We start from the raw sequence: 72,089 nt of genomic DNA, 5'->3' as shown, positions 1-72,089 counted from the left end.
CCGCATCAGAAAACCAGGCCCTCATCCCTTGACTGATAACCCCAGCCCACAGAGAACTTTGATAACCACACAGGGGAATGTAATGATCTATGTTCTGTGTCTTTCTGTATTGTTTCTGAGGAACTGGCTGTCTGCTGAGAGAGAAATCTACCTGGTTCAGAGTATGGATAAATATGTAGGAAGTACAATTAACTTCACAAATTGTCAGGGGCTTTTAAGAGTTACTCACTCTTAAAATAGTTTAATGATTAGGTATCTCAGGATTCAGCCTTTACAGAAGCAAAAATAAATGTCAGTTTTAATCTCTCAATCAGTGATTTTTCAAAATGAATCTGGCAAACCATCTCACATCTATCTTTCAACGTGCCTGTGAGGAAGAAACTGGAGCATATATAGTAGAATGGAAACCCCGGCAAGGTAGATGAGTAATGATGATTACATCTTTCCAATTTATCTTTTGTCCCACAAAATAAGTGGTTGGAAAGTGCGATTACTGCGGGGCTGTTTGTTAGTGACAACTGTATGGTATTAGTTTGGAAACTGTTTTCTGTACTAGATTGTTGAGTCATGTGACGTCACCTGTAGTCTTTTTTCTTACAATGTCAAAGAGTGATAATTTAATTTCTGGAGTCTAATGGCCACCAAGTACTGAATGACCGATTCTGCCTAGATTCTCCTTTATTTTTCAGATAAAAATACCAAATAATTTCAAAGAAGATGCATTTCAAAGAAGTTGAAAGCTAAACTGTTAAACATACATAGAGCAATAATTACAAGTTCTAGTAGATAGTTTATTATTCAGATATATATTAAGTGTATTTGTGTGAAGTACCATGCTAAATGTTGAGGGGATGGAAATAAACAATGTATTTCTGTCCACAAAAAGCTCTTAATTCAGTAAGGGAGGCAGACATGCAAAAAATAATTATGAAACAAGAAGGAAACAAACAACTTCTAGAACAGGAGCAGAAATGGTATTGGTATAATGACTAACTTATTTTAAATACTTCAGTGCAGACAATATAATTATATATATAAACAATATATATGAGTATATGATATATATACAACACATATTATGTATATATGTATATATATACATATACTCTGTATGTGTTATATATACAGAATATATATATATATATATATATATATATATATATATATATATATATATATATATATATACACACACACACACACACACACACAGGATATATGTATATATATATATATATGTATATATATATACATATATATACACACACATATATACAAATAAATATAATTGTTGTGCAAGTAATTCCCGTGTGCATTTGGAATTCTACTCACGGAAACACTCTCCGGATATCAGTAAGCCTCTACCCCAGAGGCAGCTGTATTTCTGGAACTGTAATTAAAGCTTTGCTAGTTTTCATCCTGATGCCAGAATTGGGTATTTAATGGTGAACTTGGTGTCCTATTAATAAATCAATACATGAATACTAGAAATTGTCCTCTATTCATGAAATTAAAGCTTTCCAAAAGAGATGGATTGTCAAAAATATTTAAGAGATTCTCCGTTCACTGGCATGAATAGTGTCAAAGAATTCAGCAAGGCCTGGACCCTTCAGCAACGAAATTCTCAAATATCTAAAACCTAGCTGTAAACTCTGACTTCTGCTTGCCCAATGAAAACTGTAAGGATAACAACTGTAAGGTAACAGAATCTTGACTCTGGAATCTTGATATGACTGTCTCCAGTGAATTTCCTTGCAAGATGATATTTTGATCTCTCCAAGAAAAAGAAGGCTGGCCTTTCTTGAAGCCCAGAACAGATTTATCTTGCACTAACTTGATCAAAGATGTTTATTTAATTAATGTCTCTATTTAGGGAAAATTTGTTTTGAGACCTTCTCTTTTTATAACTTACTAACAAGGATGTTGGGGACAGTTTACCAAACTCAAACTTCTTAAGTAACTACTGTTACCTGCCAAAAGACTCTGGAGTTGGGCATGGCCAATATGCTTAAGACAGTTCACAAAAAGCATATTCTACAGTTTCAAAGAGGGAATAATTAAGCATAGGAGTGGAGAATATATATTAGGCACCAGTGAATACTGGAGTTCATAATCATGGTTCCGTTGTAGTATTGAACCTACCCCTGATTAATGGCTTTTCTCCCTTTTTGAGTTGTTTTTTTCGACCAGTGAGTATTATTTCCTGGCACATGTAACTATTTCTTGTAAGGCTATCCACCATGGATGTTTTACATATGGCATATATTGTAACCAGTGTTTCACTGGAGAGAAAATGGAGTCCAGAAGGAGGAGTTTCACAAATGTCACATTGATTTATTCAATTTTGGCATTGATTTACATTTTTATATTTGCTTTTTTATTCATAAGACTTCTAAACAGGTTTTATAATTCGATTCACACGTTCATGCCTGTAATGATTAGAATTTAGTTATTTTAAATAATTTATTATTATGACTTTCATGGAAATACAAGAAGGCAAAGAAAGAGGAAATGTGAATTCAGTCTTAGTATGTCCTTAGTACTATAGAACAAGTAGTAGTGTCTGAAACTGATGGAGGGTAAAAGTGGCTACCAGAACTATATTCACAGTAGGTGGAAGCAAATGGTCAACATTACAGATGGCTATAAGAGGTAATGGGACGGCCGGCCCGGTGGCTCAGGCGGTTAGAGCTCCATGCTCCTAACTCCGTAGGCTGCTGGTTCGATTCCCACATGGGCCAGTGGGCTCTCACCCACAAGGTTACTAGTTCAATTCCTCGAGTCCTGCAAGGGTTGGTGGGCAGTGCCCCCTGCAACTAAGATTGAATACGGCACCTTGAGCTGAGCTGCTGCTGAGCTCCTGGATTGCTCATTTGTTTGGAGCGCGTCCTCTCAACCGCAAGGTTGCCGGTTCGACTCCCGCAAGGGATGGTGGGCTGTGCCCCCTGCAACTAGTAATGGCAACTGGACCTGGAGCTGAGCAGCGCCCTACACAACTAAGACTGAAAGGACAATAACTTGACTTGGAAAAAAGTCCTGGAAGTACACACTGTTCCCCAATAAAGTCCTGTTCCCCTTCCCCAATAAAATCTTAAAAAAAGGAAAAAAGAGGTAATGGAAGTAGCATTTCTAGATGGTGTTTTAACTATGCATTTCTATTTTCTCCTCTTCTTGGAAAGGGCTTTGATAGGACATTTACTAATTGCTATTTATCAGTGCCCTGTTAAGTAGGTCATCTTTGTTCAGATTTGGAGTCTGATGTTCAGAAAAATTTCCTGAACTTGGAGAGTATCCAATAAAAAAAAAAAATCTGAAATAAAATGATGAAGTAGAGATTAAGATTCATGTCATTAGTACACAGAGGTTTAAAAGGGATATGGAATCCATGGCCTAAATTGTTATTTTCCTACTTTGTCTGCATCTTAGAATTACATAGGAAGATTTTAAAAATACTGGTCCTCAGGCCACACACGAGACTAATTACATATGCATTTCTAAAGCTGTGACCCAGGCACCAATACTTTTATAAGCAACCAGGTAATTTTAGTGTATATCTAAGTTTAGGAACCACTGGCCTAACATTTGGTTAAATCATCTGACGATTCAACTGGCAGAGATATATATGAGTAATTAAAACAATTTAAAAATAAAAGCTTGTGGCTAGGGAAAGTTGTATGATACATGAAATTTTTCAGTGTCTCTGTAACCAATGATGCAGTGGTAGTGGGGCCTTATTTGAAAACATTTGAAAAGACACAAAGTAAGTCAATATGAAACATTTCTATATCAAGAATCTTACCATTTTAGTATTTGTATTTCAGGAATCATCAATTAAAAAAAGAGGCTCCAGCAATATCTTTTTATTCTTTTGTAGGAAACAGGAACAAAGGATATAGTTAATCATGATTGTGTAGAATATGGAGTCAACAAGGATAAACAGATATCAGAAAGACATAAAATAAATATATCTGACATCTTTTTTAAGCCTTTATTTATAGAGAGACTAAGCTACTTATCCCTTCCACTTCATTTATTTCTCCATTCTAAAGTCATCTAAAAGGAAGTGGAGGGGTGTTTTATTATTAGCTTTGACAAAGAACACTTATTGTTGGGAAATAACAATGAAATAGTGTCTACATCACTATTTCTTATTGTTTTTGGATTTTAAGCATTGATAAAATGATTTGGAATATCCCAATATATCTATGAAAGTACTTTTAGAACAATTGATTAGAAATATTTTTGTAAATACCCAGTCAACTTTCACATGATTTTTAATGTATGCTGAGGTACTAATTAGTACCATCTGTTATAGCTGGTTCTATGGTTTTCTTTGTTGTTGTTTCTCAAAATCAAAGAATCTTCTGAGACATATGGAAGTGATAAAAGTATTTTTCTTTTTACTTTGCTCCTCTTTTTATTTCACATTTTTCAAGGAAGCAGAATATAATACATTAAATCCAAGGACATCGTTAGTGCCAATTTTTCCTAGGATCTTTTGAATTTAATAAGTACTTCCTTATTGCTCAGATGTAATGATGGTATGTTTGCTAAGGGTTCTTCATTAGTTCACCTATAACACAGGAGTTTCCCAAGCAGAAACAATATAGTGTTTTGTTGTTATTTTCTTGTCTTCTTCCTATGATAATGTTTGGTCCTAAATTTTCACCCATTCAGCATGACAATCATACTATTGTAGTATTTGTTTCTTTTGGCCATGAATCCCATGTGCGCATTGGAAAGGAAGAAATGTAGATAATACACATGTCTAGGTAAGCCTTGAAAGCCTAAATAGTCCTAAATTTATCTTGGGTGGTTTGTCACTCGCTATTATTAAAAATAATCCAAAGTGTGTCATGCAGAGCAAGCAATGCCTGTGAGAAGTTTCTTATAAAATGTGTTTGGGTGAATAAAGTTTCCAAACTACCCCATACGTTATGTTTCTTAATGATTCATAATTCACAATGTACAAAGACCACAGTTTGTGAAATGCTTATTTATCCAGGGCAGAGTTGATGAGCAGAGAGAAATGAAAGCTTTTTACAGGCTTGAACTGGTTAAGCATAAAACATTGGAAGAAGATGAAAAAAAATGCCTACTATACATATGGTTCTGAAAAAGGTAGTGTGAATTTTGTAGAAGTGTATTATGCATGGGTCCTTTCCTAACATAACTTATCATCTAATTGAGGATATAAAACAAGTCTGGAAAACTGACATGAAGAATGTAAAATGGGCCACAAGAGAGTTACAGGTAGGAAGCTGCAAATATTCAGTGCTAGGAGAGATTATTACCACTTGGGGATAGGGCAGAATCGAGAAATTTTCATGGATCAATGGCATTAACTGAGATTTAAAATATATTCTTGAACATGGATGGAAAGCATGTTAGGTAGAGATGGATACATAGTTGGAGGCAAGAAGGTTTGGATCATGCTTAGGAGAAGAGAGCATTCTGTAGTTGGATAGAGTGCAAGGTGGGAATAAATGATGAAGGGTTGGCAAGAAAGTGGTTAAATCAGTTCAGGTTATGATGGGTCCTGAATTTCATGCTCAGGAGTTAGTTTAATAGATAATTTTTAATGATAATAAGGTATAAGTAACCGTTTTTGTACTGTGTGGCAACTAGGCATACCTGGTAAGCGATTTACCCCAAATGACCCCAGTCAGTAGTCCATTTTCACGTGGTACATGAGAATAGGAGAAATGCGAGAATTGGGCAAAACTAACACTGCCTCAGGTCTTTAGAAAAGCGATCCAGAACAGAACTTCTCACACTTTAATATTCATGCTAATTACCTGGGGATCTGGTTCAGATGTAGATTTTGATTTAGTACATACTGTAGGAGCCTGAAACTCTAATTCTAGCAAGCTTCCAGGTTCTTGGGTGTGTTTGTTTTTGTTGGTGTTTGTTTGTTTGATTACTTGTTTGATTTTGCTCATCTATAGACCCATATTGAGTTGCAAGGACTTTAGAGCAATGATCCCCAAACTTGACTACATGACCAAATCATCTATGGAGCTTCAAAAACTACCAATGCCTGGACCCCACTTACAGAGACTCTGGTTTAATTGAGCTTGGGATGGGTTTTTTTTAAAAAAGCCCTGAGGGAATTCTAATGTATGGCCAATATTGAAGAGCACTGCTCTAGGTTATGTCTTAAGCTTGTGTTTTCAACCCTGGCTGCACATTAGAATCACCCAGGGAGAGTTTTAAGTTCCCAGTACTCAGGCAGTGTGCCAGACCAGCTACACGCAGCGCTCTGGGGACGGGACCTGGGCATTGGCATTTTTCAAAAGCTCCCTAAGTTATTCTAATATGCAGCAAAGTTGAGAATCACTGACCTGGAGGGATTGAGGAATTTCTATCTCTTTGCAGCTGTTAATAAAGCAAGGTAGACATGATATTCCATTGCCAAATCTACCAAAAATCAACAGCCAGTATGTACGTAGTTCATTAATGCAAATAAGACCAGTTGCTTAGGTCTTTTGGTGTGGGAATGAAGAAACAAAAGTGATTTTTTTTTTTTTTTCTGAATTGAAAGGTTTAGAGGAATAAATAGACCACTGAAGGGTTAGGCCCATTGTTTGGTTGAGAACCACTGGGATGAGTTCAGTGGTCTCTTACAAGTCTGTATTGTGAACACATTGCTATAGTCTCAATAAAAACCCAGATAATACACATAAAATCACTGTAACATGGATCTATACTTATCACTATGAAAAGAAAGTGGTGTTTGAATTAACAGGACGGAACCGGGTGGGAGAAGGGCTACAATGCACGTGAGGAGACTCAGAGGGTTTGGCCCTGGCTCTTTATGTGCACCTCAGTTTCATGTGTTGTCAACTGGAAGAAAATTGACACCTATTTATATGGTCGGTACAAGGACAAAACACACATGTTTATTCTGCTATAAATTGAAATATGCAATACAACTGTTAATATTAAAGGCACATTATTACCAGAATCCCAGGAGTGATGATAAGTAACATCCGTGTTGTCCAATTCTTTTTTTTTTTCCTGTAATCATTGCTCTCAAGCATTCAGGTACTCAATACTGACATTTAAAACTCTAAATTTTTGTTTAGGGTTTGGCAAATAGTTCTCAAAGTTTGATTTTTTTAAGTTTATTGAGTGACAATTGTTAGTAAAGTCACATAGACTTTAGGTGTACAATTCTGTATTACATCATCTATATATCACATTGTGTGTTCACCACCCAGAGTCAGTTCTTTTTCTATCACCATATATTTGATCCCTTTTACCCTCATCTCCCACACCCTCCCCACTTACCCTCTGCTAACCTCAAAACTATTGTCTGTGTCTATGAGTTTTTATTTCTTCATTTGTTTGTCTTGTTCTTTTGCTGTTTTCAGTTTTATATCTCACATATCAGTGAAATCATATGGTTCTCGACTTTTTCTGTGTGACTTATTTCACTCAGCATAATAATCTCAAGATCCATCCATGTTGTCGCAAATGAGACTATTTCATCTTTTCTTCTGGCAGAGTAGTATTCCATTGTGTATATATACCACAACTTCTTTATCCAATCATCTAATGAAGGACAATGGTTGTTTCCATGTCTTGGCCACTGTGAATAATGCTGCACTGACCATATATATCTTTACGGATAAATGTCAGATTTTTTTGGTAGATACCCAGATGAGGGCTTGCTGGATTATATGGCAATTCTATTCTTATTTTTTTTTTGAGGAAAATCCATAATGTTTTCCATAGTGGCTGTACCAGTTTACATTCCCACCAGTGGTGTGTGAGGTTTCCTTTTGCTCCACAACCTCTACAATACTTGTTATTAGGTTGGTGCAAAAGTACTTGCAGTTTAAAGGGTTAAAAAAAGAAATTGCAAAAACCGCAGTTACTTTGGTACCAACCTAATATTATTTGTCTTGTTGATGATAGCCATTCTAATATGTGTGAGGTAATATTTCTTTGTGATTTCTGTGGCATATCCTTATTAGCAAGTGAAGTTGAGCATTTTTTTCATTTATCTGTTAGCCATTTGTATGTCTTCTTGGGAGAAGTTTCTGTTCAGGTCCTCTGCCCATTTTTAAATTTGTTTGTTTGTTTTTTGTTGTTGTTGAATTGTATGAGTTCTTTATATGTTTTGGATATTAGCCCCTTATCAGAGGTGTTGTTTGCAAATATCTTCTCTCATTCAGTTGGTTGTCTCTTGGTTTTGTAGATGGTTTCTTTCACTGTGCATAAGCTTTTCAGTTTGATATAGTCCCATTCATTTATTTTTGTTTTGACTTCCCTTCCCTTTGAGGTCAAATTCATAAAATCCTCTCTAAACCCAAGGTCCATAAGTTTAGTACCTATGCTTTCTTCTATGCAAATTGTTTCATGTCTTATATTTAGGTCTTTGATTCCATTTGAGTGAATTCTGTTATGTGGTGACAGAAAGCAGCCTAGTTTCATTATCTTGCATGTGGTTTTCTAATTCTCCCAGCACCATTTATTGAAGAGGCTGTCTTTTCTCCATTGCATGTTTTTGGCTTCTTTGTCAAAAATTATCTGTCCATATTTATGTGAGTTTATTTCTAGGTTTTCAATTCTATTCCATTGGTCTATAAGTCTGTTTTTCTGCCAATACCATACTGTTTTGATTATTGTTGCCATGTAGTACAAGCTGAAGTAAGGGAGTTTGATACCTCCAGCATTGTTCTTTTTGTTGCAATTGCAAAAGGAATTGTTTTTTTTTTTTTTTAATTTCTTTTTCTGAAATTTCATTGTTAGTATATAGGAATGCGGACATTTGTACACTGATTTTGTAGCCGGTAACTTTTCTATATTTGTTTATTGTTTCTAATAGCTTTTTGGTGGAGTCTTTAGGTTTTTCTATACATAGCATCGTGTCATCTGCAAAGAGTGACAATTTAACTTCTTCATTCCCAATTTGGATGCCTTTTATTTCTTTCTCTTGCCTGATTGCTCTGGCGAGGACTTCTAGCACAATGTTGAAAAGCAGAGGTGATAGGGTACAGCCCTGTTGTGTCTCTGAAAGTAGAGCAAAGGGCTTCAGTTTTTCCCTGTTAATTATGATAGTAGCTGAGGGTTTGTCATGTATGGCTTTTATTATGTTGAGGTATTTTCCTTTTATACCCATTTTATTAAGTGTTTTAATCATAAACGGATGTTGTATCTTGTCACATGCCTTTTCTGCATCAATTGATATAATCATATGATTTTTGTCCTTTATTTTGTTTATGTGGTATATCACATTGATGGAGTTGCATGTGTTGAACCATCCTTATGCCCCTGGGATGAACCCCACATGGTTGTGATGTATAATCTTTTTAATGCATTGTTGCATTCAATTTGCTAGAATTTTGTTTAGGATTTTTGCATCGTATTCATCAGAGATGATGATCTGTAGTTTTCCACTCTATTTCTCCTTTTTTAATGTTATATATCTCAATTCTGGATTATTTATTTTTTTTGAGTGGTTACCGTTAAGTTTATGTAAAATAAAGTTTCATATTTAGAGTATTCCATTTTTCTTCAGCATGCTTACTTTCTCCATTCCCTTGTGCTGGTTTAGACCTCTACTCTCTCCCCCTTTATGTTTTTGTTGTCACAAATTATCTGTATTTATGCTGTGAGTTGATTTCTGTGCTGCAGTAGCAAGTTGTCTTTTTTAAGATCTTTTTTTCTTTTCCTTTTTTCCCTTCTGTACCCTGTATGTAATGTTTAAGTGTATAGTGTCCTATTTGGTGTAGGGGATGCCGTTTCCTGCTTCTGTCTGTTCACAATACTATTTATTATTTTGTATTCCTCCTTGTTTCAGGTTGAATAACCTCCTTCAGTATTTCTTGTAGTGCATGTTGTGTGTTAGAAAATTCCCTCAGCTTCTGTATGTCTGAAAAGTTCTTTATTCTTCCTTCATATCTAAATAATACCTTTGGTGGATATATTATTCTTGACTCATAATTTCTCTCTTTCAATAGTTTGAATATTTGATTCCATTCTCTCCTGGCTCGTAGAGTTTCTGCTGAAAAATCTGATGATAACCTAATGGGCTTTCCTTTGTAGCTTACCGTCTTCTTTACCCTGGCTGCCTTGAGGATTCTTTCTTTGTCGTTAATTTTTGACAGCTTCAATACAATGTGCCTTGCGGAAGGCTTTTTGGGATTGAGGTAATTAGGTATTCTATTTGCTTCTTGGATTTGAGGATCCAGTTCTTTCCACAAGTTTGGGAAGATGCCATTGACTATTTGTTTGAATATACTCTCTGTGTCCTCCTTTTCTTCTCCTTCTGGTATGCCCATTATTCTTATATTGCTTTTTCTGATGGAGTCAGAAATTTCTTGTAGAGGTCTTTTATTTCTTTCAACTCTCAAGTCTCTTTCTTCTTTCATCTGTGTCGTTTTCAGATTTCTATCTTTGATGTCACTGATTCTTTCCTCCATCTGGTATCTAAGCTGGCTATTTCATTCTCATTTCTTTTATTGAGTTCTTAATCTCCAGAAATTCTATTTGCTTATTTTTTAAAATTTCAATCTCTTTGGTAAAATGTTCATTTTGTTCTTTGATTGTGTTTCTCAGTTAATTAAACTGCCTGTCTGTGTTTTCTTGCATCTCGTGGAGTTTTTTCAGAACTGCAATCTTGAATTCTCTGTTATTTAACTCACATATTTCTATGTCTTTAAGTTCATTTTCTGGAGACGTTTCATTTTCTTTCTGAGCTGCCTGCCTTGTTATCTTGGTTATTCATGGCAATTAATGAATTATTGTTTCTCTTCCTAGACATCTACAGGACTGGGTTCTGCAACAGGTTGATAGGAAGAGGTCTTTCTTTTGCTTTCCAGTAGGTGTTGGTAGAGTGTTTTATTTTCTTTTCAACTGCAGCCTTTTATTCTCTCTTACTCTGTAGTGTTATATTTTCTCTGCACCGTTCTGGCTTTTCACACAATGGGGGAATTCCCTGGAAGGCAGGCTTCTCCTCTGTGAACAGGTCACCTGGGTCATAGGGCACCACTTCCATGGGGGGATGTGGAGAGCTTCTGAAGTTCCAAAGCTCTTCCTGCACCACTTTCAGAGCCTGTGTGTTTCAATGGCTCTGTTTACTCCTGCAGGGATCTGCCCAGATAGATGGGACAGGGGTGTGGTGGGTTGTGGGAGGTGGCTCACGGCAATGGCAGCAACCACCAGAACACTCAAGGCTCCCTCCCCTTCACTCAAACTAGTTGTGCTGTGAATCCATGGCTGTAGGCTGCAGTTCTCAGAACTGCAAATATTCTTTCTTTTGATCTGATACTGGTACCATTCCACTTTTAGCACTGGACAGGTGGGGGTGGGGCCAGCTCTGGGAGGGCGGGGAGAAAGTGGCTAGTCTCTATGTCTAAGCCTTCAGTTCTCTGCTCCACAGGGAGGACTTAAACTGCCATTTTCACCCTTCTTCCCTCAGTCTTTGCTCTGAGGTCTCTGCCGTGAGCATTGGGTTCAGCCGTGTTATATGCTGATCAGTCAGGCGGGACTGGGGGCCATAAGGAGAGTGCTAGCAGTCTGAATTCTTCCCTCTCTCGAATGCAGGGAGCTCGGAGCTCCAAGCTCCAGTCTGCTTCTGTGACCCTGCGGCTCATGTCTCCGCACTTCTGTCTTCCCTTCTTCCCCGCTCGCCCAATTTGCCCAACTTTAGATTGAAATCATCAGTTTCATGTCTCTTCGTCTTGCCTGTCTGCTGTGCAGGGAGTCCTTTGTGGAACTATAGCTGTTCAATTTGTTGTAAATTCCAGGGGAGATTTCAAGAGACTCACCTCACGCAGCCATGTTTATGATGAATTCTCAATGTTGAAATGATCATTTAGGAGGAAATCAGAGATAGAAGAAATGTGGAAAATAATTTCTGTCCTGACCTAACCTTCGTTTACTTTTTATACAGCCCAAGATGGTATTATTTTTAGACTATAGTGTATCATTGTGTCAGGTGTAAAAGTTGATACTTTTATAATGATGATAAAAAGTTGAACTTATTATTCAGATATGGGTTAACAGGAGCAGAATTTGTGATATTTGTGCTGATTAGATAGGAAAAAAAAAACAAAACTCATGCTGTTTATGAACTTGGATGTAGACTGAATAGGAAATCTATCTGGAGTCAGATTTAGTAATCATCAGACATATTTTTCCTTCAATATCATTCTAGATTCTCAGTGCTACTATGGGAAATAATGTACTAAGTTGTCATATCAATAGATTAGTTACCTGTATGGCAGTCAGTCAGGATACTGAATTTACAAAAAAAAAAAAAAACAACAACAACAAAGCATAGAAAAGACTATGCAGATTCATTACAAAGAGTCTTCGTAATTTCTTTTTGTTTTTAATTCAACATTTTCTTCATACTGCTAATTTTAAGATTCAAGTAATACTCAACATCGGAATGACATCCAGTAGAGCCCCACATGTACTCAGATGATTAGAATCACTGGGCTGCCCAGATGTATGTAGAAAAAGGCTTGAATGTTATACCTCCGATGTATAACCTTTTTATAGCTGGAATCAAATGATATAACTGGTAAGAATGCTTATCATAGTGCCTGGCACTTGTTATGGAACCCATTTTGGTATTCTTTTCCCATAGTAATAAATCAAGCATTTTGGGAGCTTTTATGTGTCAGGAAATGCTGTAGCCCTTCACAGGTACTGGTTTGTGTAATATTCATCAGAACCACATGAGGAAGGTATGATAATTCCCAGTTATCTTATGAGGAAATTAAAGTACTGAGAGTTTAAGCATTTGCCTATGGTCACACAGCTACTAGGTGACAGAGATAGGATCCACCCTCAGCCATGTGCTTTTCACTAAACAAACTACCCTTCTTCCCTGATTCGAAGCTCTTTTATCATTTGCTTTTCACTTAGAAAATAAGAGGCGATAGATGTGCTATATCAAGATAGGAGTGTTATGCTATTAATTAGACGTCACTATACACCACAAGGTCCATGACACCTTTTCTTTAATTAAGTCTTTTAATAATCCTTTACTGCCTCAAAAACACACATGTAGGCCATGGGATCATAGACTCAGAATTATTGTTCATATATATTGTACTATGCATTAATGTATTTCACTGCCAGTGCTCCCCCTGTCCCCAGCCCACATTTTACTAGAGAAAAGTAAGATTCAGAAAAAGAAATTTACTAAACTTAGAATTGAACTGAGTTTTGTGAACATCTATTAGCTAAAGTTTTATAGCTGCTTCCAGAGCCAAGAGCCATTTGCTTCAGGATCAAGCCCATGTTCTGTGATCTAATGAACTCTATCTGAAATCCCAGCCCTTTTGCCATTTGGCTCACTTCAGACTTCCGAGAACTTCAGACTTCAGTAACTCCGAAGGATCATGAACTCCTATTTTTGATAGTATATTTTCAACTCCTCATTCAGTTGGCTTTTTCTATAGTCCTATATCTGGGAAGCAGCATATCCTTAGCTGTTTCTAGATTAGCATCTTTCTTTACCCTTAGCGTCTTTCTAGATTAGCATTTGGCATCACTTGTCTGTTTCTGGGTTTCATTGTCTATATTTCGCAAATTTTGTCAACTATATACTGAGTGACTACTAGGCCAGGTTTAGTGCTAGTTACTGGGAATGAATGAACCAGATTGACATAGACAGTATCCTCAGAGGGCTGACAATGTATTAGGTTGGTGCAAAAGTAATTGTGATTTATACATTAAAAATTATTGCGATAATAAAAATGGCGGCGTGAGGTGAGGCTCTGTAACGCTCCCCTGGAATTTACAACGAATCGGACAACAATAACTCCACAAAGGACTCCTTGCACAGCAGACAGGCAAGACGAAGAGGCCGACTACTGAATTCACCTCCAGGTGGGTGAATCGCGCGAGCGGGGGAGGAGGGAGAGAAGAAGTGCAAAGACGGAGCCGCGCGGGCGCAGGACACAGACCTAGCTCAGTGCTCGGAGCCCGCTGCGCCCGGATCTTCCGCAACTGCGGGAGAGGGAAGGACTCGGACTGCTAGGGCTCCGCTTACGGCACACAGGGCTGAGGGGGCAGCATACAAAACCGCTGAACCCAACGCTCGCTCACGGCAGACCTCGGAGCAAAGACTGAGGGAAGAGGGCTGAAATCGGTGGTTTAAGCCCTCACTGCCGAGCGGAGAAAGGAAGCCTTAGGCACGGAGACTAGCCGCCCCTCCCTACCCTCCCAGAGCTCGCCCCGCCCCCACCTGCCCGGTGCTAGAAGCGATAAAGTAGCAGTGTCGGATCAAAGCACAGAATATTTGCTGCTCTGAGAACTGTGGACCACAGACACAGATTTGCAGCTCAACTAGTTCCGGCAAAGGGGAGGGAGCTGTGGAAGCAGGACTGGCTGTGGTGGTGGTCGCTGCCATTGCTCTGGGCCACCTCTCACAACTCACCCCGCCCCTGGCCCCACCTATCTGGGCGGATCCCTGCAGGAGTAAACAGAACTGCTGAAACAAACGGGCTCTGAATCTGGTGCAGAAAGAGCTTTGGAACTCCAAAAGCTCTTCGCATACCTATCAACCTGTTGCAGAAGACACTCCTGTAGATGTCTAGGAAGAGAAATAGTAAATCAGTGATTGCCATGAATAACCAAGGCAGCAAGATAGCTCAGAAAGAAAGTGAAAAGTCTCCAGAAAAGGAACTTAGAGACATGGACCTTTGTGATTTAAATGACAGAGAATTCAAGATCGCAATTCTGAAAAAACTGAACGAGATGCAAGAAAACACAGAAAGGCAGTTTAATGAACTCAGAAACACAATCAAAGAACACCATGAGCATTTTACAAAAGAGATTGAAATCTTGAAAAAGAACCAAATAGAATTTCTGGAGATTAAGAACTCAATAGAAGAAATTAACAATAAAATATCCAGCTTAGGTAGTAGAGTTGACCAGATGGAGGAAAGAATCAGTGACATCGAAGATAGGAACCTGGAATTTACACAGAGGGAAGAAGAAAGAGACTTGAGACTTAAAAGAAATGAAAGAACTCTACAAGAACTTTCTGACTCCATCAGAAAGAGCAATATAAGAATAATGGGCATACCAGAAGGAGAAGAAAGAGGGAAGGGAACAGAGAATATATTCAAACAAATCGTCGATGAGAACTTCCCAAACTTGTGGACAGAACTGGAACCTCGAATCCAAGAAGCAAATAGAACACCTAATTACCTCAATCCCAACAGGCCTTCACCAAGGCACATTGTATTGAAGCTGTCTAAAATCAATGATAAAGAAAGAATCCTCAAGGCAGCAAGGGAAAAGAAGACGGTAACTTACAAAGGAAAGCCCATTAGATTATCATCAGATTTTTCAGCAGAAACTCTACAAGCTAGGAGGGAATGGAACCAAATATTCAAACTATTGAAAGAGAGAAATCATGAGCCAAGAATAATATATCCAGCAAAGATCTCCTTTAGATATGAAGGAGGAATAAAGACCTTTCCAAACATCCAGAAGCTGAGGGAATTTTCTAATACACGACCTGCACTACAAGAAATACTAAAGGAGGCTATTAGACCACCATCAACAGGGACAACTTGTGGCAACCGAAACATAAAAAGGGGGAGCGTAAAGGCCTGAACTGGAATATGGGAATAGAGAAAGTAAGCGTACTGAAAAAACTGGAATACTCTATATATCAAACTTTCTTTTATATAAACTCAAGGGTAACCACTCAAAAAACATCCAAATCTGAAATATATACTGTAATAAAAGAAGAAACAGAGGGAAACATCATAGAATACTACCACACAGAAATAACAGACAACAACAAAAAGGCAAAGAAACAATGGAGACACAGCCTTACCAGAAAACTAAAGACAGAATGACAGGAAATCCTCACATATCAATAATCACCTTGAGTGTAAATGGACTGAACTCACCAATAAAGAGACACAGAGTAGCAGATTGGATCAAAAAACTAAACCCAACCATATGCTGCCTACAAGAGACACATCTCAGCTACAAGGACAAGCATAGACTCAAAGTGAAAGGGTGGAAATTGACACTCCAAGCAAATGGTACCCAGAGAAAATCAGGTGTGGCCATAATGATTTCCGATGAAACAGACTTCAGGGTGAAAAAGATAACAAGAGACAAAGATGGACATTTCATAATGGTAAAGGGGACTATACAACAAGAAGACATAACAGTCATCAATATTTATGCCCCCAATCAGGGAGCACCGAAATATACCAAGCAACTACTATCAGAAATAAAGGGAGAAATTGACCAAAGCACAATTATACTAGGGGACTTAAATACATCATTGACAGCTATGGATAGATCATCCAAACAGAAGATAAATAACAAAATCGCAGCCCTAAATGACACATTAGAGGAATTGGACATAATTGACATATATAGAGCACTTCATCCTAAAACATCAGACTATACATTCTTTTCTAGTGTACATGGAACATTCTCAAGGATAGACCATATATTGGGACACAAAATCAGCCTGAGCAAATTTAAGAAGATTGAAATCATACCAAGTATATTCTCTGATCACAAAGCTTTGAAATTGGATATCAACTGCAAAAAGAAAGCAGGAAAAAACACAAATACATGGAGATTAAACAACATACTTTTAAAGAACGACTGGGTCAAAGAAGAAATTAGAGGAGAGCTCAAAAGATACATAGAAACAAATGACAATGAAAATACATCCTACCAAAATTTTTGGGATGCCGCAAAAGCAGTTTTAAGAGGGAAATTTATATCATTACAGGCCCATCTCAAGAAACAAGAAAAATCCCAGATAAATAACCTCATGTTACACCTTAAAAAACTAGAAAAAGAAGAACAAGCGAAACCCAAGGTCAGCAGAAGAAAGGAAATAACAAAAATCAGAGCAGAACTAAATGAAATAGAGAACAAAAAGACAATAGAAAAAATTAATGTGACAAAAAGCTGGTTCTTTGAAAAGATTAACAAAATCGACAAACCCTTGGCTAGACTCACTAAGATAAAAAGAGAGAAGACACTAATTAACAAAATCAGAGATGAAAAAGGGGAAGTTATCACGGACACCACAGAAATACAAAGGATTATCCAAGAATACTATGAAGGACTATATGCCACCAAATTTAATAACTTAGAAGAAATGGACAAGTTCTTAGAAACATATAGCCTTCCAAGGCTGAATCATGAAGAACTGGAAAATCTTAACAGGCCGATCACCAGTAAGGAAATTGAATCAGTCATCAAAAACCTTCCCAAAATCAAAAGTCCTGGACCAGATGGCTTCACCAGTGAATTCTACCAAACCTTCAAAGAGGATCTAATACCAATCCTGCTCAAACTCTTCCAAAAAATTGAAGAAGAGTCAGTACTCCCTAACTCATTTTATGAGGCCAACATTACCCTGATACCAAAACCTGGTAAGGACAACACAAAAAAAGAAAACTACAGACCTATATCTCTGATGAATACAGATGCTAAAATCCTAAACAAAATTCTAGCAAATCGAATACAACAATGCATTAAAAAGATTATTCATCACGACCAAGTGGGGTTCATCCCCGGGGCACAAGGATGGTTCAACATTCGCAAATCCATCAATGTGATACATCACATAAACAAAATAAAGGACAAAAATCATATGATTCTATCAATTGATGCAGAAAAAGCATTTAATAAGATACAACATCCATTTATGATTAAAACACTTACTAAAATTGGTATAGAAGGAAAATACCTCAACATAATAAAGGCCATATACGACAAGCCCTCAGCTAACCTCATAATTAATGGTGAAAAGCTGAAGCCCTTTGCTCTACGTTCAGGAACACGACAAGGTTGTCCCCTATCACCTCTGCTTTTCAACATAGTGTTGGAAGTCCTCGCCAGAGCTATCAGGCAAGAGAAAGAAATAAAAGGCATCCAAATTGGGAATGAAGAAGTTAAATTGTCACTCTTTGCAGATGACATGATGCTATACATAGAAAACCCTAAAGACTCCACCAAAAAGCTATTAGAAACAATCAATGAATATAGTAAAGTTGCTGGCTACAAAATCAACGTACAAAAGTCCATTGCTTTCCTATATACCAACAATGAAATCTCAGAAAAAGAGATAGAAAAAACAATTCCTTTTGCAATTGCAGCAAAAAGAATAAAATACCTAGGAATAAACTTAACCAAGGATGTGAAGGATTTATATGCTGAAAACTATAAGACATTTTTGAAAGAAATTGAAGAAGACACAAAGAAATGGAAAGACATTCCGTGCTCATGGATTGGAAGAATCAACATAGTTAAAATGGCCATATTACCCAAAGCCATATACAGATTTAATGCAATCCCCATTAAAATCCCAATGGCATTTTTTAAAGAAATAGAACAAAAAATCATCAGATTTGTTTGGAACCACAAAAGACCCCCGAATAGCCAAAGCAATATTAAAAAAAAAGAACAATACTGGAGGTATCACACTCCCTGATTTTTCCTTGTACTACAGGGCTACAATAATCAAAACAGCTTGGTATTGGCGGAAAAACAGACACATAGACCAATGGAATAGAATTGAGAACCCAGAAATAAAACCACATAAATATGGACAGATAATTTTTGACAAAGAAGCTAAAAACATACAATGGAGGAAAGACAGCCTCTTCAATAATTGGTTCTGGCAGAATTGGATAGCTACGTGCAAAAGAATGAAACTGGACTGCTATCTGTCACCATGTACCAAAATTAATTCAAAATGGATCAAAGACTTAAGCATAAGACCTGACACAATAAACTGCATTGAAGAAAACATAGGTACTAAACTTATGGACCTTGGGTTCAAAGAGCATTTTATGAATTTGACTCCAAAGGCAATGGAAGTAAAAACTAAAATAAACAAATGGGATTATATGAAACTGAAAAGCTTCTGCACAGCAAAAGAAACTATTGACAAAATAATGAGGCAACCAACTGAATGGGAGAAGATTTTCGCAAACAGTTCCTCTGATAAGGGGCTAATATCCAAAATATACAAGGAACTCATGAAACTCAACAACAAAAAAACAAACAACCCAATTGAAAAATGGACAGAGGACCTGAAGAGACATTTCTCCAAAGAGGATATACAAATGGCAAATAGACATATGAAAAAATGCTCAACATCGCTAATCATCAGAGAAATGCAAATGAAAACCACAATTAGATATCACCTCACCCCAGTCAGAATGGCTTTCATCAACAAAACAAATAGTAAGAAGTGCTGGAGAGGCTGTGGAGAAAAAGGAACTCTCATACACTGTTGGTGGGAATGCAGACTGGTGCAGCCGCTATGGAAGGCAGTGTGGAGGTTCCTCAAGAAATTACGAATAGAATTACCATATGACCCAGCAATCGCTCTCCTGGGTATCTACCCCAAAAATATAAAAGCATTTCTCTATAGAGACACGTGTACGCCAATGTTCATTGCAGCTTTGTTTACGGTGGCCAAGACATGGAAACAACCAAAATGTCCTTCGATAGATGAATGGATAAAGAAGTTGTGGTACATATACACAATGGAATACTATTCGGCGTTAAGGAAAGATGATATAGGAACATTTGTGACAACATGGATGGATCTCGAGAGAATAATGCTAAGTGAAACAAGTCAGACAGAAAAAGCAGAGAACCCTATGATTTCACTGATATGTGGTATATAAACCAAAAAGAACAAGACAAACAAATGAGAAACAAAAACTCATAGACACAGACAATAATTTAGTGGTTACCAGAGGGTAAGGGGGTGGGGGGGTGGGTGATGAGGGTAAAGGGGATCAAATATATGGTGATGGAAGGAGAACTGACTCTGGGTGGTGAACACACAATGGGATTTATAGACGATGTAATACAGAATTGTACACCTGAAATCTATGTAAATTTACTAACAATTGTCACCCCAATAAAATTAATTAAAAAAAAAATTATTGCAAAATAATAGGACACACAGATAATAAGGCAGGAGGTTATAGTCTGGGGAGGTAAGTCTTTGATGGGGGGTATAGATCCGGGTGAAGTAGAGTCAGAGAAATCTTCCGAGGGGAGTATATCTCTAAACTGTGACATAAAGGAGGAGGAATGGCAATGATCTAAGCTTCATAAGGACAGGGACAGACCTGTCTAATTGACCTCAGTATCTTTAAGATAGTGCCTATCATATAATTAGAGATCAGTAAACATTTCTGAATGGAGAGATGAATGCAAAGTGAAGAGGTTGACAGACTCCCCCCTTGACCAGACTTCAGTCAGGTTTCTTTGAGGCCTTTCTTTTTCACAAGGCCTCATGCTAGGCTCCTGCCCATGGCCTGCTGAGGCCAGTTTCAGCAAAGAATCTGCTAAGCCAGTTTATTGAGAATACCCCCATCCTTAGTATCTGATCACCTGGGCTTGCCTTTATCAATAATCCAGGTTAGTAAGAAACCTACCCTTAATGTCTAATCAAATTCCTCTTAGTAATTTTTCATCCACTGACTCCCTCATTCCGCTTATTGGATATAAATCCCCAGCTATCTTTGCTATATTTGAAGTTGAGTCCAAACTTTCTCTGCTATTGCAATGGTCTCTCTCCTATTTCAATAGTTTCAACTAAAATCTTTTTTTTTTTTTTTTTTTTACCTTTTTAACAAGTGTCAGAAAAACTTCTCTTGAACAAAGATAAAGATGTGTGAAGGCTCAGATGTAAGTTCATTTATTTCCTTCCCGCTCTTTGGCAATTTTCTGTAAAAGAAAATAATTTTTACCTCATTCATTGTTATGGAGATTAACAGAATTACTGTATGAACATGATGTATGCAAATATTAAAATAATACTTGCATATAATAGATGCTAAATAAGTAGTAAATATTCTTTTCTTTTAACTGTTATTTCCTCATGTTCTTGGTTATCTAAAGTAAATTTTGCCATCCTGAGATTTAGATAAGACAGATGCAGTCTGAGAACCTCTTGAAATTATAGGTAAAATTTTCTTTATTTTAATATGAGTATTTATTTTACCTGGGGAAAAGATTTATACTTTTCATTACATTCTCTAAATGTCTGTAACCTTAAAAATATTGTAAACTATACCATACTTATTTTCATATAGACTATGTCTTTTTTCATGGCTTCAAGTTGATAGTTCTCAAATATATACATCATGTCATATTCAAATTCTGTTTTATATTCCATTTCTATATTTGCCATATTAAGATTCAAGCTCAACACCCTAACGCACTGTTTCTGTCCCAACATCTATCCCAAATTGGCTCTTCTTCCTAAAGACTTTATTTCTCTTTGTACTGTTGTTCCTTTTTCTTCAGTCTCTTGAGGTATAATACATACCTTGACATAAAATGTGATGGTCCTTTCTACTTTACACTTTGAAGCAGTTATACAATTAAATGCCAGCAGTGATTTTCATACAATGCCATGTTTAATCAGTTTTCTCTAGTCTCATTTTGGACAACATTCCCTGTGTACTATGATTTCTGGAAGGTCTCCTAGCCTCGTTTGTTTTTCACAGTTAGTCCATCCTTCATGACATTGCCGTACTTTATCTTTAATATATTGTTTCCATACTCCCAACTCCATGTTATTTACTGGATGAAAATCTTTACCCAGTATGAATGGCCCTTTGACCCCTCCTTATGTGTGTCCAGTGGATGTGTTACACTCTGATCAAACGTAGAAACAATTTTCTTGGCAGTTCCTCTTCTCCCCAACAAATTGCCCAGGCTGGGTTCCAAATGGTCTGAGAATATTCTCCTTGTATTTCCTAAGAATGTCCTTTCACTCTTTTCTACTTATCCAAATTCTAGCCATCTTTCATGCATTGGTTCAAGTCCTACCTGTTTCAAAGGAGAATTCCTTAATAGTGATATTCACTGATATTTCTCTGTTCTAACCTATTAATGCTAGTTTCATGCAGGTTAGCCCTTTGCAGTTATATAGTGTGTATGTGTGTGTGTGTGTGCATGCACACATGTGTGTGCAGTACTTTGTCTTCCTGGGCATATGACGGGGACCAGAATTGTCTTACGTTTCACGCCTTTCCCACTGCCAGACTCTTTAAAAAATATAAAATATATTAAATAAGTAATTGTGGTTGATGAATAATTTTAACCATGCATGTAGTTAGAATTTGAAACTTAATTTTAAAAATATTCTTGGAGGTATAGAACAATGTAGTGAAATAAATTTTAGTTCTTTAGAATAATGGTGTACTATGAAGACCAACAATGTGTTAATTCTCCCACATATAGAAATACATAAATCCAAAGGTATCTGTTATTTTCAAACTATGTCCTCCTGAGATACACTGTTTATGAATAAATTCCACATTTAAGCAGAAATCACATCACTCCTGTTGACTATGTCATAAGTTATTGCCTGACTGTAGTCTTGGGTATTGTCGAGTTATTTCGATAAAGGCAAGGACATGGGCTGATGCTTTGAAAGGGTCTTTGCCATCTGAAAATTTCTTTAAATAATTTTATAGAGATAGACTTTCACACATGCCTTGAAGGTTTAGCAGGTTATTTTTTTCTCCCTGAAATTGATGCACAAAATATACTCAAAGCTAAATGAAACACAAACAAAAATATGTACACTACTTTTCCACTTCCTAATTCAGAAAAGTGACTGAGTAAATTTAATTTTAACCTTTAACATCTTACCTAAGAGAAATGATACAAAATATTTAAAGCAGTGATCATTCCAGAGTGTTTGAGACAAAGAAAACAATGGGCCAAAGTGACATAATAAGAATAAATATTTATCCATTGCTCACTATGTTCCTTGATCTTATACATACTTGATATCAACTTTTTGTTCTCTAATTCCAAAGTGAAATATCTGGGGAGCCCATATTAATAGTAGAAAATTGGAAGTTATGGAACTTGGAGATTATTTAATATAACCCTCTAATTTTATAGATAAGAACACTAAGTTAAGTAAATGGGAGTTCAATATCTGAGGTCACAGGATAGTTTAAAAGTAGTTTTACTGGGATTAAATATACAGTTTTCTTAACCTTCTTCAAACTGGTAATTTGATCTTCATGCTTACTAATATGAAGGGATGAAATTTGCAAATATAGACTAACTTCATATTAAAATCTGGTCTCATATCAATAAAGATTAATTATACAGCTGTGGATAAAATTGTAAGTATTATTATAGTGTCCCACCAGTGACTTGTGAGGGGTGGAGGGGCAAATTCCCATGATGCCCAGGTCTAACAGAGCTTCGTCTCTGTGCTACGACTATATTCTGGAGTTTGCTGACCACGTTGACACCCTTGAATAATGAATATTATATTAACTTATGCTGAGTTTCTCTTTATATGCTTTTGGAAAAAGGTTACTCAACTAGGATAATTGTGTAATATTGTGTCACTGCAGGCTGTATTTTATGTTTAAGAGTCCCACATAAAGGATGGCTAATTTACAGGCTATGCTTTCTGAGTCACAAAAGACAAAAGAATTCTAAGTCGCTATTAATGAATTCTTCTGGTAGGTTATTAACTTCAGTAAGTAAATGGTACTAATAGATATTTTTGGCAAATGCAGCCAGCTAACTTTCACACTGACAAGTTGGCTGGGTTAAGTTATACTGTAATGTTCTATTATATTTGCTGTGGTTTGTAGCTGTATGACTAATAAGTTATAGCAATTCTCACAGGTCTTATGTTTTCTCCTTTGTTTCAAGAACTTGTCTGAATAGTATAAGAGTAAATTTACTAAATGTTAAGGCTTACTTAAAACATTATGGATTTTGAAAAAACACTGTAATGTAATTTGGTCCTGATAAACAATGATAAGGGTTATTGCACTGTTCGTGGAGGAGTATGATAAGGATTAAAAAGTGAAGTAATTGCTTAAGGTTCCATAGGTGTTAAGTATGTCATTCTGACTCCATCCCAGGCATCCTAATGCCTCTAACACACACACACACACACACACACACACACACACACAATTTAGTTCCATTATTATATATTATTATTAATTATTATATTATTAATGCTATAGCCATAAATAAATAATGTTAGAATTATATATACGATATGAGGTTGGACAATTAAGTTTGCGAACTCATCGTAGAAGAAGTGCTACCTCATTGCTCATGACGTACCTCATTGCTGAGTATCACTATGGTCACCTTCGAAGTACTCCCCTTGGGAAGCTATGCACTGATGCCAGCGCCTAATCCACCCTTCAAAGCAATTTTGGAACTCTTTTTCTGGAATGGCCATCAGAGCTGTTGTCATATTACCCTTGATGTCCTGAATGTCATCAAAATGTCTTCCTTTCAATATTTCCTTTATCTTCAGGTAAAGAAAGAAGTCATTGGGGTCCAGGTCAGGTGAGTAGGGAGGGTGTTCCAATATAGTTATTTGTTTACTGGCTAAAAACTCCCTCACAGACAGTGACATGTGAGCTGGTGCATTGTCGTGATGCAAGAACCATGAATGTTGGTGAAAAATTCAGGTCATTTTCATCTAACTTTTTCACGCAGCCTTTTCAGCACTTTCAAATAGTAAACTTGGTTAACTGTTTGTCCAGCTGGTACAAATTCATAATGAATAATCCCTGTGATATCAAAAAAGGTTAGCAACGTTGTTGTAACAAGTTCACAAATTTAATTGTCTGACATCAACCTCATATGTGCAAAATCTGCCCATATATAGAAACAGATTCTCTTCAAAACCAACATTCTGAATTGAATTAATCTAATGCACTGATATGTAATTGGAAATTGTTGTAGCTACTGATCAGTCCAAATATTGGAATGTTTTCCAAATACTTTCTTGAGTTATCTTTATGTTTATGTTGTACATTTCAGGTCTGCAGTCAGTTCACATTTACACAAAGCAATGGAATAGTTTTCATAGGGCTCATATTCAGAAGTCAAAAGCCTTGTCATATGTGACCATCAGATGCATTTTATTTTGGCTACTCAATATTGTAAAGTGATTTGAATTAAATGGTAACATTTAAGAAAATGGTACTTCTTGAACATGGGAATTCAGATCTCTTTGAGATCTTGATTTTAAATCTTTTGGATACATATGCAGGAGTTGGATTACTGGATCATAAAGTAGTTCTATTTTTAATTTTGTGAGGAATATCCACATTGTTTTTCCTAGTTGGCTGCACTATTTTACATTTCTACCAGCAGTGTACGAGGGTTTCAATTGCTCTACATCCTCCCCAATAGTCGTGATCTCATGTTCATTGTGGCATTATTCACAATAGCTAAAGTATGGAAACAATCTAAATGTCTATGACAGATGAATAAATAATGAAAATGTGGTATATACAATTGAATATTGTTCTACCTTAAAAGGAACAGCATGGATGGATCTGGAAGAAATTATGCTAAGTGAAATGAGCAAGTCATGGAAGAATAAATACTGCATGATTTCACTTATATGAGGCATCTAAAGTAGTCAGACTCATAGAAGCAGAGAACATAATGGTGGTTGCCAGAGGAGAAGGGGCACAGGGGAATAGGGGATTGTTCAGTGGGTATAAAGCTAGAGTCCTACAAGTAAGTTCTAGAGCTCTCCTGGAGAACATAGTGCCTATAATTAACAATATGGTATCGTGCACTTAAAAACTTGCTAAGAAGGTAGAGCTCATGCTAACGGGCCTTACAAAAAAACAAACAAACAAAAAACAAACAAACACACAAACCAAAAAAGCAAGAAAAGGAACACATATCAAATCTTTTGGAGGTGATGGTTATCACTTTGACTGTAGTGATGTTATCATAGTTGTAGCATATGTCCAAATTCATCTAAGTGTATATATTAAAAGATACAATTTTTATATATTAACTATACCTCACTAGAGCTGAAAAAATGTTCAAAAGCAGTAAAAATTCTACTTCTAATAAATGTAAAATAATTAATTGAATTAAATAGAAACTTGAAGTTTTTACAGAAAAACGAGTTTTCTGGCTTCTTGTGCCCTGTCTATAAACTGACCCATACCTGAAACTCTTGATAATGTACATGCTCTCTGGTTCACTTGGCCAATCTCATGATACATGTGATATTCCTGTTCCCTGTAGAATCTTGAGTTTCTGATCCTTGTCCTAAAGCTTTTATCTGTATGTACCCAGGATTTTTCAGTCATACTGTTACTTACCCTTTGTCTTGCCTTCATTCAGGCCTGTGGCACTTGTTCCCTGGACTAGCTAGGAAACCGATTTTCCTGCTCTTACAACATTTGATAGCTAGCTTTTAAAACTTGCAACTTGATCCACTTCCAGAGGTAGCTGCTAGTGTAATTACAATTGGAAAGGATTGCTCGCTTTCTCATAAACATTTAAAATGATCTCTCAATGTAATGTGGTGCCATGCCCATTATTAATTTGGTGAGACACAGAAGGTTCACACTGTCCAAAAGCATGGCTGCCTGTGCTGCTCGCTGAGCACTCTGTGCTCAGTCTCTTCCTGTCCTGCAGCCCAGCTCTGTCTGCCAGAACCAAGCCCCTTTTCCCCCAGGCTCTGTATTCAGTAGGTCTTCAACAAGGTTTTCCTCTGTCTCTAATACCTTTGCCTCCCTATCTCACCCATTATTTGCATCTGTATCTTGTGCTTAGGGAAGATCAATAAAAAGATGTTTCAAGTTTTAAAATATTTTTTGTATTAATGAATTTGACCTGGGTATAATATTTTAATTTCACTAATGATCTAGGAGTGTTTCTCCATTGAAACGATCTCAGGCATTCACTAAAAGTATAAAATATATGCTAATGACAAAAGAAAGGGCAAAAAGGATATTATAGGAAGAACTATTTTATGACCAATATAATGGCACATCAAACCACTTTTAGAATAACTAAGCATTTCTGATAAAAAACATAAAAGGTCAAATAGCGTATCTTACAAAGCAGAAAGAAATCCATTTAATTTTAAAGTTGTTCTTACACTGCCCAAAGTTACTTAGAGGACAGAATAACTGAGGTTAATAGACTTGAATATGTCACCAGCCTAAGTAGTTGATCAAAATGTGAATTTAAAAGCATAAGATAATATTTCAAGCCTGTAATGACATGTCATCAATCTCCAAAATGATTTTGTTTCCAGTTTGTCCTAATACTGTGGAAGCTTTTTAAATTTTCAACCCTGCATATTTTTCCGTCAAAGAAGCAATTTTCAATTTCTCTATTATTTTAGCTTCATCATCATCATCATAAATAATGAAATCCTATTCGGCATTAACTCTGTTATAGATGAGGCTTACTGGCATTTGGAGGTGGCAGGGTCTTGATTCTGACATTCAGCTAGTAGCCTGACTTCTCACTGGTTTCACCTCTCCTTTGGGAAAGCACTTACTCATTCGGGACTTCCGCATCATCAGTATTTTGGGCCAAAACTAACTCTCTCATCAGTTTGCATTTATTTTTATGCTTATTAGTTTATTTTATCTACACTTTTACTTTAGATTTTTATATTGTTCAAGATAGCGACAACTAACAATAAGTGAGCAAGATGCCAAAGGAAGTTTATTATTTTCGAAGCTCCTATTAACAATACGATATTATTGGTCTTAATGAATGTCTCTCTTTGAGGACTTTTAGGACATCAAACAAAACAAAACAAAACAAAACAAAACAAAACAAAACAAAACCAAAACTAAAAAACTAGTAACATTAAGATTCTGACCACTTGAGAAGTCTGGCTATGTGTACCAACTCTTTCATCAATTTTTGCCATCCAAGTAAGCTGAGGTAGTTTGCAAGGAATATTTAGTAAAATAATACAAAAGCCTTTGCATATGCTGTTCCCTTTGCCAGGAAAGCTCTTCCCTAAGATGTTCCTCTGGTCTTGTGTTAGTTACCTCTTTAGGGAGATTTTGTTTTGTTTTGGCCAACTGATTTAAAGTTATGCAACAATTCACTTCATTTCCTTATATTGACTTGGTGTTTGGCATATGACTGTTACTCAACAAATGCACTCCACATTTATTTGTTGATTATCTACTTAAATTATTAGTTAACTGAGGGAGGGAATTCCTCCTATTTTGTTCACTGCTCTATCCTCAGACCTTAAGACAGGAGCTTAGCACAAAGCAGGTTCTCAAGAATTATTTCTTGAATTAATTAATTCAGAAGATATGGGTCCCTCAAGAAAGATTTTCTTTAAAACTATGCATGGAGTGATTACACCATCATCATGCATATCCAACCTATCACCTTCCTTAAAGTTCCAATACACATTTGTAGAGGTATATACTCTTTAGTCCATCAGACATATCTGTACAAGTAATCAATTATATATATATATATGTATATATATATACATATATATATACATATATATATATATATGTACAATGCAACCTAGTTAAGCTAAGCAGTTAATTTAAAAAAAAGCACCCTTTACATAACTTCAGTGTTTTATTTATTTCAAAATAAATATTTGTGCACATTTTAAATTTTTTAAGTTCTTTTTTCTCTTTTCATTGTAATGGCAAAGGAATGGAGTCATGAGATAAGTAGTATTCAGATAAGTAGAATGCAGGGAAGTGATTTTAAGGCAGGAAGTTGTCAGTTTACATTAGCATAAAATACCTTATTTTTTTACCCTTTTCTTTATCATGAGAATTTATAATATACTGAAGTTGGTTTATTTGATGCTATTGAGAATGCTCGCAAAATATTCTTGCTTATCTACATAACTAGAACAATATTTTATTCACAATTAAAAGCATGTGAATTTTCTTTTAATGAATGTGTCAGTTAAGATGGAAATGCCAGTTTATGTTTCAAAAGAAAAGTTACAGTTTGATTTCAGAAATAATTTATGTTTTGAAAGAAAAGTTACAGTTTGATTTCTGAACCAAACTTGATTGAACACTTGCCATATGCCATCTATTCTGCTACCTTCTGGGACATACAAAGGTCACCAAAAGACAATGGAACTCAAGGACTCAAGGACTGCACAGGACAATAGAAGAGATGATTTGTTTGTTTATTCACACATTTATTAATTTCTATATACCTCATCTTGCACCAAAAATGATTTAAAGTGCTCTATTAAATTTTATACTCTGTGAAACAATATGAATTAGAGCAAGTAAGAAAGATAAGGTGAAGGATGAACAAGGGTAGAGCAATAAAATATGGTGAGAGATAGATTAGTGCATAAAATGCAAGTATATATGGAATAGTATATACTTGCTAAGAGATATATATGAATTGATAATTATAATTCAATTTGTGATTAAGTGTAACACTAGAAGTATTCACATGGTACAGTTTTAACAGATATGGGAGTAAATAATTCTCTAAATATTTCTCAAGAGATTTTGATTGAGTCAGAGAAGATGTCCTAGGATAAATGATATTTACACTGAGTTTCTGAAGAAGAAGAAAAATTGTTTGGACAGATTGAGTTGGGGGTTTCAGTACTCTAGGCAAAGAAAAACTCATGTGGCATGTGCAAAATTATGGAAGCATGCATAATTAAAACAGCATGGGACGTCTGGGAAATTATAAGCATAAAGATGAAATGGGAAAATCAAGTGATGGCGGTAAGATGGAAGACTGGCCTCTGGCCAGTTTTTGTGCTACATTAATTTGGGTTCCAATAAAAAAGCACAGGTGATGGTGCACCTCAGGGAACACAGTATTGGATGGGGGTTCAGTTGTGTTTTGGGGAGGAGATGTGACTCATTCAACTTTCAAATATGCCATAATCCTTGTGGTTGGCCATAGAGGTAAGCTGATAGTGCAGCGCACAAGTGGCTAACCTGAAGCCCTTTCCAGAGCAGAGCTGCATTCACTTATTAGCTCTGTATGTTGAAGTGCTCTTCCAAATGCAAACCCTAATTCTTTTATGGTTGCCTTTAATATAGTTTTTTTCTAGCAATAATATTTCAAAAAGATGCTGTTGTACTGAATAATGTTGACGCCTTAGCGCTCTCTCTCTCTCTCTCTCTCTCTCTCTCTCTCTCTCTCTCTCTCTCTCTCTCTCTCTCTCTTATCAAGGAAATATATCTCAGTTCAGATAGGAACAGGTAATGATTTAAAAAGGACAGAGATCTGATGCAACACAATGTTTTTAATTTTATTCTTGTTGTCTGCATCTCACATCCATTCCTTTTTAGGACCACCATCTCCATCCTCAGTAAGCCTTTTCCCCATACAGGCATTAATACAAGCCACACATTTTCCCAGACTTTGGTCCTCACCCCATGGCTAACAGAACAATCCTCCAATCACTACTCTGATTGTATCATAAGCCCTGTTCACATGACCCACTTTTGCTCATTGAATAAATTCAAATTGAGTAGGTGGGCATTTACAAGTCCTCCACTCTCTGGGACATACACACACCATGTTATTCAGTTATCCTTGTCATAGTCAGCGTACTCATGGCAAGTTTTTCTTCCAGATATAATCTTTTCTCTTTCCTGTGCCCTGTGTCATATTACCAACACACCTATCCCACCTCTGCTTAATGAAATTCTGAACATTCGTCTTGGTCCAGTTCACATGTATCTTTCTTTATGATGGTATTCATCCTAACTGCCTTATAATAAACCACCGTTCTTTTGACTCCAATCACAATCTCTCTCTTATTAAATTTGTGATATTGGGCATTTTTTTTCTAGACTCTGAGTTTTTCATAGGCGGAAAAGTTATTTATCTTTCTTTGTTTTTTTCTCATTTCAACAATCGACCTCACCCCAAACTTCTTCCACAGTTCTTGGCCTAGTGCCCTATGTGGGGTGGTGTGTGTGTGTGTGTGTGTGTGTGTGTGTGTGTGTGTGTTTGTGTGTGTGTGTTTTCTTAAATTTGTGAAAGAATTCCTCCCATCTAATTAATTAACACATCCATCACTTCACATATCTATCTTTTTTTTCCCTTCTGGTGAAAATATTTAAGTTGTATTCTCTTAGCAAATTTCAATTATACAATACAGTGTTATCAACTATAATCGCCATGTCATACATCAGATCCTCAGACTTTATTAATCTTAAAGGTGAATGTGTGCTGCTTTCACCAACCTCTGCTCAACTTCTCCCACCCTCCAGCCCCTGGCAACCCACTTTTCTACTCTCTGTTTCTATAAGTTTGATATTTATTTATTTATTTATTTTAATTCCCCATATCAGTGACACAATGCAGTATTTATCTTTCTGTCTCTGGCTTATTTACTTAGCACTGCCCTCAAGGTTCACTCATGTTGTCTGAAAAGGCAGTATTTCTTTTTCACGGATGAATAATATTCCATTATATAAGTTAGATATATAGATATAGATGATATAGATATAGATACAGATATATAGATATATCTTCTATATCCATTTATCCATTGATACATTTGTTTCCAGATCTCGACTATTATGCATAATGCTGCAATGAACGTGGGAGTGCAGATATCTCTTTGACATTCTGTTTTCATTTCCTTTGGAAATATATGCTCAAGAGTAAAACTGCTGAATCATATGGTAGTTCTATTTTTAACTTTTTGGAAACCTCCATATTGTTTTCCACAGTGACTGTACCAATTTACAGTCCCATCTACAGTGTAAAAGGCTTCTCTTTTCTCCACAGCTTTGCCAACACTTACTTATCTCTTGTCTATTTGATGCTAGCCATTCTAATAGATGTGAGATGATATATCATTGTGCTTTTACTTTGCATTTCTCTGATGATTAGTGATGTCGAGCACCTTTCAAAGAACTGTTGGACATTTATATGTCCTTTTTGGGAACATGTCTATTCATTTCCTCTGCCCATGTTTTAATTGGATTGTTTGTTGTGTTTTGCTTTTGAGTTGTGTGCGTTTATACATCTTTGATATCAACCCCTTACATACGATTTGTTTTCTCCCATTCCGTAGGTTGCCTTTTCATATTGTTGAGGATTTCCTTTGCTGTGCAGAGCTTCTTAGTTTGATGCAGTACCACTTGTTTCTTATTGCTTTTTTTGCCTTTGCTTTTGGGGCCAAATCCAAAAATCATTGCCCAGGCTAATGTCAAGAAGCTTACTTACCTCCTTCATTTTCATGTAGGACTTTTACCTATACTGTGTAATTTTCATTAAAGTATGAAAGGATACTAATCCATAAAATAAAAGCAAATAGCATCTTTGAAAACAGCTGCTTCAGTGACAGGTAACATACAAGAGTTGCACTGTACTGCACCAGGGAGGTCATTAGGAAGACACTGAACACCCAGCTAAATGCAGGTTCAATCAAATTAACCACCTACGTGGGGCTATAATGGATTTAATTTCCTGCTGTTTGCCACATGGAAAGAACATGCCTGGCAAGTAAAGTAGGCGGCTTGTTGAAATGTTGGAAAAATGTCAGAAGGACCTGGGCTGAGTCCACATAGCAATTATATTCTCTGTATAATGTAGTTCTGATGACATGATGTGTCTTTGTTGTTCACAAAAGCAATAACAGATATAATAATTCTGTTACTTGTGTATACGTTACTCTTCATAAGTTAGAGACTATTTCAACAGCCATTATCTCATTTACTTATATCAACAGGTCAGTAAATGAAGAGAGGCTGGATTAACTTGCCCCAATTATTGGTGGGGGAAACAGAGCCTCATAGTACTTAAGTAAATTGCTAAATGTCACAAATTTACTAAATTGCAAAACTAAGTCTGGAATGCAGAACTTTGACTTCTAGGAGAGTATTCTTCATCTTTAAAATAGAAAGTGCATTTCTAATTTTTTTTTTTGGGGGGGGGGGAGAAAAGTGACACTGGGGATGAATTCCAGAAGATTAGAAACCTCTTACATTCTAATCCAGAGTGATTTTTTTTTTTTGCTTGCCTTGAAATATATGGTGGATTTGTATTGTACCAGTTTAGTGGTGAAAGTATGTTTTAAAGAATTCTCTTCCATGCGTTGTTCCTAATCAGTGCAGTTTATCTGGATTATCCATTGAATTCTTTGACTTCTAGGCCAGGTGCATGTTGAGCTTCAGGTTGAAGGGCATCGGTTTATTCTGCAGAATACCTGTAGCACCAGAATAGAAGACTTGAAGGTGGTGAATATAGAAGGAAATTTGGGGGTGAAACAGAGGGAGGTTGTTTTTTATTTATATGTTTATATTCATTTCTAGTAAAAGTTTAAAACTTATTTTTTTGTTGTCTTTATGATGCATGCAAACATAAGAAGATATAAATGTCTGTATTTCATTATTGTTCACTCTTGTTACCAACAATTACTTACACTTTCTAATTTTAAAAAGGTACATATGTTTTCTCAATTATGTTTTAAATATACTTCTGTTTTCACTATTCTACTGTGTTCATTTGTGCTGTAGGTTTTACGAGACATAAATTGAAAATATATACATATTTTTTAAATGACAGCAATTAAATAGATCATTTCATTTGAAATTTTAAGTGACAACAGCTCTAAATAAACATACATCAATATTAAAAGAAGGGCCTCACATTTCATTTGTTCATATTTTCACCAACTTCACATCTATCTTCCCCTCATTCTGTCTGCTCTGTATACATTAACTATTAAACTAGCTCCCACAATGACAATAGGTCAAATTCCTACACTAAATTCTTTGATTGTGTGTGTGTATATATATATATATATATATATATATATATATATATATATATATGTACATATACATATATATGTATATATAATATGTGTATATATTATATAATATAAATTATATATATGATTTTATATATTGTTACTGTACAGTGGAGAGAAGGAGGAAAATGTCTGTAATAATCCAGAGAGATGGCTGTCTATACTTGCGTATGCTGTGATTAAATTCAATAAAAAAATATTAATGGTCCAATACATGAAGGTGTAGGACATCCTATCCAGCAAGTAACTATGACCTGCTGAGGTACTTCCTGAGAATAAAGGTAACATAAAATAGGTGGTGGAAGAAGATAGCTATAAATAACATTTATGACTACGTGACTAGTTATAGAAATTGAACTGTATATGGACTGTAGTAGTCATGTATATTTCTCCTTTACTTTGACATGAATAGCTATTGTATATATCAACTATTTTTTTCTCGTTACCTCTCCCATTTTCTAGTTATCTACAATAAAATGTGTTAATGGCAGTTAATTCTATATGTTAGATCTCAGTACTTGCATTTCAGAATACCAAAGGGCGAGTGTGACTCAGGTAGAGGAGGAATGAACATCTTCCCAAAATAGATTCAGGAAATGCGTAGTCTTTTTTTGTAGAGAAGGTTAGCATATTTTGTGTGTGTGTGTGGGGGGGGAGATAGTTGCATTATGTTAGGTGGAAGCCTGCTTTTGCAATTGTCTCTATTTGGAAATTAGCTTCAGTATGGCTAAAAGAGGCAAAAATAGATGCCACCTTAATGAGGGGTGGACTGTGATGGATTTGTATTCTCTCAATTTAGCTACACTGACACTATATTTCCAAGAATTCCCTTCAACGAAGAGTTCCAAGGTAGTGGGGGGGCCACAAAATATATGTTGTATAAGATTTGGAAGGCCTAGTGAATCAACAGGAAGTGGAAATAGAAGATGGATGTAAATGGGGGAGAGTGAGGACAAACCCATGAGCTGCAACTGGATCCACGATAAGCTGAGACCCACACTGGTCTCTCATGTTCAAGCCTCCAAATTGGTTAAGTTTTGTCCTGCAGGAACTTCTAGAGTTTTTCGTCAGGTTGGTAGACAGTATCTGAGAAAGAAATCAGAGAAACTGAAGGAGAAGCTGGTGAAAAGTGCAGTGACAGTTGCCCAGCTGTCACTCCACAATGACAAGGTGAGCCAGCTACAAGCAGCAGTGTGAGTGAGCTGCCACCGTACATGGTGCCCCTGCACCAACCTTCCCACTGTAACAACTATGTGACTGTTGTTTCACTTCCCTTTCCCACCTCAGGCTCTAGCACCAGCCACAAAGACACCAGCCTTGCAAAACTTACATTTAATTGATCAATTTCTGTGTGTGTTTCCTGGTGGTGCAGTTTCTTCTTGACACTACACTGACTCAATTCAAAAAGTATTAGATTTCATACAAGCAGATTTGGTGCCTCAATAGGCAAAGTGCTTTGTTTTGAGTCTGTACTAAACTTGCTGTGCCTTTGTCACGGGACAGAACGATTCTAAGTGCTCTACAGTAACTCTTTTTTACAATATCACAATAACCTTAAAAGTAGGTACTATTACTATCATCATTCTCATTATATTATCAGGCAACTGAAGTATATGGAATTTAGGCCATATTTCCAGTGTCACATAATTGATATGGGGGACACAAATTGGTCTCTCACCAGCTGTAATTGGCAGCCTTGGCATCAAGCACCCATATCCCTGCTCTAAGCATTGTGCTCTGGGGCTTCTAGTCCAACCCTTTAAAGGAAACGCATTCTGGACAATCTGATTTAATTTATCTCTGTGTCAGTGGACTATAAGGGGGGCTATGAGATAATGGGATTATTTATGTAGTTAACTGGTTTAGGGATTAAGGTAAATTGACGGTAAAAGGAAAGTGACAGAAGTAAAAGAAGAGGAAATGGGAACAACTTTCGTACCTTGAACATGCAGTTGCCAGGGAATGAATAAACCTCTGATAATCATCTAACCTTGTCTCTGTGGAAAACAAACATTTTCTCCAGTGTGCATAATATTTAATCAAATAAATCTCTGGCTTAGTGTGCCAGCTATCTGGCAAAAGATGATATGTTCCAACTGTTTCTGTCCTTGATCTTGTCAGGATTTTAGAATTCTGAATTTTAATTTTATATTTAGTACATTAAAATGATCATATCCTATATTTAAACATATAATCAAAATTTTGTTTTTATGCTAGAATTTAATTTAAGGGAATAATAGTTTCAGTAATCAAGTTAACTCTGATCAAATTTTCTTCATCTAATATCTTTGAATTATTTTATTGAGCAAAATTTTATATAACGTAAGATTAGCCATTTTAAAGTGAAGAATATAGAGGGATTCAGTACATTCACAATGTTGTGTGACAACTCTGTCTAGTTCCAAAACATTTTTATCACTCCAAAAGAAACTTCATACCCATTAAAGCAGACAACTGTTTGTTATCTTTGATTTTTTTTTAAATGTACCGAAAATACCTCATTCTGCATGGTTATTTTGTCTTTTAGTAACTGATACCAGTATGTTTTCCAAATCTCTGATATTTTTTTGCAGTTTGTTGTGTATGTGCATGTATTATATTAAGGTCTATTAACAGATTTACATATTATATCTATGTATTTTAATATACTTTGTTTTACATATTTATATTTTAATATATGCATAAATTTACACATTCAATTTAAATGTCAAATCTACCTGTCTTTTTCTTTAAGATTTATACTTTCTAATTCTTGTTTTTAAAAATGTCTTCTTATACTGAGATAATAGAAAATTTTTTTTTCTAAAATTAAGGCTTACTCTTCAAGGTTTTATTCCAGAATTTATGTTGTGTACAGTGTTAAAAATAGGAAATATATTTTTATGTATGGATAAACGGTTGATTCAGATTCAGTTTTTGATAGCCAGTTCATTTTTGTCTGATTCAATATGTTACCTCTCACCTTTATAAGTTGCTGTCTACATGTAACTCTCTACATGTAGAAAGATACACCCCCCTGTTTTATAGGGTAAACTAACAGGGCTCATGCCAGAGCAGATAGTGTAAAAATAGAAAAATTATTCTTGTCAATAGATGGAGGGCAGGCAAATGCCTGGTTTTTGTTATCATACTTGTTACATGTATTTTGTACACAAAAATAGTACCTGTTTCTACAAAGTTTTGATAAAAATAGATATGTGACACCGGAGTGATGCTGTAAATACACTTACTAAGCATATTAAGTTAAAAGAAAACTTACAGCCTTTACTACTACTTTATAGGTTTATAAGTATAGGTAAGGTAAAATTTTAATGCTGTACATTTTCTCTTACGTTTCAAATAACCTACTACATGATGCGTAGCAATGATTAATCCCGTATTATGTTTGAATTTGAATCCAAAAGACTTAGGTTTGACTTTTAGTCTTCCCATTTATTAGCCTTATGACTGTTGAGAAATTACTTAAATTGCTGATTCACATTTTACTCCTCTGCATAACCACATAAATAAGGTGGTTTTGAGTATTACTTGAGATGGTGCGTAAAAACATTTAGCTCAGAATCTGAGACCAAGTAATGGTTATTCGATGATAGCTATTATTATTATTACTTTATTGTTATTGTTCAAATACCAACAATTTCAGAGCCATAACTAAATGAGTCTCAGTATAGCACATGAGTAGAATCACATAAGGACTAAAGTATACTCATATATTACATCCCCATGACTTATTTATTTTATAACTGGATGTTTGTACCTCTTAATCAAAACAACTGTGTTATGTTCTTAGCGAACTGTATTTCTGTCTCTCCTACTCATCTTAGTGCTGTTGCTTGTTGTGGGAGCTCTATTCTTCAGTTTCCAGGTCCTCTGAAAGGGAGTTATTCCGTATAACTAAGTTATTCCTAGTTGTAGATTTGTTGTTTTCTTGGAGGATGGTGAGCTCAGGCTCTTTTTATGATCCCGTCTTGATCTCAGAATTAGCACCTTTCAACATGTTACTTTATCGTTTATTTCTTTTCTTTTGTTAAATGAATTTATATCCTTGTGTTTTTTTATCTTAGGTGTTTTTCTTTTTCTTTCATTGTTTTCTTTCTCTTAGGTTGTTATTTTCTTATAAATTTCTTGGATATCTAAAAGATAGCTATAAAATAAATGGATTCTGGATATTAAGCCTTTGTTTATTTTATATATATGTTCTTCTTTCAGTCTTTGGCTTTCTTTTCATTTTGTTATAGTGTTTGATGGAAAAGAATATTTATTTTAATTTAGGCAAGGTTATCAATCTTTTCTTCTATGGTTTACATATATATATATATATATACGTATATATACACATGTATATATACGTGTATATATACATGTATATATACACGTATATATATATATAATCGTTTCATACTCAACGTCATATTCTCCATACTTTCCTATGTTTTTTCCTAAAAGTTGAAAAAAATTGCTTTTCCTAGTCAGAGCTTTTATCCACTCGAAAACAACTTTAGTCTATGATATAAGGGCACATTATTTTCCATATAGAAAATAATTGCTCCTTTATAGTTTCTTGAAAAGCATATCATTTCCTCAGCTATTTGTTACATTCCTGTTTCATTTACTAAGTTTCTTTGTACGTGTGAGTTTGTTTTGAGTCACTCTAGTCGGTCACCTTGGTCTGTTTGTCAGCCCCAGTTCCAATGCACTGTCCGAACAACCATAGATAACCCTGGCTGTCTTATAGGTGAGATCCTCTGTCTTATTCCAGGTTTCCAAAGAAGCAGGGTCTTAGGTAGAAAGCTTATATACTACAACTTTATTGAGGAGTGCAATCCTAAGGAGGAAAAATGAGGGAGCAAGGCGAGTGGCGTAAGGAAGGAAGGTGAGCCCTTAAATGTAACTTATTGCTTAATTCATAGGACTGACCTCAAATAAGCCATATACGTTGAGTCTCAGATAGTCCATGCCGCAGGAGAAAACCAAGGAACTTATTCATGAGGAATTTATTCTCACGCACTTTTGTCTGCATGATGGGGCTGGGCAGACTCCCATGCCTTGGTATGAACAGGGAAACCCTGAGGCAGGAAACAAAAAGAACACAGCCTGCTCCTGAACTGAGTTGTGGTCAGGTTGGAGTTCGCTCTTGGTGACATGCCTCAGATGTGGCTGGAACGAGAAACCGGGATGCCAACAGGATCTGGAGTGATGCATGAGGGGTGGCTTATCCACCCTTCAGCTTCTTTTCCCTCTGTAAAATGCTCCTAGCTGTTTTTAATTCTTTGTATTCAATATGAATTTTTGAATCAGATTATCAAGTATCATTTTAAAAAGTCCTATTTAAATTTTGATTGGAAGTGATAGATTTGATTGAATTGAACTGATAGATTTCTTTGGAGAAAATTGCTATTTTTATGATGCTTTGTCTCTCATACAGTACAAAGACAAATGTTTCCATATGTTTTGGTCTTATTTTATGTGTTTTAATAAGGTTTCTTGCATTGACCACTAAGGATTTGCAAACTTCTGTATATTTATCTCCCAAAATGTGTTAGTTTTTGTTGCTATTCTGTATTTTATCTGGAATACATTTATATATTTTAAATCTATAAGAAATAAAGAATATCTAAGAGAAAATAGTTAAGATTCATATCAGAGGATAATTGCTTGGTTAAGTTACATGGAAAAATGTTCATGCTTCCTAGAAAATCGAATAATTTATACTTAAAATAATATTTCACCTGTATCATGCAAAAATTAAAATGAGACAATAATATCTGAAGTTATGAATGAGACCAAGCTAATGATTATTCTTTTGATGGAACATATAGTGCTAAGTACATTTAGATCAATTTGATGATACTTCAAGGTTAAAGATGGGAAAATAATTTCCAGAAAAACATGCATGTGATTAAAAAGATATAAACAGAAGAGAACTTTGTTGTATTTTGATAGAAAAATATCTGTTCAACAACAGATGAATGGATGAATACATTATAATGTATCCATAATGCTATATACTATAGAACAGTTTAAACGAATGAGCTATATTTACATATATCCATAAAGATGAATGTCAAATAACATAAGATCATGGCAAAAAGTTGCAAAAAATGTGTATAGTGTGATAACGTGTATATAAGGCTTAAAAAAAACAAAATAATATAATTCATTCTCTATGAAAGCAAATATAGGAGTTAAATATAAGCAACCATGAATGGTATTGAAAACTGCATAATTAAGCCTATTTAGTGCTTCTGAAAAGAAGGGCAATGGAATGCCGAGTAGCACGCAGGGTTTCAACCAGGCCTATAATGTTATGTTTCAAAATAAAAATTATTTTTTATAACATCATGATAAAGTGGCTAAATTGTAACAAAGTTATGTCTATATATGTATTGGTTAAATATTCTCTTCACAATTGATATTCTTTGGGATTGAATGTCTTCAGGATTGTAGTCTGTCCCAAGAATTACTTAAATTTTGAGTAATTTAGTAGGTTTGCTTTTGCAGGAGATTGTGATCTCTGTAGAGAATGGGGAAGGGATGCTTTGTGCAAAATCTGAGACAGGTTTAACCAACATTATTTTTAAATCCAACTAGGTGCTCTGTCTGATTCCATTCATTCAGAAAGATATCTATATCTATGTGGGCTACTTCCAAATGAAACTGTTGTTTTCTAATTAAGAAAATGTGGGTTACTGCCTAACCCACTTCACCAGAAGATAGATGCTTGATTTGACATTTGCATAATTAATTGGCTGCATCTTCTCATCACTACTCCCTCACAAAGCTTTGCAGCTTCTAAACTTTATCCAAACATATTACTTTTAAAGAAGAATCTAAATATTTTTTCAGTATAAACTATTTCTCAACATACGAACTTTAAATAATATTTCAACACAAAATATACAGTTTAAACATGGATATCTAAAGTGATATCTATACAAGTTCTATGTTGAATGTTTTTGTAAAATGAAATATCTTTTTGTTATGATGAATGAAATATCTTTTGTTATAACAAAATGAAATATCGTTTGATATTCTTTGGAAATATAAACCAAACTATATCTATTTTGTAACTTCGTTTTCTTAAGTCAAGGTGAGTGTTAATTAATTTTTATTCCAGATTATATTTAAAATTTGTTTCTAATTGACTATTTATTTTTAAAGCCACTTTATTGAAGTATGATTAACATGTAAAAAAGCTGTGCTTATTTAATATATACAACTCAAGAGTTTGGGGTTAACACGTGAACCATCACTACCATCAAAGCCATAAACATATCCATCACTCCTCAAAGTTTTCTCCTTATTCCTTTACTATTTATACGTGGTAAGAACATTCAACATAAGACCTGCTCTCTTTGCAAAGTTTTAGTATACAACATAGTATTGTTATCTATCTCAGGCCTCTTTTTATAAGTTCTTTTTAGAAAGAGAAACTATGGGGATAGTTAGTATCCCTTTTGCATATAATCACTTCGTGGGATGGTGGATGGTTCTAGGTTAGGAATTCCCCAGAAGTTGTCTACTTGGAATATTCTTCAGACCTTTTCAGAAAGTTAGCCCTCTCCGGGGAACAAAGTAGGTACCCGGGAACAAATTGAAGGCTGTTTAGTAAAGACAAAAGACGTCTCAGGTTGAGGGAAATAACAACTCAAAAGGACAACTCAGGTTGTCACATCATGGTCAGATACAATGTCTAACAATTACATAAATAGAAATACTCACCTAAGTGCACTTTTGGGGGGAGGAGATAAAAGGGGATAATGTCTTCCATACGGAATAGCATGTGAGTAAATACTTGATCCGTTTCTTTATAAAATGACAATATCTTTTACTTCCATAAACATCAGGAACTCATTGTCTTGTTTTGGCTAAATATTAGGTTGGTGCAAAAGTAACTGCAGTTTTTGGAATTATTTTTAACCTTTTAAACTGCAATTACTTGGGCACCAACCTAATATTTCCCGATTCCGTCCTCAGAAGTGTTAGTTATTTAAAAAGTATTTTAACCATCAGATTTTTTCAGGTGACTGAAGGAAGCAGGAATATAATAAAATACTATCATGATGATTCCATGTTTTCACAGGGTACTCCCTCCTAAAATAGCTTCTCATCCATGTGAGAAGTGCTCTTGTTCATCCAGCTTTGGCAAAGAGATATTGGGAGGGGGGAGCACACAAAATACTTTTTCAGAACTCAGTGGGAGGTCTTCAGCCCTGTGCCTTCTACTTCATTGTCAGATCTCAAGTGTAGATAGTTGTCCTAGAATACTGACTCAATGGGCTCCATCCAACCTGTCTGCAGTGGGGAACTAGTCAGCCACGGTGAAGGCATCCAGTTGTGCCTTGGCTGCTGAAGTCTGTGAGTCCTAGACACTCCAGGGGCTCAGTCACTTTGGCCATGATCCAATCACTTCCCTGAGGATCCCTCTTGGAGTTGAAGCCCTGGTAGCGACCTACTGGGCCTGAAGGCACAGACACAGAAGACTGAACCTTAAACTGCTTCATAGCAAAATTGAGAAAAAAATACAGATTTTCCACATACACACCCCCACAAACACACACATGCCTAATCTCCATTATCAAAATCTCCCACCAAAGCGGTTCATTTGTTACAATTGATAAACCTGTATTGACCCATCATAATCACCTAGTCCATAGTTCACAACACGGTTTATGTTTGGTGTTGTACATTCTTTGGGTTCGAAAAAATGTGTAATGACATGTATCCATCATTATGGCACCATACAGAGTATTTTCACTGCCCTACAAATCCTTTGTTCTCCAGCTATTCATCCCTCCATCCTCCAAACCTGAGAATATTTTTTCAGAGTATTAATTATCCTTAAAAAAATCTTCGATTAAGGCATAGAGTTTTGGGAAAATTATATAACATTTGTCAAATGAAAGTGTTCTGTAAGTGCTTAAAAATCTATCATCTAATGATATAAACAGATATATGAAGAATCATATGATTAAACAGCAATTACTTGTAGTCTGTTAACATTCTAGCTCGCCTAACATTTTATAACAAACAAGAACATGTATATCTTAAGTAATATATTCAGAATACACTTTATGCTTTGTTAGTAAACAATATAAATAATATTTCAGAATATTTTTGAACATCAAGAATATTATGCATAAATATAGCATCAATTTTAGTTACATGGGGAATAATATTTGAATATATAATTATATACCACTGGAGCCATATAAGAATTTATTTTAGAGTGACAGATATCCAGGTCTTCAGCATGCTTCAAACGTCCATGGGAAACACATGAATAAGAAACTAGACAAGAATGCTTGACTTGTAAAATGAGGAACTTGATCTAAATAGTTTAGGGTGTTTCTTGATTTAACAAAACAGAGCTCTATCACATATGTAATTGTGAGAGTTTTCCAGAAGGATTCATTTGGAATTTATCTTCTTTGTGACCCTGTGTCTCACTCTATTTCTTTTTTTTTTTTTTTTTTTACTGAATGCCACAAAACCCTTCTCTTTCCCATAGTTGCTGCATAATTTCTTAAATAGCTTTGGAAACTTTCAAGGGGAAAGGAGCTAAATGAATAGATTAATGAGGGGCTGTTTGTGAAATTCTTAGAGCTCCTTCAATGGCAGATGTGATAAATTACACACATTATCATTGTGCTGATCATGCAACAAGCCATTATTAGAGCTTAATGTAGACTATCTCATTACACAAGCATTACTTTAGTTTAAACATACTTTAGGAGAAAATATACACTGTTCACATAATTCCACCTAAATAGGTGTTTCTCTAGATTGAGAATAAGCTGTCATTTAAAAACATTAGCCATGTTTACCATCAAATGGCTCAGTAATATTTTGTCATGCACAGAGAAACCCATAACCTAAGTCTCATATACATGGGAAGTAAATGAACTCTTAAATAGTTCTGTGTTTATAATAACCTAATTATGTAGAAATTCATATATATGACACATTCCTTGAATAAAACCTCTGCTAAAATAATAGCAATTCAATGAGTTTAAAAGCAGATATATGACATAAAAAGACAGTGGGAAATTTTTATAACGAATAAATTACATAAATGAGCAATTGTGTTTGGTATAACTGTTATATTGTCAATGTTCTCCTATGCGTAGAATGACTTTATTAATGTCGAAGGGAAATTTTGGTACTAAAAATGAAGTGTATTGAATAAAGGAATTCTAGTTTTTAACTATATTTTAGAAACTTATTAAGTTAATTATTATTCAGGATATCACAGGTTATTTTTTGCTTCTTTAAAATAAAGTAAATTCTATGCAATGTAGACCTATCGAATATGAGTTTAGAGACAAAAATACCATGTTAATTTATTACCAGATATACTCATTCCTTCACTTATATCCCAAATATGAACACTTAATATCATCACCATTGCTCGAATCCAAAACTTCAGTCATTTCTCACCTGAACTATTGTTAAAGCCTTTTAACTGGTCTCTTTGCTTCTAACCCTTCCGTCCTACCTTCGTTATCCACAGTCATCAGAATAAATTTTCAAAAGCATAAATTGGACCTGCTACTCTCTTGGAAAAAAAACAAAACAGTTCAGTGAATGTCCATAGTAAATAGAAAAAAAAATGTTTTGTCCATGGCCTCCAAGGCAAGCATGAGCTTATTTCTGCTGACCTTTCTACCTTCCCCTTTCACTGCTTCTAATACCTCATTCACACTGGATTTTATTATCCGTTGAAAATTAAAGGCTTAATCTGATCTCAGAGTCTTTACCCGTGTTACTGGAATGGTCTCTCTCCTGATTTTAGTATGATTGTCTTCTTCACTCATTTCTTAGGTCAGATATATGGTCTTAGCTAGATATTCACTTGCTAAGATTCATTGTTTTACTAGATTACAATTTAAATTACAATTTACTTAGAGTTGTTAGGGTCTTTGTAGACCTACAATAAAAGATGTCAGCAGTTTTGACTATATTCTGAGATGATAGAATTCATTATCTATATCTATCTATCTATCTATCTATCTATCTATCTATCTATCTATCTATCTCTATCATCTGTCTGTCTATCTCCAAAGCTTAATAAATTAGAATAATGACATAAAATACCTCAAATCCACATATCTGTAAAACTATGTGAAAATAATGGATGCGCTAACTACATTAACAAATAAGAAAATACCAAGAATCAAAATTCATGCCTAATAAGTCTAAACAGTAATGCATAGTTTAGTTCCCAAAACACATTATTTTTAAAACTTACATTTTTTTTTTAGCTTAGAAAAAAACTAAATAAAACAAGAAAAAAGTTTTTCTCTTTATGAGGTTATTATTAGCTGGCCTTTATATTTTTTGTAGTTTCCATTTTACAAGAAAACAGATGTTTCTGAACAGGTGTAAGTGGGTGGATTGGCAAACCTACAAACATTGAAAGCTTTTCTATTCCTTTCTAAAGAAGGGTAGAGAAGGAAAGAAATTATAGTCCCCATTTCTTTTGAAAGTCTTTTTTGGCACCTGCTTTTACATTCTGCTCTTTTCATTTTTCTTCCCTTAAGCTAGTTGAGCAAATAAATAAATAATGATGAAATGCAATTTACTTTTATTTTCTTCTTCAAATTGAAGTACCCCAGAGGGAAAATACCCAGTTGTCCAGTGGTCTGTGTAATAACCTCACACCACCTAGCCCATCTGTCCTTTCATTTCCGTTTCCCTGTTCTAGTTCAGTCACTGATTATTTTATTTTCCCCCTTTTGGAAGAAGATTCCTAAATGAACTCTGTAACTAGATTTTTTTTCTTACTATAGTCTCTCATAAAACATGTCTCCAAAGTAATGTTTAAACTGGAGAATTAATCAGGGTAGGTGGAATGAAACAAACCAGATGAAATGAACCCTGAACCCCAAATTAGAAGACTTAAAACTACTCCTTGCATTTACAAGCTGTTTTACACTTCCAGGTTATTTATCTTTTCTGAGAATCAGTATCCTCAACTCTACAATCTTATTCTGAGAAATAGTAAAGAGATTAAACAAGGTTATATACATCAAATTTCTTAGAATGATGCCTGATATTAAATAAACACCACAAAATTTGCTGTTTAATGTTTCTTCCTCATGAAATATCATTAATGGCTTCCCATTGCCAAGAAAATAAATTCCAAATGTCTACAATGACATTCAAACATTACCTACAGTTGGCACCAACATATTCATTCAGTGAAACTGCCCCCACATACTCAATCCTTCAGAAACTCGGACATGGTTTTTACACATGCCTTGCACTCTCATCCTTTTTGTCATTTCTTGTATAGTTGCCTCTATTTGGAATGTCTTTCTCTATCCTTCTATACTGATTGAAATGTTACTCATTTACTTTTCCAGAACCCCTTATGGAAACCTTTCCAGATGTCATAAGGTAATACGTTATTACCTATATAATAGTTTATATTTCTATGTCATCGGACACCATAGAGTTAGTCAATGATGCTTGAGCCTGCGTCAGAGGACATTTTCTCCTCCTTCATTATAACCAGGCAATGTGTTCTCTGAAGGCAAAGACCATGTCTTGAGCCCATTTCTCTTCCATAACATACTGTACCCAAATGAACAGAACATAGTGGATATCTTGATACATAGTGTTTGCTGAATTTGATAAAGATAAAAATTATTGTATATATATGTCTGCCAGTGTGCATATGTGCTAGTGTGGCTGCTGTGTCTGTGTGTTTGTGTGTGTGTTTGCATGCATAAGGGGTTATGGAGATAGTGCCATGCACTGTTATAAACAGTGACCTTTATGAGCTGCTCAGAAAACTCATCTCTCCATTAATTCAACAAAAAATTACTGAGTGCTTAATCTGTTCAAGGAACTGTTTAAGACATCAGGGATACAACTGTAAGACAAAGTCCCAGCCATCACGACACTTACATTCTACAGAGGGAGGTGGAAAACAAACAGGTACTCAAATAAATACAAACTATGATGTTAGAATGTGATAACCATTATAAAGAAAGTAAAATGAGGTAAAGGAATAGATTGATAGAAGTTGTTATTTTAGAGTGGATGGTCAGAGAATGCCCACTTAGGAAGGAACGTTTGTTGAGTATGGAACATGAATGAGATGAGAAATGAAGCCAAAGCATCTAAGAAAGAATATTTCAAGGCAGAGAAAGCAACAACTGCAAATGTTTTAGGAAAAAAAAAAAAAAATTAGTGTGACTCAGGCTAACCTCTCCTCTGGAACTAGTTTAGCCTGTCCCTCTTATAAGTGAAATCTCTGTTAGTGTGTCTGTAGCAAAGATGATTTTAATTATTTCTGTAATACAGTAATATTTATTATTTCCTTCAAGCTTCTCTCTTCATCTTTCAAGTGGGGTTCAAGTAGGGGAACATTAAGGCCACTTCTAGCTCCAAATTGCTATACTTCTATGACTTAAACATTTCTCTGTTCTCTTAGCTTCACTTCCTTCCTTTGGATAATGAGTATATTATTTTTATCTCACAAATTTATTTTGAAGTTATATATATTTTTAGGGCACTAGAAAGTAAAAACTGTTGTTATTGTTGTGTTATTATTAGTAGTAATGGTAGTACTGTTTTTCTCTTTATTTCTTGATTTTGGAAGCAGTGACAGCCTGGTCCTTTCCGTTTCAGTTATGACTCTAATTTTGAGGCAACACTGTAAAACTTTCAAATAACAGTGGTTAGGAATATGCTGCAGAATTAGATTCTTTCTTCTTCAATAACTCCAGCACATCATGAAAAGAGGCTCTTTCTAGGAACATTAAGAGAAGTTTATGAAGTGGACTCAGACATTTGGTTTGTTGTACAATCATGGTATTGAATCCACGGACAGTCCATGTTACTATGCTGGAGGAGGTCATCAAGCAGGCCTGACTGCTGGTTGACCCGAGCAATCAGAGGGCAATCAGAGCCTCCGTACCCGCCTCCCCTGTCCTGGGGATGTATGTTTCACCCACTGTTCCTGCACTACCGTGTTTCCCAGAAAATAAGACTTAGCTAGACAGTCAGCTCTAATGCGTCTTTTAGAGCAAAAATTAATATAAGACCTGGTATTATTATATTATATTATATTATATTATATTATATTATATTATATTATATCATATCATATCATATCATATCATATCACATCACATCACATCACATTACATTACATTATATTATATTATATTAATTATATTATTAGGTAAGACTCGGTTTTATATTATAGTAAAATAAGACTGTGTCTGATTACCCGGCTAGGTCTTATTTTCAAGGAAACATGGTAGGATCCACTTCAAGGAGGCAACCTGGAGAAAACAATGTGTTGTTGAGACCATCTGGACTCTATATGTGACTGAACGCTGTTGAGGTCTCTATATAAACTTCTAAGATTCTTGTCCATGACCAGCCTCATATATAAGTTCCTTGCTTATTAAACCTTCCACCTACCAATCTGGAGTGGTCTGCCCCTTTCTGGTCTCTCCTTCTGTTCAGGGACTAGTTTTGAGTTTCACCCAGGGAATCCCTGAGTTTGTAAACCAGCATACTAGCTGTGTTTTTGGAGGCTGAGAGGAGAATAAAGCAATTGTTCAACCTAGAACAATTATCTACGTTCACTTAAGCATTTGGCTGGAAAAGTGGCTTGGAAAGATGGTGGCCCAGCTGGGATGTTGCACATGGCTGGTCCCCAAACCAAATTCTCAGCAGGAAATTCACACATGTAGGCACAAATGAATACTTGTGAAAATCACTGTGAAATAGCTGTTAATATTGTCTAAACTGGCTTTTAACATAGTAATCAGACTTGTTAACAAATGTCAAATTAACTGGATAATTACATCAGAATGAACCCAATGCCCTGTGGTAGCTTTATGGGAAGCAGGTTTATTTTTCTTTAAACTGTGCTGGCGTCATGCGTGTGTGTCACATGCCATGGAGTCAGTCAACCATTGAGTCTGATGCCATCGAGTCTGACCCCGGCATTCCTATGAGTGATGTCCACAATGTCCTGTCCTCAACAACCCTGCTCAGCTCCTGTAGACTCATACCAGTGGCTTTTTTTATGGAGCCAATCCATCTCATATTTGGTCTTCCTCTTTTCCACTGCCTTCTATTTTTCCTACATTGTTTTATCCAAAGAACTCTGCTTTCTCATGATGTGCCCAAAGTAGGACAGCTTCAGTTTTGTCACTTATGCCTATAGTGACGTTTCAGTCTCTAGGACCCACTAGTTTCTTTTTCCAGCAGTCTAGGGTATCTGTAGAACTCTAGTCCAAAACCATATCTCAAAAGAATATATATATATATATATATTTTTATCATCCTTCTTCACTGTCCAACTTTCACATCTGTACATAGTAAGTGGGCATACGAGGGTGTGGACGTTCGTAGCCTTGGTCTCTAATGACACATCCTTGCTCTTGGTCATCTTCCCTAATTCTTCCATGGCTGCCCTTCTGAGTCTCAGCCTTCTCCTGATTTCTTGGTTGCACTCTCCATTTGAATTGATGACTGAACCAATGGAAGCAAAATCTTTAACAATTTCAGTGTCTTCATTGTCTGGGATAATGTTATGTATTTCTTTTGTAGTCATGATTTTTGTCTTTTTGATATTTCTGCTTTGGCACTCTCTTTTCTCACTTTCATCAGAATTTGTTTCAAATCCTTGGTACTTTCTCCCAATAAGATGGTGTCATGTACACATCTTAAGTTATCGATATTTCTTCGGCCATTTTTCACTCCTTTTCCTCTGCATCTAGCCCAGTGTCTCGTATGATATGTTCTGCATATCATATCATTTGTTTACTGCAGATTAAACAAATGGGAAACAAAATGCACCCCCATGTGATACCTTTGCCTATAGGAAACCATTCTGTCTTTCCCTACCTGTTCTGACAATGGCTTCCTGTCCGCAATACAGGTTATGCACCAGGACAATCTGGAGCTGAAGCACGCCCATTTCTTCCAGAGCAACCCATAGCTTTTCATGACCGACACAGTCAAAGGCTTTACTGTAGTCTATAGAACATAGACTAACCTTCTGAAATTCTTTGAGAACTCCCGTATTTAGTGAGTGCTTACAATTGGATCTCTAGCGTCTCATGCTTTGCTAAATCCAGCCAAACATCTGGTATTTCTTGCTCCATATAAGGTAGACCTCTTTGTTGCATCACCTTGGGCATCCCTTTACTTACTGAGAAATTAGAGTAATGATCCTATCGTTACTCTACCCCTTGGCATCTCCTTTCTTGAAGATTGGAATGTATATTGAACCTTTCCACTCTATAGGCCAGTGTGTTGTTTTCCTTATTTGTTGATATGTTTTTGTTAGGATTTTGATACAGTCAGTCTCTGTGACTTGAAATAATTCCATCAGAATTCTGTCTACCCCTGATGATTCATTTTTTCCCAGTACTTTCAAGGCAGCTTTCATTTGCTTTCTAGAATTACAGGTTCTTCTTCATAGAAATCTTCTTCCAAAGTATTTGTCATCCTTTTGTCTCTTCTGTATATATTTTCAGTATACTACTTCCACATTCCCTTTGTTTTCTCCTGGTAAGATAATGTGCTTCCTTGTTCGTCATTCAGAATTCCTAATCTAGGTTTGAATTTCCCTTTAATTTTTTGAATCTTCTGGTAGAGATCTCTTGTTTTTCCCTTTTTACTTTTCAGTTTTTGTTCTCTTCTATCTCCTTAGATTGAGTATTGTAATAGTTCTATTTATCTCTATGGGATAGTTATAGAAACACTGCCTTCAGATTCTAAGCTTCCTTTTGTCACCTTTTGCTTTTACCTTTCATTGGTCTCTAACAATTTTTAGCGTGTTTTTTTTTTTTTTTTTTAAATAATCCATCTCTATTTTTGTTCCTTTTTTATTCTGGCATTATTTTTTCACATTCTTCCCTAAAAAAAATATTTCTAGTTTCAGTACACAGTTCTTTTCTTTCTCAGTCAAATAAGATTAGCACTACAAATCTGTGTTTGATTTTTGTGTGTGTGTGTGAATTTTAAATCTATCAGGAATGTTATTTATGTGATATTTTGGCATTACAATTCTCTTAGTGTTTGATATTAACGGTTCATGGTCAATAACAACAATCCGCTCCTGGTTTTGTTTGGCAGAGAGAATACAGCTTACACATCTTCTGCTTCCAGTTCCATAGTCTATTTGATTTCTGTGTTGGCCATCTGGTGATGCCCACACACACAGTCATCTGTTTGCTTGTTTGAAGCAATGGGCAAGTTTTTGGCCTCCCAGAAATCCGTGAGCCAATCTCCTGCTTTATTCCTGACCCCTAGTCCAAATTTTCTGACATTTGTTTCTGCTTTATTTTCTGCTTTTACATTCCAGTCACCTCTAATTACCCGCATGTTTTATTTTGGTGTGTGGTCAATTTCTTCTTGGAGACCTGCGTAAAAGCTTTTAATTTTACCTTCTTCAGTCTCTGTAGTTGGAGCATAGACTTGAATAATGGTGTTGTTAATCAGTTTTCCTAGAAGTCTGATTGATCTCATTTAATGATATTCGGTCCAAACTTGCATTATAGACCCTAACTGCCTGTGTTACATCTTGCCTCCATAGTAAAGCCACTTCGTTCCTTCTGAGTTTGTCATTTCCAGGGTAGAACACTTTGTAGTTGCCTACTGGAAACGTTCCATTCCAGTCCTTTTGTATTTGTTACCACCAAGCCCTGCAATGTTTAGACATTCCATTTCTTGCTTTACGATTTCCAGTTTACCTTGATCCATGCTTCTCACATTCCATGTTCTGATTGTACGCGTTATGCAGCATCTCACTTTCCTTTTGCCTGTGTGCACATCAGCCAGTCGACGTCCTTGCAGCTTTGGTCTAGTTACATCATTACAACAATGCTATTCTTATATAGTCTCTGCTCTTCCTCAGTAACTGTGTTTGCTTTCCAACCTGGGACTCTCATCTTTCAGTACCATCTCATATTTCATTTTGGACTCCTCATCAGAAGGTTTTCAAGGTAAAACTAAATTAAAAAATAACAGGAAAAAAAATGCAGCAGTGGTTTAGCATTGCCTTCTGCTGTGCAGTGTGTGGGTCCAAACCGCATGTCCTTAGATCCCTGGTGTCACAATCACCAAATGCTTATGAAATGTCAGCACCCCTGTGGGAGCTGGCTTCATTAATCACATAGAAGTGTTGTTTAGCTCAGATTCTGAGAAGGAGTCAAATAGATAAAATAAAAGACTAAACAAAATGGGCTGTTCTTCCCTTCCTCCCTACCTATCTACTCATAGAATCCACTGTGTGCTAAGCACTGAGGTGGGTGCAGTGGAATAAAAAGGAAACAAAAAGATAAGTTAATATATATCCTTTTGGATAGTTCACTAGCAACCTAGTGGAGAATACACACACACATATGCTAAATGTAAAATATTGTAACCATTCTGTAACAGAAATGTCAACAAAGTATTGTGAAAACACACACATTCTAACTCCAAAGACAGCCACGGATGTGTGTCTTGGCTACTGATTTTAACTCCACTGCTTAGCAGAATAATATATAGTAGGAGTTTAAAAAGTAGAATGAGGGAATATTTTGTCTAGCTTTGTGGAAGAGATGGTGGCAATTAAATGAAAAGTTAACAGGTCATATTTAAACGGAGACGTAGCACATTCCTTTTTAAACCTGTTTTCTTTGTGAAAAGTCCCTGGAATCGTCCAAATTTTTCTGCTTTTACAATGAGCCCACCTTCTGTGATGGGCTATACTTCTCACAAGCAGTGTATGGGAGGTCTAGTGCTCTATACGCTCACCAACACTCAATTTTTCAATCTCTATTTAACCATAGTCATTTTAAAGAGTGTAGTGTCATTTCGTTGTGATTTTACTTTGCTTTTCACTCATGACTAATGATGCTGAAAATCTTTTTCAATTGCTTATTGGCCATTTGTATATTTTCTATCCTAATGTTTTTTTCAAATCTTTTGCTCATTTCTATTGGCTTGTTTGCAATTTTCATTTTTTAGTTATGAGAGTTCTTTATATCCTCTGAAGACATGTTCTTTATTTGACATATGCTGTGAATATTATCTCTCCATCTATGGGTTGCCGTTAGGTTTTATTAACTGTGATTTCAAGGAGGAAAAGTTTAAATTTTTGATTAAGTTTAATGTATCAATGTTTTTATAATGGTTCATGTTTTTTTTGTGTTCTAAGAAAACTTTGCTTACCTCCTCTAGAAATTTTATAATTTTCGGTTTTACATTTAGGTCTATGCACAATTCTAGCTTATGGTATAAGATAAGGATGTCTTGTTTTCAAAACTCAACACGGAAATCTGAGCCAGCAATATTTATTGAAAATATTTTTTATGTATTAAATTATCTTGGCACCTTTGTAAAAATAAACTAATTATATTTTTCTGGGTCTGTTTCTGAACTCTTGATTCTATTTTATTGCTCTATTTGTCAAAACTTTTGCCACCCTCAAGTGTCTTGATTTCTGTAGCTTCAAGTCTTAAAATCAAGTATGGGAGGTATTCTAAAATTGTTTTCTGTAAGAAAGTACTTAGCAAGGTAATGCCAGCTCCTTTGCATTTCCATACAAATTTTAGAATCAGCTTGCCAAGTTCTAAAAAAAAAACAAAAAAAAAACAACTTACAGGATTTTGATTGGAACTTCATTGAATGTGCAGATCATTTTGTCAAGAATTGACATATTAACAATATTGAGTCTCCCAACCTGTAAACAAAATATATCATTCCATTTATTTAGATCATTTTACATTTCTCTTGACAATATTTCATAATTTTTAGTATGGAGATTTTGGTTTTCCTTTTATATATTTTTATTGTTAATAGATTTTTTAAATCTTATTTTTACATTTATTTGCTGTTAGTATATGTAAATGCAAAATATTTTATATTAACCTTCTATCCTATAAACTTGTTAAATTCACTCATTTTAATAGTTGTTTTGTAAATTTATGGTCTTGCTTATATACAAGCAAAAGTAGCATTTCCCAAAAAGGATAGTTTTACTTCTTTATTTCTGAACATCATGTTTTATTACTTTTACTTTTCATATTCTAATAGATAGGATCTCCAGTACAGTGTTGAATAGAAATGGAGCAAGTGAGCTCCCTTTGTTTCTGATCTTAAATAGAAAGTGTTGAGTCTATCATTATTAAGTATAATGTAAGTGATGCATTTTGGGTGATGCTTCTACTATCCCTGTTTTGTTAAGAGTTTTATCATGAATGGGTACTTAATTTTGTCAAATGTATATATTAAAAGAGTCACTTTTAAAAACATTCTGTTAATATAATGAATTACATAAAAGATTTATATTTGATTGTTAAATCAATCTTGCATTCCTGGGATAAAATTTGATTGTTTATATTCTAATTTATATAATTTTATACTATTTTGTTAAAGATTTTTGTGTCTATGTTCATGAGGAATATTGGGCCATAATTATTCATTGTTTGCAATATATTTGTCATGTTTTACTAGTAGGTTTATGTTAACCTCATAAAATGATTTTGCCAGCACCTTCTTCCTCTATATTCTGAAAAAGTCCATGTAATATTGGTGTTATTTTTTTCTTGAATCTTTAATAGAATTATACTTGAAACCATTTGGGTATAGAGTTTTAGTTGTGTGCAGGTTTTGAATAATATGATTTTAAATTGTACATGTAAGACTATTCAGATTTCCCCATTATTATTGTGTCATCTTTTGTGAATTTTATTTTTCAAGGATATTTTCCATTTTATCTAAATTGTCAAATTTGTTGGTATAATGGTGTTAGTATTTTTTTCTTTATCATTTTTCTTAATGTCTGTAGGATCAGTAGCATTCATGATATGAGTGATCGCTCTCTCTTTTTTTTTCTTGATTAATCTATTTAAGGGATTGTTAATTTTGTATATATTTCCAAACCTTTAGGTTTGGGTTTTGTAATGTCTTATTATTTATCTGTTTTCTAGTTTTATTTATTTCTACTCTTTTTTATTATTTCTATCCTCCTACTATGGTTTCATTTTGGTGTTCTCTTTCCAGGTTCCTAAAGTTGAAACTTGAATCACTCATTTTCCCCCCTTTTCATCTATACTGTTCTTCCTTTCTTATATAAATGTTTGTATCTTTAGATGCTTATCATTAAAGATTTTTTAATAGTTTGGAATATAATTGTAGATTTATACACAATTGTCAGAAATAGTATGAAGATATCAATGAACTTGGATGGCATAATAATGTATGATTTCACCTATATGTGGAATCTAAAAAAATAAAAGCCAAACACATAGAAACAGAGAATAAAATGGTGCTTGTCAGGGGCTGAGGAGGTGGGAAATGGGGCGATGCTGGTCAAAGGGGACACATTTCCAGTCCTAAGATGAATAAGTTCTGAGGATCTAATTGCACAGAAACTACTCTACACACTTTAAGAAAAAGGAATTTGATTAATGGAGATGGCAGTTCACAAAATCCCTGAAAGGGTTCATGGACTACTTCTATGCTAAACCCTCAGGAATGGCATTCAGAACAATGCAAAACTGCCTCAATCTAGGAGTAACATTTTTAAGACCACAACTGATCAGTGGCTGTCGCAGCAGTATCCATACTTCTTATAGACACAAAGGACAGAGACATATGCGTTGACTTAGATGAGATACAGGGATAAAAATTTTGGAGTGAGAAACTTCCACTGATAATATGAATACCACTAATCTCACTAGTAATTGTCTCTTGACACTCTGGAATGCTGCTGCAGAATATTTTTCACTTTTTAATGACAATATTTTCTTGCAGAAAAGTCAAAAAGGACACAATGATGGTCTCTAACTCATCATTTGTATCTTCTAAATTTTATGGGAGTACACCTAATTGGCAGATTCTAATATTTTACATCATATTATTTGCTGCAAGGAAATATGGAAAATGTGATTTTATAATTCCACATATATTGTTAGAAAAAAGATAAAGAATAGATTGTATGAGCTATAGAGTCCTGAATAGTGTCTGTGTCTTGTTCCTCAATTCTTCATTATGTTGTTTATTGCATTTTTTACATTTCCTTTATTATGTTAATTATTTCCTAAATTAATAATGGAGAGAATTTGTAGTTACAAAATCTGATGGAAGATTTTGTTTTTTAAACCCCGAGCGAGGTTTGTGAGGTAGTGTTTAAATTAATTTTCAGTTTTCTGCTGGAATTTCTCTATACCTATAGACTCAGACATGGGCATCTTTGGATTTCTTCCTGGAAAATTATCTTCATTTTCCCGTTTCATTCCCCTTTATATACTGTAGTCCTTTACTTCTGCTCTTCTATTTCTTCTGTTACTTTCATGTTTCTGTCTTCCAGAAGTTTGTTAAACTCCCCACTATTTTTACTGTGATATATTCATTCCTTTTATTCCATTAGCATCATTTTAATTGTATCTCTCGAGGGAGCAGGAAAAAAGACATGGAAAATCAATGAACTTTTTCAAGTTCATTGTCTCATATCAATATCTGAGAGAGAGAGAGAGATGTAGAGAAATGCAAATAAAAACCACAATGAGATACCACCTCACTCCAGTCAAAATGGCTATCATCAATAAATCAACAAACAACAAATGCTGGCGTGGATGTGGAGAAAAGGGAACGCTAGTGCACTGTTGGTGGGATTGCAGATTAGTGCAGCCACTATGGAAAACAGTATGGAGGTATCTCAGGAATCTGAAAATGGAACTACCCTATGATCCAGTAATTCCACTCCTAGGCATCTACCTGGAGAAATCCAAAACTCCAATTCAAAAATCTGTATGCACTCCTATGTTTATTGCAGCACTTTACACAATAGCCAAGATATGGAAACAACCGAAATGCCCATCGGTAGATGACTGGATTAAGAAGCTGTGGTACATTTATACAATGGAGTATTACGCAGCCATAAAGAAGAAAGAAATCTTATCATTTGCAGCAACATGGATGGATCTAGAGAACATTATGTTAAGTGAAATAAGTCAGAAAGAGAAAGACAAGTACCATATGATCTCACTTATATATGGAATCTAAAGAAAAGACTATGTGAATGAACTAATCAGAAACAGTTTTGGGGACACAAAGAAAAAACCGAGAGTTGTTAGATGGGTGTGTGGGGGGGGGTTGGGGATAAGGGGAAAGGTGAAGGGATTTGGAAGCAGCTGGTAACCACAAGATGGCCTCAGGGTTTTTTTTAAAATTAATTTGGGGAAGGTATTCAATAATGTTGTAAAGATTTTGTTGGGTATCCGATGGACATGCGTCCTATTTGGGAGACCACCTCAGGGATACTGTGGATACCTGATCATGACATTGTACACCAGAAGCTAAACATTAATGAATGCCCACTATAATTTTATATATATAATGTGATGGTTCAGTGTGAGGTCGGAGGGATAGTGGATGGGGGGAGGGGGGTTCACAGTGTGAGGGATATAAATGATGAACGTCTAAGTATTACCTTGTCTTGTACACCTGAAACTAATAAAAAAAAAATTTAAAAAAAATATCTCTTATTGTGATGGTGAATTTTTCATTTTCTTCCTGTTATTATTATTTTTAAATATTTTGAAACTTTATTGTGAGGTTCATTCCTGTTTGTAATTTTTCTGATAAACTGAATCTTTTCTCAATATCTGATTACTCTTTATTGGTATTTTTAAAAGTGTGTTTCACATAATATTAACATAGATATATCCACTATGCTTATCTTGCTTAAATTTGCCTGATGTACTTTTTCTGTTATTAGACTTTAAATGCTTTGTTGTCCATATTTTTTTAACATATATTGTGACAAGTTTTATTTTAGCCCTATATTAATTATGACTTGTTTGTACTTTCTATTGGTCTAATTAAAAATATTTTTTCTTTCTCCTTTTCTTGCTTTTTTCAGTTGTAATTTTTCTACCTACAACTGGTTTAGAATTTATATCAAATTTATATCTAATATTTTTCTATAATTTGAAAAATTCACATATACATTTTAATAAATCCTACAGCCAATCTCTTGTGAAAAAATACATGGAGAGAAGAATTGATTAGGTCCAGTGTCTACTACCATGATCCCTTTAATTACCATTTTTACACTTGTATTTATTTCTATCTTGATTAGTTTTGTGTACTGGATATTATTGTTGTTGTGTAATATATTCAATTTGTGTTTTAATTTTAAACATGTATGATTTTCTTTGCTCACAATTTCTTCTTGCACCTTATGACTTATTTTGGAATTAATTTTCTTCCTTGGTAAAAAATATGCTCTAGAAGTTTCTTTAGTTATTCTGTTGGTAGAATATGCTTTCAGTTAGTATGTGAAAATACTTTTATTTTACCCTAATTTCTGAAAGTTAATTTTAATAAGGTATAGATTTCCAGGATTACAGTTTATTTTTTTTAATTCATCACTGTAAAAATATAATCACACTGTCTTTTGAATTTTAGTGTTCCCAATATTTAATTATAGATCTTTTATACTTAGTCTATATTTTCTTACTGACTGTATTTAATTTTGTATTTGGTATTTTTTTATGATGTTTCTATTTGGGTTTTTAAAATATTTATTTTTCTTAAGATGATTTATGTTACTAAATATGAGCAGTGATGTTTTTCATCAGTTATCCACAATTCTTAGCTACCGTGTTTCCCTGAAAATAAGACCTAGCCAGACCATCAGCTCTAATGCGTCTTTTGGAGCAAAAATTAATATAAGACCTGGTATTATATTATATTATATTATATTATATTATATTATATTATATTATGTTATATTACATTTTGTTACATTATATTATATTACATTATATTATATTATAAAGACTAGGTCTTATATTGTAGTAAAATAAGACCGAGTCTTATATTAATTTTTGCTCCAAAAGACGCATTAGAGCTGATGGTCCATCTAGGTCTTATTTTCAGGGAAACAGGATATGTTTCTTAAACTATTGCTTTTTCTCCATTCTTTATATTATCTCCTTCTGGATTTCTAAATAAGTTATGCAAGATTTTCTTATCCCACCTAATGTATTTTATTATCTCTCTTTTTTATTTTCCATTTATTTTTCCTATCTTCTGCTGTTGATTAATTTCTTCATTTTTATTTTACATTTTGCTAATGGAAAATGAATCTTCATGTCTTCCTCTTGTGCTGTATTTTTTGACCATTAAGTTTCTAAATTCTGTAATAATATTTATGTCTTAAGTTTAATTTTTTTTCAAATCCACTTTCCAAAGCATCCTTTTTCTTTAAAAGCATTCTTTATATTAAATATAGCATCATTATATTATTGTCTGATAATCCCAATATCGATAACCTTTATGGGTTTAATAGTTGGCCCCAGGTTAACACAAAGAGCAGTGCTCACAGAATCCTATTGTATTTGGTAGATATAATTTTTGTTTATGCATTTTATTAATCAACTTTAGTTGTGCTGTTTTGGGAGGTTTTTCAACTAACGTTTAATCTGCCATGTTGTGAAAATGAAAGTCCTTATATTTTTCTGATTATTTTAGTTTTTTAATTGTTCAGCTTTATATGTATATAGATCTATATTTAAAGATAGTCATGGAAAAAGTAATAGTAGATTAAAAACATTTATATGATGGCATGTAATATCTGACATGGAGAGATCATTTGTTTTAACCAAAGGAAATATAACAATATGACTGAAATTAGTGTATTTTAAGATGGAGAAAACCATTATCAAGTTTCCTCAAAATGACAATGGCCATTATGTGCTCTACTGAATTTTATTTTAGAAGTGAGTGAAAACATTTTAGAAAAATTTCTGACCTAGTATCTTATCCTAATAACCAATACAACCAATGCTACAAATGCTAGTACAGAAAACCACCATATACATATAACTTTATTTGCTCATTAAATATTATATAAGATGAATAATATCTGCATATTAGAATTAAGGAAACAACTTAATCTCAAATTTTCTTAGGATGTGTCTAGGTCTGGTTTGTTTACTTTCCTGGAACATGATGATTTCTGAAGTAGAAATAATAATTATGTATGCTTAATGAAAACTTTTGTAAGCTAAGGTTGTAGACGCTCACCACAATGCAGTCGCATAAATCTGTCTCATTTCAAAGATCATAATTATATACATTACACTCAGCTAAAATATACACAATTAGCCACACTTTTCTAACCTTTTTTGGAGACTGTTTAGCTTCTCCTTGTTCTTACTACTGTCTCCAGTACATTCTCTTTTTAAGTAATTATTTACAGTACTGCAGCTGTTACTCTTATGTTATCCTTCTAGTCTAGCCTATGCAAGAACATAAGAGATAACTGTAATATTCATTCACTCCACAAGATTATGGGGAAAAAAAAAAGGATAAGGAGGAGAAAGGTAAAGTGATTTACCTAAGGCCATGCAAGAAATCTCTGGTTGAGCAAGTATTCCTACAATTACATCCCACAATTTCTAGTTCTAACAATATAAACTGCTGTCTTCTTCTGAGAGAGATTTATGAAGATATTTTTATCCCAAAAGCAATAGCCGAACAACTTAGAAAATGTCAAGGTTCTATATCTATCTAAAAGATTAGGTCAAAGTTGAGAAAAAACTTGTGGCCGAAACAGAATAGTTGTAGGCAGACTTTTCCCAAGATTTTACCTAAGCTATCTGGATCTTTTAAAGCCACCTTTTGAGGTAATCCATCTCTAATGTCAGTGCGATGTGATCAAAGTGTAACACTGGCTGTCCTGGCTTTGAACCTCCATGCTTCCTAAAGGATGAGTAACAACATCTAGCAGAGTGAAAAACAGGTAATTTGATTGCCAGAAGAAAAACAGTACTGGTTTTTAAAAGGTGGAAAACTATTAGCAACTTAAAAACTTATAAAACAAATAGTGGATTGTACTAGACATAATTAAGCTGCAGGAGGGTCGGCTGTTGAATTAAAAAAATGTGTCATCATGTTGGCATTTACAAAGACAGCTAAAGGCAGCATCCAAAATGTTTCTTAGTTATAAATGAAAGCATCAGTATATGTGACAATTATAATCAAAGGAATTCAGACAAATTGAGGTGAGGTGAGATGTTACATTACATCAGCTCAGCAGAATGAGTATCAGATTTATTGAACTTAGCAATGACAGTGTGTGAGACACCCAGGTAAACTCAGAGAGCCAGACATACTGTTCCCTGGCTTCAAAAACAAACAATTGGGAGAGCATCATTAATATTTTGATTTTTTAAAGTTTTCTTTTATTTTGGGGACAGTGTTTATTAAATACTTAGGTGTTTTGTTTGTTTTTCTCTCTCATTAAATACTGTATTTGAAGGGAATATGAATTGTAACCTCCCAGCATTACTTTCTTTAAAAATAAAATTAGGCTTCTTTTCTAATTTTTTTCCCTTTTTTCTTCTTCCCTTTAGTACTTCTAAAGCAAAAATAATTAACCTTGATAATTCCAAACAGTAGATATTTAGAAATCACGGGGGAGAATTTGTAATGGATCTGATCAGTAAGGGAACTGAGGGGGACTGAGGAAACATTTAATGTGCTACATTTACTTGAGAAAACATGTTAAGTATCTTTGGAGGCTTCCATGCTAGAGAGGACCTCACTGACACTGAGCCCAGAAAAGCAAGACCACTCATAGTTTAGCTTCCCTGTAGATATTTGTTTTTTTCTGGGGGTTAGATAGATAGGTGGGCAGAGATGCGGGTATAGGGAAAGTAAGGAAGAGCATTGTTACCAATGGAAGCTTAAGAAGTTATCCATCATCTACGGGAACTATTTCAGAATGTTGTTATTCTAAGGTTCAGTGAGTGGACTGTGCAAAGAGAAACCAGCCTGAGTTAATAATGAGGGGTTTCAAAAAACATCCAAAATTTGCCAGAGATCTTGGGCAATTATGCTGAGACACATTGAATTGATGTTAATGAGTGTGAGTATTGGAGACAAACTGTTTTAGTTGAAAGAGGGCTAGATGCCATCCGATGTCATAGAAAGAACATTCACCTGTAATTCAGAAGATGAGGTTTCCAAGTGCTGCTACAGAACACGTAAATAGGAGCATTCATTTTCCTTATGTGGGCCTTAATTTCCCAACCATTATAAGATAAAAAGTGATTCTTGACCTTTTTTTTTTTTTTTGGAAGAAACTTCTAGGGAGACACTCTATAGAAATAAATGCACAAAGATTTTTTTTTCATCCAGTTCAGGAGCTTTATAGACCACTGTGGAGTCCGTAGAGCCCAAATGATCTCTAAATGAACTTTTTCATTCTAGAAGCATGTCGTGATTTGATCAACACAATGTTTAGGCTAAAGGATGAGTCCAACATTCTAATTTTACAGCTGTGCTAATAGGATGTTACAGAATTTAGGTATCTTCTTCATATTCAACTGGTACAATTATTATTCTGCCCTCTCCCTACCTCTCATATTTTCATTTGTTCTCATCTTCTGAGCTAGCAATGCTTTCAAAATTCTACTTGGCAAGTTTTGAAAGCTGCCATGATGGTGCTCCCAGCAAAAATGAATCCGAGGTGGAGAGGAAAGAGAAATGGAAACTCAAATTAGTGGAATAAAAGGAGAGCTCTAAGGCAACACTTAAAAATCAATTAGCCAGCATGCAAAGGAAACTATATGCATTCTTAGGACCTAGTCAAGTGTTCGTCATTGTCGTTTTACTCTCCTTCACCCAGCAATAGCATTCACATTAAATTGAATTCTGATATCATTGCCACCATTGAGCTTAGGCATCGTATCCAAAAGTTATTAATTGTTAAATGATGAACACTGTTTATCATTTAACAATTAATTGCTTATCAGATGACTCACACACAAACTAAAGTTTGTAAGGCAATTTATGAGCTGAATAAATAAAATATATATGTATGTATGCACTGTGTAGTCATTTTGTCCTCTAATAGCATTTTGCAGGTCTGTTTTACACCCAATGACAAATATTAGGCAGTTATGTAGAGGTTTCATAGTGTGGATAGCTTTAAAAGAGATATAGATTTTTTTTTTTAGCAGAAGTCAATCAATTACTCTTTTGAGAACACACCTGCAGTGCTTTCATGTAAATATCCTTATATTTTAAAAACTCATTTAAAACACGTATTTTTTTCAACCATCCTTAATCTAGTCATAGCAAAATAAAGGGTCTTATAACTTCTTCAACTCTTACCAATATTTAGCTTTTCTTGCAAAAAATATTCAAAAGTTGCTTTTGCACATTTTTTACACTGTGGTTTTAGGCAAAATTAACAGAGTATAATATTTATATAGATTACTACCTAAGTGGCATTAAATCTTAACAAATTCTGCTGTGTTCTACACCTTTAGAAAGCATATCTGATGCAAGTCAATGAGTGTGCCATTGTTTAACGAAATGACCTTGAATCATCTCTAATTGTTAAAATATGAAAATAATTCACATATTTGATACTTAAAATTTTCATTTTAATAAACTACATCTAATACACTTCGTATTTTCCTGTGTCGTCATTGCCTGGGTCTGCTCAAATATTTCAGAGTTTCAGGTAATAAGGATATATCTTTGTTTCTGAGATAGACTGCAAAAGTCAGACCAACTGTTTCAGACAACTAAGGAATGAATATGAAGAAAAATACAAAAGCATTGGATTGGGAATCATGAGGAAGTGGCTAAAGTTCTGGTTATCTCTCTAATTATTTGTGTGGTCTTGGGTGTTATCTACCTCTCTGGACCTCTTCTTCACATATAAAGTGAGAGTTTTGAACTAAGTGAGCTTTAAGATCTCTTCTTGTCTTTAATTATATAAATGCTTTCATAAATAATTCTGAGATAATCACAGTTATTCCCTAGAACATTCTGAGAGATAGAAGGATTTTCTAAATGAATTGAAAAAATCTCACAAGACGGGAAAAAAGGATATAATTCCAAGTTTTAAAAATTAAATTTCTTTCCTAAAATTATTATTTTTTTAAAATTAAAGTTTACTGGGGGTAACAATGGTTAGTCAAGTTACATAGGTTTCAAAGTTCAATTCTGTAATACATAATCTATATATATATCATGTTGTGTGTTCACCACCCAGAGTCAGTTCTTCCATCACCATGTATTTGATCCCTTTTACCTTTAGCTACCATCCCTTTCCCCCCTTACCCTCTGGTAACCACTAAACTATTGTCTGTGTCTATGAGTTTTTGTTTCTTTGTTTATCTGTTCCTTTGTTGTTTTCAGTTTTATATACCTAAAATTACTAATATCTTGGGTATTAGGGAGAATTATTGGATCTGAGATTCTGAAAAAGATGACCATGTGTTTTTTTATGATATTTTTGGGAAAAGTCTACTAAAGACCTCTTGAGGTTACTCTTTCCATTTTTTTTTGGCAAGTATTAAACCTTGCAGCATAAAGCAGTGTAGGATTATGATTGTTTATTAGAAATTCTTAGTTTATGCTTTTTATTTTTTTCCATCTTTACTAAGATATAATCAATAAACAAAAATTGCACATATTTAATGTATAATTGTTATGAATTTGTACATCTGCATATACTTATAATATCATCACCAAAATCAAGGTAATAAACATAACCATCACCTCCATAAGATTTGTGTCATGCCTTTGTGTGTGTGTGTGTGTGTGTGTGTGTGTGTGTGTGTGTGTGTGGTAAGAATACTAATAACAGACTTACCCTCTTAATAGGTTTTTAAGTACATAATACCACATAATTAATTATTGGCAATATGTCGTACAGCAGATCCCTAGAACTTGAGTTCTATTTCTTGACCTTGACGTATATGTCCCTATGATGAAAACCTATTCAGATTTGAAGTTCATTTTGATTATTTTATGAACCCCTTATCTCCACTTCCACATAAGTTCTTCTTCCATCTCTAAATTTCCATAGATTTTTGTCCTAGGGTGCCTTAGTATACTCTTCCTTTTACTACTTAGTATATCATATATGTAATATAATCAAGACCTGAAGGCCTTGCACTACTTGTTCACTCATCCTGAATATTTTCTCCGGTTCTTTCTGGTTAACTGTTGCTTATCATCTAAGTCCTGGCTTACATTCCACCACTGCAAAGAGATCCTCTCTGACCATTTAACGTAAAGTAACTATTCTATCATCATGTTTTACTTTCTAACACTACTTTTTTTTTTAAATTAAAGTTTATTGGGGTGACAATTGTTAGTAAAGTTACATAGATTTCAGGTGTACAATTCTGTATTACATCATCTATATGTTACATTGTGTGTTCACCACCCAGAGTCAGTTCTCCTTCCATCACCATATATTTGATCCCCCTTATCCTCATCTCCCACCCCCAACCCCCTTACCCTCCGGTAACCACTAGACTATTGTCTGTGTCTATGAGTTTTGTTTCTTTATTTGTTTTTCTTGTTCTTTTGTTGTTTTCAGTTTTATATACCACATATCAGTGAAATCATATGGTTTTCTACTTTTTCTATCTAACACTACTTTTAAAGTTGCTTATTTTATGTCTGCTTCATTACATGTCTGCTTCCTGTTTACTGACACCTTCCTTACATCATTTACTATTGCATTCACAACACTTTACAATGGCTACTGGAGTCAACAGATGCTCAGTAAATATGTATTGACTGAATTAATCTTTTTGTCTGTAAGGATTTTTCCATTTTGCTGGACAGTGCATCAACCTGAGAATAAGTTGGCCTCTATCTGACACATGGTCTTGCACACCATAAATTCTCAGTAGATTTTTGATTAATAAAATTGTATTAATGTGGCTGAAAAACCAGTAGAGAATTGGAGTTATTGTTCTCACTCTGTTTGCAAAATGTAGTTTCTGTTGAAACATAATTTCATTTCCTGAGCACTTGGTTAGATGAAATATAAAGAAAAGAAAAACTCCAAAATTTTAGTATGCTAATTTAAAAATCCACATCAAGTCTGTTGAGAAGGAAAATTTTTCCTTCTACATTTCTAGGTTCTTTGTTTGATCTAATAATTAAGTTAAATAGATATAAGATATTAGCAGGACAAAAACAAATTTTGAATTTGTCATGTTTGGAGCCCCATAAAATATGTGACCCAGGGGCAAGTTGGACCATTGAGGCTCATAGGCCATCCTGAGCTAAGGAATGAAATCGGAGTCTGGGGCTTCAAACCTGGGAGGGTAATTCACAGGACAATAGGAAGAGCAGATGTTCGGTAATTAGATGTTTGGTCTGCATATACATATACATATACACACACATATATATATGTGTCATTCAGATAGAAGTTATCTCTGGTAATAATTCTCGCTGTGAGCTAGGTACCCTATCTAAATTCATTTATGTAGTTAAGGGAGAAATAAAAGTTTTTCTTGAGTCTGCTGGGTCTTCATTGCCTTCTGCTCAAAATGATCCCCAAGCCAAAGTTGAACTTTTGGGATGGCATATTCCACTCCCCTTCAAGGAAAAGCCATTGTATTTCGAAAAGAAAGTTGATTTAATTTTTTGTAAAAAAATGTCTGTTCAACTGAAATTTAGCAAGAAAGATTATTTAAATAAAATGTATTTAAAACCAGAGTTCTTGTACAAAATCTAAAATTGCAATTACATATTTTTTAATATAACTAGGGAATTTTCTACATAGATGTGGTCTAATTATAATACAGTCAATTCATCAGTAACATAACTTTTTTAAATTAAAAAAATTCAGTTACAGTTGACATACAATATTATATTAGTTTCAGGTGTACAACATGGTGATTAGACATTTATATGACTTACGAAGTGATCACCCCGATGAGTCAAGTACCAACTTGACATCATACAGGTATTAAATATGACTGACTATATTCCCTCTGCTATACTTTAAATCCTTATGACTGTTTTTATAACTGGCAATTTGTACATATGAATTCCTTCCCCTTTTATACCCATACTCTCAACCCCTTTTCCATCTAGCAGCCAGCAAATTGTTCTCTGTATCTATGAGTATGTTTGTTTTTTTTTGTTTTTAATTATAATTGGCATTCAATGTTCTATTAATTTCAGGTATACAACATAGTGGTTAATTATAAATTAGCCACTATAAATTTATGTAATTTATGAATTGATCCCCCTGATAAGTCTAGTACCCACCTGGCACCATACATAATATTACTGGCTATATTCTCTGTGCTGTACTTTACATCCCCAAGACTTTTTTAAACTATCAATTTATACTTTTTAACCCCTTCACCTTTTTCACCCAGTCCTCCAAACCCCTTCCCATCTGGCAACTATCCGTTTGTTCTCTGTATCTATGAGCATGTTTTGGTTTTGTTCCTTATTTATTTTGTTCTTTAAATTCCGCATAAATCATACGGTATTTGTCTTTGTCTGACTTACTTCACTTAGCATAATACCCTCTAGGTCCATCTATGTTGTCACAAATGGGTAAGATTTCATTCTTTCTGTATAGCCATGTAATATTCCATTGTATTAATATATATGTACTACCTCTTCTTTATCCAATCATCTATTGATGGACAAAGGCTATTTCCGCATTGCGGCTGTTTTAAATAATGCTGCAGTGCACATAGGGAGGTATAGATCTTTTCAAATTAGTGGTTTGGATTTCTTTGTATAAATAGCCAGAAATAGGATTGCTGGGTCATATGGTAGTTCTATTATTAATTTTTTGAGGAACCAAAATAGTGTTTTCCATAGTGGCTTACGAATTTGCAATCCCACCAACAGTTCACAAAGGTTTCCTTTTCTGCACATGCTGGCCAATACATGTTTTGGGTTTATTAATAATAGCCATTCTGACAGGTGTGAGAAAGCATCTCATTGTGGTTTTAATTTGTATTTGCCTGATGACTAATGATGGTGAGAGTGACTAATATTGGTGAGAGTCTTTAATATGTATATGTATATTGGCCATCCTATGTCCTCTTTGGAGAAATGTGTATTCCAGTCCTCTGCTCAATTTTTAATCAGGATTGTTTGTTTGTTTGTTTGTTTGGTGTTAAGTTGTATGGTTCCCTTATATATTTTGAATATTTGATATGGATATCAGATGTATCATTGGCAAATACCTTCTCCCAATTGGTAGGTTGTCTTTTCATTTTGTTGATAGTTTGTTTCCTTTGCTGTAAAAAAGTTTTTAGTTTGATGTAGTCCTATTTGTTTATTTTTGTTTGTTTGTTTCCCTTGCCTGAGGAGATATATCAAAAAATATTACTAAGAGTAATCTCAGCCTATGTTTACAGCCTATGTTTTCTCTAGGAATTTTATGGTTTTGAGTCTTACATTTAAGTATTTCATCCATTTTGAATTTGTTCTTGATTATAGTAAGAATGTAGTCTAGTTTCATTTTTTTTGCATGTATCTGTCCAGTTTCCCCAACACCGTTTATTGAATAGACTGTCTTTTTTTTTTCTAAGGAGGGCGCAGCTCACAGTGGCCCATGTGGGGATCAAATGGGCAACCGGCAACCTTGGTGCTACCAGCACCATGCTCTAACCAACTGAGCTAACCGACCACCTCTTAATAGACTGTCTTTACCCCATTGTATATTTTTGCATCCTTTGTAATAGGTTAATTGACCATATAGGTGTGGGTTTGTTTCTGGACTCTTTATTCTGCTCCATTGAATTACGTGTCTTTTTTTATGCCAGTACCATGCTGTTTTGATCAGTATAGTCTTGCAGTATAACTTGATATTTGGTATGCACCAACTTTGTTCTTTTTTCTCAAAATTACTATGACTATTCGGGGTCTTTTGTGGTTCCATATACATTTTGTTCTAATTCTTTGAAAAATGCTTTTGGTATTTTGATAGGGATTGCATAAAATCTATGGATTGCTTTGAGTAATGTGGACATTTTAATGATGTTAATTCTTCTTATCCATAAATATGGTATATGCTTTCATTTATTTGTATTGTCTTCAGTTTCTTTCTTCAATGTCTTACAATTTTCTGAGGACAGGTGTTTTACCTCCTTAGTTAAATTTATTCCTAGGTATTTTATTTTTTGATGCAATTAAAAATGGGATTGTTTTCTTAATTTCTCTTTGTGACAGTTCATTATTGGTGTATAAAAATGCAACTGATTTCTAATATTAATTTTGTATACTGCTACTTTACTGAGTTCATTTATCAGTTTTAATACTTTTTCGGTGGAATTTTTAGGGTGATTTATATCTAGTATTATGTCATCTGCAAATAATGACAGTTTTACTTTTTCCTTTCTAATTTGGACGGTCTTTATTTCTTTTTCTTGTCTGATTGCTGTAGCTATGAGTTCCAATACTATGTTGAATAAAAGTGGTAAAAGTGGACATGTATTTCTTGTTTCTGACCTTAAGGAAAATGCTTTTAGCTTTTTACTGTTGAGTATGATATTAGCTGTGTGCTTGTCAAAAATGGCCTTTACTATATTCAGGTATGTTCCCTCTATTCCCTCTTTGCTGAAAGCTTTTATTGTAAATGGATGCTGGATTTTGTTAAATGCTTTTTCTGCATCTATTGATATGATCATATGATTTTTATCTTTCATTTTGTTTATGTGGTGTATCACTTTAATTGATTTGTGGATATTGAACCAATCTTGCATCCCAGGGATAATTCCCACTCGATCATGGTACATAACCTTTTCAATATATTGCTGAACTCAGTATGCTAATATTTTGTTGAGGATTTGTGCATCTATGTTCATCAGGGATATTGGGGTATAAATTTCTTTTTTTTTTTTTTTGTAATTTCCCTGCCTGGTTTTGGAACCAGGGTAATGCTGTCCTTATAGAATGAGCTTAGGAGCCTTCCCACCTTTGAATTATTTTGTAATAGTTTGAGAAGGATAGATGTTAATTCTCCTTTGAATGTTTGGTAAAATTCCCCCGTGAAGCCATCCAGTTCAGGACTTTTGTTTGTTGGGAGTGTTTTTGATTGCTGATTCAATTTCATTAGTAATAATTGGTTGGTTCAGATCTTCTGTTTATTCTTGACTCAATTTTGGAGGATTGGATGATTCTAGAAATTTATTCATTTCTTCCAGATTGTCCAATTTGTTGCATATAACTGTTCATAGTGTTTTCTTATAATCTTTTGCATTTCTGTGGTGTTGGCTGTCACTTCTCTTTCATTTTTTTATTTTATTTATTTGGGTTTTCTCTCTTTTTTCTTGATAAGTCTGGTTAAAGTTTTATTAATTTTGTTTATATTTTCAAAGAACCAACTCTTGGTTTCATTGATTTTATTTTTGTTTTTTTTTGTTTTTTTGGACTTTATTTCAGTTACTTCCACTCATCTTTATTATTTCCTTCTGTCTTCTCACTGTGCACTTTGTTTGTTGTTTTGTTTTTTAGTTCCTCTAGGTGTGAGGTTACATTGTTTATTTGAGATTTTTTTTTGTATCTTGAGGTGAGACAGTATTGCTGTGAATTTCCCTCTTAGAACTGCATTGACTCTGTACCTTAGCTTTGGAATCATTGTGTTTTCATTTTCATTAGTCTCAAGGTATCTTTTGATTTCTTCCTTGATCTCATTGATAACCCATTGATTGTTTAATAGCATGTTATTTTGCCTCCAGGTGTTTTTTAGTTTTCTTGTTATTGATTTCTAGTTTCATAACATTGTGTTTAGAGAAGATGCTTGATATAATTTCAGTCTTTTTAAATTTATTGAGATTTGCATTGTGGCTAGCATCTAGTCTATCCTGGAAAGTGTTCAATGTGCATTTGAAAAGAAAGTATATTCTGTTGCTTTTGGGTGAAATGCTCTAAAAATAGCAATTAAATCCATCTGGTCTAATGTGCTATTTAAGGCCACAATTTCCTTGTTGATTTTCTGTCTGGATGATGTATCTATTGATGTGAATGAGGTGTTAAATACTATTAATGCATTACTGTTTATCTGTCCTTATGTCTGTCAATATTTGCTTAATATATTTAGGTGCTCTTTGGTTGGCTTCATGAATGTTTACAATGGTTGTGTTCTCTTGTTGGATATATCCCTTTATCATTATGAAATGTCCTTCTTTTTCTCTTGTTATAGCCTTTGTTTCAATGTCTATTTTGTCTGTTATAAGTATTGCTACCCCAGATTTTTTTTCACTCCCATTTGCATGAAATATCTTTTTTTCACCCCTTTACTTTCAGTCTGTGTGTGTGTCAATCTAAAGTGTGTGGGTCTCTTGCATGCAGCATATGTAAGGGTCTTTTTTTCTTTTCCATTCAGCTACCTTATGTCTTTTGATTGGGGCATTTAATACATTTATATTTAAAGTAATTATGATAGTTATGTAGTTTTTTTCCATTTTATTATTCATAATTTTGATTTTTTTCCTTTTCTTTTTTAAAGAAGTCCCTTTAATATTTCTTGTAAAATTAGTTTAGTTTTGGCAAACTCCTTTGGTTTTTTTCTTGTCTGGGAAGCATTTTATCTCCCAGACAAGAAAAAACTAACGGAGTTTACCAAAGAGTAATTATAAGAGTAATCGTGGTCTTGCTTGGTAGAGTAATCTTAGTTGTAGGTCCTCACTTTTCATTACTTTGAATATTTCATGCCAATCTCTTCTGATTTGCAAAATTTCTGTTGAGAAATCAGTTGAAAGTTCATCCCTATATGTTCTTGGTGCTTTCCTAACTGCTGTCCCTGTGCTGGAGTTCAGAGCAAGAAAGTTTGTAAACTAGTGAATCTGTGCCCTACTGCAGCCTACTGTCTCACTCAGCCACAATCTCTGCTGGTTTTCACAGCCAGAAGTTATGAGGACTTGTCTTTGTGGCACTAGAGCCCTGGGCTGGGAAGCCCAGTGTTTGGCTGGAGCCCTCACTCCTCAAGTGGGGCCTCCACAGCTAAGATATCCCTCCTGTTTCTTACCAACCATTCTGTTGGTGTGGTACCAGCCCATTCCGTATCTCTGTGCCTCCTCCCAGCAGCTACTTCTTTATATCCTTAGTGATGGGGATTTTGTTCGGCTAGTCTTCAGGCAGTTCTTGATGATGGTTGTCCTGTAATGTAGTTGTAATTTTGAAGTGGTCATGGAAGGAGATGAACTCAGAATTTACCTACTCTACCATCTTGACCAGAAGTCTCTATAACCTTTCTACTAGTGATTTTAAAGTTTTGAAATATACTTAATGCTTTAATTGACCAAGGTTATTCATAAATACAATATTGTGACTTTAGCAGATAAAAGCAACTTTCTAACATCTCTATTTGTATATGCATTGGAGAATAAATCAAAGCACAGTATTATTCTTGCAACATAGATTGGATTGGATTAACAATAGACTTACTACTTTGAAATTAAATTTACTACCAAGTTAATATTTATTACAATGTGGGAACCAGGAGGGACTGTAGGAGTCATTCACATGAGGTGCTTTATAGATGAAGAAACTGAAGTAAACCACTTTACTCAATGTTATCCAACTATCTACTTTGTATTAGTGAAATCTTAAAGGTTGGTTAGATGTCCAGATACAAGTTTTTGCTTCTTATTCTAATGCTTATTCCAAAATATAGATTGCTGACTCTTAATTTTCCCTTAAGGGGCACCAAGTAACTAAT

Source organism: Rhinolophus hipposideros (genome assembly GCF_964194185.1).
Source record: "Rhinolophus hipposideros genome assembly, chromosome: 2".
NCBI classification, from domain to species: Eukaryota; Metazoa; Chordata; class Mammalia; order Chiroptera; family Rhinolophidae; genus Rhinolophus; species Rhinolophus hipposideros.
This window is presented reverse-complemented; position numbering follows the sequence as displayed.